The sequence below is a fragment of the Lithobates pipiens genome, unplaced genomic scaffold (genome assembly GCF_037356315.1).
Source record: "Lithobates pipiens isolate NorthernLeopardFrog02 unplaced genomic scaffold, aLitPip1_a1.2 Scaffold_23, whole genome shotgun sequence".
Classification (NCBI taxonomy): domain Eukaryota; kingdom Metazoa; phylum Chordata; class Amphibia; order Anura; family Ranidae; genus Lithobates; species Lithobates pipiens.
In genome coordinates, this window is record NW_027507785.1 from 317,989,182 (window position 1) to 318,061,270 (window position 72,089).

General features: G+C 44.4%; 1 protein-coding gene across 1 annotated transcript; it reads left to right on the forward strand.

Moving 5' to 3' along the window:
- The first annotated feature begins 2,780 nt into the window (after positions 1-2,780).
- TM2D1 (TM2 domain containing 1) lies at positions 2,781-32,705 on the forward strand. The gene is given in 9 exon segments (XM_077450583.1): positions 2,781-2,966; positions 4,581-4,626; positions 4,628-4,655; positions 7,750-7,841; positions 7,843-7,859; positions 10,484-10,575; positions 14,463-14,536; positions 28,818-28,935; positions 32,110-32,705. Coding segments are annotated over 8 exon segments (588 nt in total). The 5' UTR covers positions 2,781-2,838; the 3' UTR covers positions 28,929-28,935; positions 32,110-32,705.
- The last annotated feature ends 39,384 nt before the right edge of the window (positions 32,706-72,089 follow it).

Genomic DNA, 72,089 nt, shown 5'->3' on the forward strand with positions numbered 1-72,089 from the left:
GGACCCCTTTACATTACACAGCCCCACACCTCTGAACCCCTTTACATTACACAACCCCCTCCCTGCATATTAGACAGCCCCCGCCAGCTGTGTAAGGGATGAGGCGCTTTAAAAAAATCGTATTTATTTTATTTTTACATGGCCAAGTTTGGCTGTTTTGAATACTGGCCTTTTAAAAAATTTGGCGCCTTTAAGTCTTCTGTAAACCAGAAGTGATGTCACGACGTTGCATCTGGGTTACTAGATCCGAGACCCCATCAAAGCCGATTCCGTCTTCATTTGAGTCTCTGGCCAGCCGGCGAACGTGTCGGCAGGTAGCTGGGGCCTCTGGCCCCTTTTACATTACACAGCCCCTGCACCTCTGGCTCCCTTTACATTAAACAGCCCCTGCACCTCTGGCTCCCTCTACATTACACAGCCCCTGCACCTTTGGCTCCCTTTACATTACACAGCCCCTGCACCTCTGGCCCCCTTTACATTACATAGCTCCCGCACCTCTGGCCCCCTTTGCATTGCACAGCCCCTGCACCTCTGGCCCCCTTACATTACATAGCCCCTGCACCTCTGGCCCCCTTTACATTACACAGCTCCCGCACCTCTGGCCCCCTTTACATTACACAGCTCCCGCACCTCTGGCCCCCTTTACATTACACAGCTCCCGCACCTCTGGACCCCTTTACATCACACAGCCCCTGCACCTCTGGCCCCCTTACATTACACAGCTCCCGGCACCTCTGGCCCCCTTTACATTACACAGCTCCCGCCACCTCTGGCCCCCTTTACATTACACAGCTCCGGCACCTCTGGCCCCCTTTACATTACACAGCTCCCGGCACCTCTGGCCCCCTTTACATTAAACAGCCCCCTCCCAGCTGTGTAATGTAAAGTGGTCCAGAGCTGTAGGAGCTGTGTAAGACGTGTTAGCTGGTAGCTCGGGAGGACGTCCCCTCCTGCTCCTTGGGATAACAGCCGAGTGGCTTCTTAGCTGCATTGATCGTTATCCCAAGAAAGCCGACCGCTGGTTTGGCGTGAAAGGGTTAGAATGTCTGCCGCGTACGTGAATTCATCGCGTGCACTGACAAGCCGGACATTTAGCGGCCCATAGGTTGCCGACCCCCCGCTCTAGGGTGTCTGCTTTCACAAAACATATCACGTTTTGAGGGGGTTTATGCAATCGTCAGGCCTAAAATTGCCACAGGCTTTTTTTTTTTTTTTGCAGCTTAGGGGACGATAAAATTGTGCCTCAGCCACCTGTTTGTTACCATCCTTCACCTGCACTTGTAAACTACGCCAAAGCGGGGATTTTCTCTCACTTCCTGTTGCGGTTATGGGAACAGGAAGTGAAGGAAAATCTCCCAGAGGGGAAGAAATAAGAAAAACCGACAAGGGGGGGGGGGGGGTCACAAGCCCTCCTCTTTTTTTATCCAAAATAAGAAGTTCTGGCTTTAGTTTTCCTGTAACTGACCCGTTTTCATCGGCATGGACACTATTTGGCCCTCAGAAACACTCAGGCGCCATACTTACTTTTCTAATGAAACCAAAAACAAACAATGAAGCCCCCTGGAAGGTTTCCTCACAAACGCTCTCTATATATATATATATATATATATATATATATATATATATATATATATATATATATATATATATATATATATATATATATATATATATATACATTATACATGTTTAACCGCTTCCCAACTGCTGCATGCTGATGTACGTATGTATGTATATATATATATATATATATATATATATATGTATGTATGTATGTATGTATATATATATATATATATATATATATATATATATATATATATTGGTATATATATATAAAATATATTTTATACATGTTTAACCGCTTCCCGACTGCCGCATGCTGATGTACGTCGGCAGATAGCACGTGTGCGCGAAAGGGTGTACCCGTACGTCCCTTCGTAATCCCGGGCTAGCGGGCACGGGCTACTTACTGCCGGGTCCCGCAGGGTCGATGTCCGCCGGTGGCCCACGATCGCGACGAGGAGAGGCAGAACAGGGAAATTCCCATGTAAACAAGGCATTTCCCCGTTCTGTTTTGTGACATGACAGGAATCTACTGCTCCCTGTGATCGGGAACATCGATCTCTGTCATGTCAGGGGTAGCCAATAGCCCCTCCACAGTTAGAACACACCGAGGGAACACATTTAACGCCCCCCAAGTGTTTAACCCCTTCCCTGCCAGTGACATTTATACAGTAAACAGTGGTCCCAAAATGGTGTCAAAAGTGTCCGATGTGTCCGCCGCAATGTCGCAGTCCCGATAAAAAAAATCGCAGATCACTTTTATTTTTTACCAAAAACGTGTAGAAGAATACATATCGGCCTAAACTGAGGAAGAAATTTGTTATTTTAGATATTTCTTGGGGATATTTATTATAGCAAAAAGGTTTTTTTTCAAAATTGTCACTCTTTTTTGTTCATAGCACAAAAAAATCAAAAAAAAAATCGCAGAGGTGATCAAATACCACCAAAAGGAAGCTCTATTTGTGGGAAAACTGTCGTTTGGGTGCAGCACCGTACCACCACATTCGTCAGTTTAAGCGACGCAGTGCCGAATCGCAAAAATAAATAAATAAAAAATGCTCTGGTCATTAAGGGGGGGTAAAATCTTCTAAATTAAATTTACCCTCATAGCTTGCTACACACAACATGGCGGACGGTAGGCGCGTCATACGGCTATTGTGCCCCTCCCAAGATGGTGGCCAGCGACCTGAGACGGCGGGGCGGAGCCAACGTTTGGCCGCGTCACGTGACTGGTTACGCAGCAGCCTGCCCGCTTGTTGTGCCACCGGCAAGATGGCGGCGCCCAGGGGTGGTCTGCTGCTTCTGCTGGTCGCCGGGTTCTCGGTGTTGTGGTGGTCGCATCTGGCCTGTGTGTCTGCGGAGGATGGAAGCTTCAAGTGCGAGGAGCTGCGGCTGGGACAATATCCTGAGAGGAGGATTTGAGGGGTGGAGGAGGGGGGGGTCAGTCTGAACTTGGGGCACTACATAGCCCAGCAATGGGCTGCCAGGGGAGCCAAAGGACTGAGGCTTAAGTAAGGGGGGGGGGGGGGGTGGAACTACAGGAACTAGCAATACTATGGGGGAGGAATCCCCTCTATAGAGGCCCTGTCACCAGACCAGACCTAGCATTAGATGTAGAATGGGAGGACACACTTTATTTGGGTAAAGTGGATTTGGTTTAGAACCCCTGTCAGTATTTATTGCTGTCTGTGCCTCCCCCTCTATATTCTGTTATTGCTGAGAAGATCCCACATTCTGAGTTGTCACCAGAACAGGAGTAGAGAGGAAATCTTCCAATGGGGACAATCCAGGGATTTCCTCTCACTTCCTGTTTGGCCTCTGGGACCGGAAGTGAGGGGATATCTCTGCAATGGGGACACAGGTGGGGGGTGGTTGTTCTGCTGGTCAGCAGTGAATAAGGATGAGTTCGGGTGTGTTCGCAAGCCCGCCAGGAAGTCGGCACGTGCGCTGTGTGAACACGCCCAAGCTCATCCTTAAAAGAGGGATTCCACCTACAAAAAAAATTATTAAAAGCCAGCAGCAAATACAAATACTGCAGCTACTGACTTTTAATAAATGGACACTTACCTTTCCTGGAGTCCGGCGATCTCGGCATCCGAGGCCGAGCATTCGCTGGGTTCTCGGCTGCTGCCGCTGCCGCCATTCTGATTGAGGGAGTCAGGAAGTGAAGCGTTATGGCTTTGGTTCCCTACTGCGTATGCGCAAGGTGAGCTGCGCGTCGTAAGTGGTTCCCGCTATCTCCACGGGACCCATGTGTTTCCGGGGAGATAGCGGGGGGGGAAGGGGCGTGACTCCCGAAAGTATAATACAGGTATCTGCACCCCCTGAAAGGTGCCAATTGTGGCACCGGAGGGGGGGGGGAATCCGATGAGTGTAAGTTCCACTTTTGGGTGCAACTCCGCTTTAATCGTGAATGTACTGGATAGATGTCTGCTGGTCAATCGTGAATGTGGGGGGGGGGGGGGGGGGGGGGCGGTTGGTCAATCGTGAATGTGGGGGGGGGGGGGGGGCGGTTGGTCAATCGTGAATGTGGGGGGGGGGGGGTCTGCTGGTCAATCCGGAATGTAGGGGGGGGGACTTTGTTACTGTTTACATAAATTTCTAAAACTTTTTTTTTTTTTTTTTTTTTTTTTTTCAGCCCTAGAATTATTGTAAAATATGACGTGGCGCTCGTATTAAAACATTTGGGATCCCCCTGCCCAGTATTTAACCCTTGCATGGTGAGGAAGGCCCCACGGCAAGGGTATTTTTTAAACAAAAATACCAAAGTTCTGCTTTAATCATATATATTTTGTAATTATATAATGTGTTATTTTTTTTTTTCGTGTTATTTTTTTTTTTTTTTCAAAAAAAAAAAGACAAAGTCCCCGTGTGACCACGTTGATGTTGGGCAGATCACAGATATCTGTTCCTTTTTTCATGTTGTATTTGTACCTCATACATTCCATTCCGGGGTATAAATTTGTCTCCTGAATATTTAATCCGAATGGCTCGCTTTTCCTTAATCCTTGAACATATATGTGCCTGGACCCAAAAATCAACCCGATAACGCAGGAACCGTTTTAAATGTGCCAACTTAACGGCTTTTGGTAAGTGGTGACATTTCTAAGTAATATTTCTGCTGATGATCTAGTAGTCTTGTTTCTTTCTTGACAAATCTGGGATACCCAAGTTGCCAACGTATATTTGTTTTTTTTTTGTTTTTTTCTTTGTCTCACACATAAATAGTTTTGTATCATTTTAGTTTGTGGTGTGAAGAGATCCTCAGAGTCCTTTCATACACAGTGGACTCCGCCTGCGATCCGCTTGCTCAGCCGCCAGGAATGTCCGCCGATTTCCCCCCCCCCCCGCTCAGGAGGCGAATGACGGGTCCGTGTCCCACTCTGTGAAAGCCCGCTCTCCTCATTGGGCGGTCGGATGTAAACGGTCCGCCCAATGAGGACTGCCCTCCGATCCAGATTGGATGTAGGCGGGAGTAAACGGACACGTGTCCTTTTTCTTGCACCCGCCACTCCACAGAGTGGAATAGAGGTTTCTGATCGGGTCCACCTGGGGGAAAAAAAAAAACAGACACGTGGACCCCGGTCGCAGCATTTGGTGTGAAAGGGGCCTAACTCCAAGAAAACAGAAGTGCGCTAATCTCAGCCACACAAGGATTTTGCCCCGTGGGTAGAAAAGTCCAGACTGAGACATTTTTGCATCTTGTAGCAGTCAGACGGCACTTCTCCAAACTCCTTACTACTCCCCACCTGCACTTGGAGCTAAAGCCACCACCTTCTGCTGTCATAATACAATAGCACTGCAGGAGGGATCAAGTGATTTTTATTTATTTATTTTTTTACCGAAAATTGGAACACCCCTAGTGGTGGACTTTTAAGGCACGTACAGTCAATATCATGTTTTTAAGATACAAAAGAGTTTTTTTTATTGAAAAAATTAAGAAAATGCATAAAAAAAAAATGCATAAATACGCTGATAGTCTGTATATACACTGATTACTTGAAATAACCTACGCGTTTTGGAGAGACTGAATCTCCTCCTTTAGGGGTATGTATATGTGTAAAATATGGTATATTCAGAACAGTGTGTTGAATAGACATTCCATAAGGCTTGTAATTAAAAACATGACAGAGAACCAGGGTGGATGTTGCCGATGGTTATTTTTCCCTTTCGAAGCCTTCTAGTGTGGTCGCCCCGGCAGGAATCGGTCCATCTCTTACACTTACCCCTGAAGGAGATTCAGTCTCTCCGAAACGCATAGGGTATTTCAAGTAATCAGTGTATATACAGACTATCGGTGTAATTATGCATTCCTTGTTTTATGTATTTTCTTAATTTTTTTTCAATAAAAAAAAACTCTTTTGTATCTTAAAAACCTGATATTGACTGTACGTGCCTTAAAAGTCCACCACTAGGGGTGTTCCAATTTTCAGTCTATAATTTTGGATGTGGCACACAAATTTTGTAAAATTATTGCCTCCTATATATATATATATATATATATATATATATATATATATATATATATATATATATATATATATATATATATATATATATATATATATATATTATATTTTTTTTTTTTCCCGTGGTTGAGGGAAAGAAAATTGCATAATCTATGGCCTGCCTCTCTCCTATGATTGGACTGTCCCGGAACCCTTTCATCCTGCACAGGTGAGAACCCCTTACTATGCCAACTGCAACTAAACCACCCCTCTCTTAAAGGGACCACAAGCCAAATCTGGGCAAAACATAGCACCTTGTCCAGGACTCATCCTCGATGTCCTGTACACTGGTTATACACAAGTTTACAGGGGTCCCAAACTGGCTGCCCTCCAGCTGTTGCAAAACTACAGGTCCCACGAGGCATTGCAAGGCTGACAGTTACAAGCATGACTCCCACAGGCAGAGGCAATGATGTGACTTGTAGTTTCGGAAAAACTAGAGAGCCGCAAGTTGGAGACCCCTGCGACTAGTAGATTTTCTTTTGTCAGAGGGTAACTCCATAGAGCCCTACAGGTGCAGCAGCTGATTAATAATTACAGAACCACTCCCGTTAGATTCAGCCTGGGCTCACACTGCTGCTGTTCAGACACCACATGTAAGTCACGCAGCAATCTCAGCACATTCCTGTGCAAATTACAAAATTACATGCGGTATCTCTGGGGTGCGATTTGAGCCATGGATTTGTATGGTTCATATTGCCCATTCCCACCCCCCCCCCCCTTCTTTTTTTTTTTGTCCGCACCATAATTGTATCACATAGGAGTGTGAACACCCATGCGACAAAAAAAAAGAAAGAGGTCCTGCACCAGTTTGCTGCGAATGGGGTGCGATCCCAATTCTGAAAATTGCGCTGCGTTTTGCAAACCTATTGTGGGGTGTCGTTAAATTAACATAACCCCGTAATCGGTTTGTATGGACAGAATGCAATTTAGATGCGGTGCCAAATCCGCAGCACTTCGCTGTGAATTTGCACTGCATCTAGTATGAACCTAGGCTCGCTGTGCCCATATACACAAACGGCTATTTCTCCAGCATAACAAAAGGTAGGAATCTGCAACAAAGTTGCTTGTTTTTTTAAAGTGCTTGTAAAATTCTCATTTAAAAAAATATAAAATAACAAACATGTTATAGTTACCTCCTATGTGTAGTGGATTTGCACAGAGCAGCCCTGATCCTCCTCTTCTAGGGTCCCACTTCTGTGCTTCTGGCCCCTCCCTCCTGTTGAGTGCCCACACAGCAAGCGGCTTGCTATGGGGGCACCCAAGCTGCAGCTTCATGGTGTCCATTCAGACACGGATATGCCATTCGTCTCTCGCGCTCGCTCTCTCTCTCGCTAGTGCTCTCGCCCCTGATTAGCTAACTGACTTTGACAGCCATGGGAGGCAGTAGTGCCGCTGCTGTGTCTCAGCCAATCAGGAGGAGAGTTCCGGACAGCCGAGGGGCTCGTGGACATCGCAGGATAGAGATGGGGCTCAGGTAAGTTATTAGGGGGTGCAGAGGTGGCGGCAGCACACACGTTTTTTGTCCCAATGCAATGTACATAGATCCCCCAGAGTTTTTTTTTTTCAACTTAAGTGGAGTTACTCTTTAAGTCTGGGAGTAAATGTTGGTCATGCCTATAAAAATCCTCTAATAAAGGTATTCATCCCTCACCGATATTCTTATCTTCTGCAGCTCCATGTTATCCGGCACCGAATATTTCCTGTAAAGATCATGAGGGGAATGTGACAACCTTCTCTGGTAAAGAAGTTGGCTTCTTCCGGCCGTTTCCCCTGCCGCAATGTGTGAGTACAGTTGTGTTCATATGACTGAGGGTCGGATCACGCGGCTTGGGGAAAGTCGCTTTGCTTGCACATTCCCTGCACCACTTTCAGACTCGCTTTCAATCTGTATGCAGGTGCCCCGTGTAAATGGAGATCACAAACGCAGTGCGTATGCGCGGGCACCAAATCACATGTTACTGCAGTACCATGCGGTTTGGCACAATGTGTTTTTAAAAGTAGTGCAAGCACTACATTTTACAAGGTCCATTGCCTTTTGCAGCCCATTCAAATGAATGGGCTGTCAAAAAACATTGCACGGGAATGCCTGCATTCTTGTGCGATCCTGGTGTGAACTGACCGTCAGGTGAATTGTGTTTTACCTTATCAACCAATTAGATTCTAGCTGTGTTTATTTAAAGAGCAGGTTAGAAAATGAAAGGGAGAAGCTTAGGGGTTGACACAGTTTGTTTTATTCATTATAATTATGACATTTGCTCAAGCCATGTATCAGTGGGGAAGTTTTTGGGGTTATAAAGGCAGATACATTTAGCCCCATGTTCATACTGATGCGATTTCTGATGCGTTTCAGAATGCATAGAATCACACAACAAATGAAATATCCTAAGTTTCTGTGGAGCCCTTTCACATACAGTATATGCAGTGCAGCTGCGATGCGATTTTGAAAACAAGGGGCCCCCCCCCAAATTTGATACCAGACCCTTAGGCTACTTTCACATTGAGGTGCTTTGCAGGCCCTAAAGTGCTAAAAATAGCGCCTGCAAAGCGCCCTGGAAGAGCCACTCAATTCACTCCAATGTGAAAGCCCTGACTGCTTTCACACTGGAGCAATGCGCTTGCAGGATGGTCACCGCTCCTAAAGCGCCCCTTCCCATTGAAAAAAATGGGGCAGCGATGCAAACCCGCCAGCAAAGTGCCGCTGCAGCGGGTGGTTTTTAGCCTTCTTCGGCCTCTAGCAGGGGTTAAAGCCACCCCGCTAGCGGCCGAATAGTGCCGCTAAAACAACGTTTTACCGCCGGCGCCCACTCGCCTCAGTGTGAAAGCTGCCTAAGGTTCTCATCAACATGGGTACAAGGTGCTTTGCCAGGCACAGTATGTGGCATGGTAGGAGGAGGGTGCTCGATCGTCTCCTCCCTTTCCTGGCCTGCATGCTCAGATAACGGTCTGGTATGGATTGTGGATGGTGGTGGGGGGGGGGGGGGGGGGGGTTTCCATATTTTTTTTTGGGTTTGTTCCCTTTAAAACCCATACCAGATGGGGAAGGGTCTGGTATAGATCAGCTGGGGACCCCCACGCTGTTGTGTTTTTTTGTTTTGTTTTTTTTAATTTATTTTTATTTTTTTATTACAGTGCTGGCTCTTTTGTTTACTTTCTGCTGTCAGCAATCTTTGTTAGGAAGCTGCAGAGAGACAAAAATTCTAAATGGCAACTGAACCACATCAACTCACAGTTCAACCGCTCCTTGAAATCGCAACGGAAACTGGATGTGCGCCTAGGCTTAAATCCTTTCATTAGTGTGTCCTGATCGGTTACAAACTAATGGTTAACCAGGGAAGGTAAAATTAAAAGCAGATTAACCTCTTGCCGACCAGCCGGCGTCGATATACGGCGGCAGGTTGGCACAGCTGCGCAAACTGCCGTAGGTGTACGTCGGCTGCTTTTAAGAGGTATAGGGAGCACACGCGTGACGCAGGAGCCGATGCACGTGGCTGGCGGCTGTGAAGTCCACCGGCCACCACAAGATTGCTCCATGGAGAGAAAGAATGGGGATCTGTGTATGTAAATGAACAGATCCTCGTTCTGTCAGGGAAGTAGAGGGAGATCTGCTGTTCCTAGTAATCAGGAACCGCGATCTCTCTCTATTGTGTTTTTTTCAAAATTGTAGCTCCTTTTTTGTTTATAAAAAAAAAAAAAAAAAACTGCAGAGGCATTCAAATACCACCAAAAGAGAGCACTATTTGTGGGGAAAAAAAGGACATTTTGTTTTGGTACGTCGCACGGCCACGCAATCGTCAGTTAAAGTGACGCAATGCCGTATCGCAAAAAATGGCCTGGTCATTAAAGCGGGAGTAAACCCCCTGTCGTTTGTTTTTGTTTTTTTTCTCTGACCTGCAAGGAAAGAGGCATAATGAGCTAGTATGCACCGCATACTAGCTCATTATGAAATACTTGCCTTAGAACGAGGCCCCGACATCTTGCACAATACACGCCGAGGGAGCTGACATGTACCCTCGGCGTGTCTTCCGGGTATCGCGGCTCCGGGCGCTGTGAGTGGCCGGAGCCGCGATATCGTCACTCATGCACATGGGAGATTTCTTTCCGGCGTCCTCGAAATTTCAGCTGAGAATCCCCTGTGCGCATACGCCGCTGCAGTCAGCGGCGCATTGCGAGGGGAATATCTCCTAGACCGTACAGGTTTAGGAGATATTTTTTTTTTTACTTACAGGTAAGCCTTATTATAGGCTTACCTGTAGGTAAAAGTTATAAAAAAGACTGTACAACCACTTTAAGGGGTTAAAACCTTTCTGGCAGAAGTGGTTAAACTTCAGCTTGAAATGTAAGGAACTAAAGGACTGTCATGATTTGTGTGCTCTGTATATTCATTGCTCTTGCGTTTTTAATTGCAGAAACGGTTATTCCTACAAAGTAGCAGTGGCCTTGTCCTTGTTTCTTGGATGGCTCGGAGCGGACAGATTCTACCTGGGCTACCCCGCTTTAGGTAAGCCACTTCACTTGATTCCATACTTTTAATGGCATAGAGAGGATATACCAAAGGGCAACCAGATACAGATGTTTAAGGCACCACACAAGAGAGATTATAAGCTAATACATTCCTAGTCATATATTTTATTGCAGTTCTTATAAAAAACGATTTTCATCCTATAGAATACATAAAACATAAAGTCTTTACATTAATTTTGCCAAAGACATTTTTAACATTCAATTCTCATCCCCCTCATCACCGCCTACCCAACAACTTAAAACTCAATCACAATGGACAGAGATCCATTAAAGAAACTTTTAGTTTGAAGGTTTACAGTGGCATAGATTGGCCCCAAGCTGATGTGTTTCACGACTGGTGAACCCTGCTTCCTCAGGAGTGCAGTATAGAAGACTCGCAACTGATATATGTATGAAATGCGTAGTAGCCAGCCAGCCACCACTATGGGTTGCCAATGTGGCATCCACTCCCAAGACAGCCAACGGAGAAAACGGGGCACTAGCACTACCTAATCGAGTGTGCAAGCGAGCCCCCTTCATTAGAGCATGTTGGGTACATCTGTTACTTTGAACGTTCCTCTTGTGCCCCGTACACAGGATCAGAAATTCCGTCAGAAAAAACGTGGGTGGTTTTTCCGACGGAATTCCGCTCAAGCTTGGCTTACATACACACGGTCACACAAGTTCGCTGAACTTTCGACCGTCAAGAACGCAGTCACGTACAACACTACGACGAGCCGAGAAAATTAAGTTCAAGGCTTCTGAGCATGCGTCAAATTGTTTCCGAGCATGCGTAATTTTTTGCGCGTCCGAATTGCATAGAGACGAACGCGTTTTCAGATACAAACTTTTTCCAACCGAAAAATGGAGAACCTGCTCTCAATCGGAATGTTCTGTCTATGGGCCTGTGCTAGTGCCCTCTGTTTGCTCTTTTTGGCTGTCTCATTTGTGCAGATTTTTCTCTTTTTACTTTTGGCTGCAGCTAGGCTTCAACCACAGCTCTGAAAGGTTACCCCCCCCCCCCTTACTTTAACTGACAATTACGCGGTCGTACGAAATTGCACCTAAATAAAATGTATGTCCCCCACCCAACAAATAGAGCTTTCTTTTGGTGTTTTTTTTTTTTTTTTTTTTTTGTGCAAATAAAAGACAATTTTGAAGAAAAAAAAAAAACATAACCTTTTTAACTTTTTTTTACTTTTTGGTGAATGTGTGTCTAAGGAGTGCTTTCTAATTGTGTGTGTGTGTGTGTGTGTGTGTGTGTGTGGTGGGGGGCGGTGTGCATTTACTGTGAGAAGGCAAAGATCTGTGTTCCTGCTTAGCAGAAACACAGGATCACAACCTTCCCTTCTCAAAGAACAGTGATCTTTTGTTTACATAGGCAGATTGCCATTCTTATCTCCGGAGCGATTGCCATACCTGCTGAATGGCTCCCGCTGTGTCCAATCACAGCGTGAGCGGGTTGCCGGTGGCGCTCGTCCCAGACCCAGAAGTGTCGGATCACGTACTAGATACGTGATCTGGCACAGATTGGCCTCCCTGCTGAAGTATATTTGTGTAGGCAAGTGGTCGCCAAACGGTAAAAATTGATGATAATTAAAAAAAAAAAAAACTGCATTTTTTTTTTCCCCCCTGCCATAACTCTCACTGCTTGTCAGTTCCTTTCTGAAGAGTGATTTTAAACATTTATCACTCACTGTACTTTTGTCCACAATATACACCAGCAGTGAATCTTATACATGGGAACTCAGGAATGCTTGAGAGGGCTATCAGAACCTGCAGGTTTAATCAAAGAAATGAGGGTGTGAGAGTGAGGACAGGGTACATGCTTTTGGTTGGGGAGATGCTGCAGAAGACAATCTGAAACTGGGAACATGTTACATGAGGCTGGTAGAGATCAGTGCATCCCCATGATTAGGACCCTTGCTGTAAAGGTCAGTTATAGGTGGGGTCAGTGGCCATTTGTTTGTAATGTTGGTATACTTGTGAAGGGGATGCACTGGACACCATTGCTGCCTTTGTGCTAAGAGATGGGTGTCCTGTACACCCCCTGTGCCTTTATGGAGGGGTGGGCCCCCTCCAGGCTCACCTGCCCTCTGCCTATCCATTATAATCTATGTGCTTCTACTTTTGGAGGCTCTCATAAATTTATAGCGTTATGACTGCAGATAATACCGGGGTGCCATGATGGGGCTCTGCAGCTTATGCAAACTGGCGTGGTCCGAGGGCTACACATCATAGACCAAAGGGATGCATTCGGCCCTCAGGCCACAGGTTGGGCACCGGGGCTGTAGAGGCTTAATAAAGAAACACATTTTGTGTTTACTGACACTTTTTTTTAAATGCCATGGAGATTAACAACTTGCCGGCTGCAATATATTTTTTATATATATTATATTTATAAAAAATATGCATTACAATTTACAAGTGGTTTACCGGGATTATGATTGAAGATATCAGCCATAACCCCGGTTTATAATATATATATTTATTTTATTTTTAGCAGAAAAATAGAGCTCCGGATGTCCCCCTCCCGCCACTCGCTGGTGTTTCTCGGACTTACTATTTCTGCCGGCTCACCCGAGAAATGATCTGATTGTGCAGCTGGCTGGTCACACAGGCAATCAAAGAGTAGATCACTCTGATCCTCTCTTTGGCTTTGGAGGACCAGAGCAACATCATGACATCACTTCCAGTCCTGGGTGAAAGTAAACAAGATTTTTTTTTTTTTTTTTTTTTTAACTTTTTGGGATAAGTTTTACAAAACATAAATGATCAACAGGTGAAAATAAAGGAAGAAAATAAGCCACCACATATAAGAATTGATAAGCTGCAATATAATACAATATAATTAAATAATATATACACACATACACAAGGAATGTTTAAAGCGGTATTAAAAAAAAAAAAAAAAAAAATATATATATATATATATATATATATATCTCTATAATTATAAATTATAATTTTAATACCGCTTTAAACATTCCTTGTAATAGGATTAAAAGTGATCAAAAAAATTTAAAGAACAGTGTATTCTGTAAAGGCATTTAAAATGTTGCCTATGGAGATTTTTAAGTACTGTAGATCGTTGCAATTTTAAAGCGTGCCATATCTATTTTACTTGGCGTTACATCATCTTTAATAGTATATAAAAAAAATGGGGTATATATTGTGTGTGCGTGGTGTTTTTTTATTTTATTTTTATTTTTTTTATTCCTTGGGGTCTCTACTAAAAAGACAATATTAAAACTCGTAAACAAAGTGCCAGAAAAAGCCTTGTACCACCTTCAAGTTGTTATGTCAAATTCGGTTGATCTGGTAAGGAGCAGTGTTTTGTAATGCACAGCAGAACGGTATAATTGCTAGACATGTGCACTGACAAAAAATGTGTTCATTTTTGTTTCATTCGTTTTTTGTTTTTCAGAAATTTGAAAATTCTAAATTTTAAACTTTCAAATTTTGAATTTCCGAATTTTTGGAATTCGAAAATTCAAAAATCCAAATTTGAAAAGAAATTCCAATACCTAATGAATTCATATTTATTATTTCAGATTTTCTGATTTTTGAATTTTCTGATTTTTCATTCTTATTTTTGTATTTTCGAATTTTCGAATTCCCGAAATTTTCCGAACTAACGAATTTGACAAAGTTTGTTAAACGAATTCGGAACTAAACAAATTGCACATGTCTAAAAATTGCTGTCCCACACATCAGTGGAAGAAAATCTTTTTATTATTTTGGTGCCTCCAGTCGTCTAGAGGGGCAGCTGCCTACCATATAGGTGGCCCCATAGTACACTGGTGGGCCGCTTTCAGGAGCTCTGCTGATTCGGATAGATGGATAGGAGAGGATGTCACAGTTTCTGTTTTGCTTTTCATCCAGGAATGCTGAAGTTTTGCACAGTCGGGTTCTGCGGAATTGGCAGCCTAATTGACTTTATCCTCATCGCCATGCAGGTGAGTTGGTTACAAAGCATAAAGTACGTTGTTTTTTTTTCTCTAACACGATATATCACAGAAGGGATTCTGCCTTGTATTGAGCATAAACCACAATACTTTGCTAGCACCTTTGCAAAGTAACGGAAAACTATTCTGCAGCTGTCTAAGCTGAACTCCAGGCACAAAAGCTTTCATTTAAATATTTTCCTCAATAACCACAAAGTTTCTAAATCCACTAAGTGTGCACCCGATGTCTATGTAAACACAGATATTACCTTGTAAAAATAGCAGTCACATCATCACTGTGCTGTACATAGTCTGTGCAGAGGGCAGAGCTGTGGGAGGGGCCCGGAAGGCTGCCCTAAAAAAAAACTACAGGAGGGGGCGGAGACAAAACCAGTCCCCCTGCACAAGAAGAGAGAGCAGAGCTGTGGGAGGGGCCCTGCAGCTCCACCCTCTACAGGCTGCCTGCAGAAAACTACAGGAGGGGGCGGAGACGAGACCAGTCCCCCCTGCACAAGGAGAGAGCAAAGCTGTGGGAGGGCCCAGTAGGCTCCACCCACTACAGGCTGCCTACAGAAAATGACAGGAGGGGGCGGAGACAAGACCAGCCCCCCTGCACAAGGAGAGAGAGCAGCAGTGAGCGTTCTTTATTACAGGAAGTCTCACACTGGATTACCGCACAGATCTGGAAGAAATACACAAAGATCACCAAGATTCCAGAAGAATACACATGATAAATGGATTTAGCCAAGGTCTTGGTCAGTTACTTTTAATATTGCCCATGCGTGCCACTGCTCTATTCATTCCTATGGGTAAGCTGCAGCCCAAGAGACCGATGGAGGCCACCATAGGAGGACTCCTCAAAGAGGAACTGCAGTCTGCTCACACAATTTGTAATAAAAACATCTTTGCCATTCTGAAGCTTCCCTTCAACCACTTTGCATATTATTTTATATATACTGTGATTCTGTACTTGCCAAATATGTTGCAGAAATCTCTCTCCACTGAGTCTGGCTGCATCCATTTTAACTGTGGGCAGCTGAATCTGCAGCCTGTTCACTTCCTGGTTTTACAGAGGCACATCTCCTGCTCTGCAGCTCTCATTGGCCCTCTTATGACTCTCCCTCCCATCCTGGCAAACTCTCACAAGAGTGGGGGAGAGAGAGCTGTGCATGATGTCATAAACCTAGGACAGTGATGGTGAATCTTGGCACTCCAGATGTTTTGGAACTACATTTCCCATGATACTCATGCACTCTGCAGTGTAGTTGAGCATCATGGGAAACGTAGTTCCAAAACATTTTGGGTGCCAATGTTCGCCATCACTGCCCTAGGCTAATGACCAGACAAGAAGCAGGAAGTGGGCTGTATAAGGGATTTACTGGCATAAAAAAAAAAATGTTTTACTATCCGAAGTTACAACAACAAGAAGGGCAGAAGATTTAATAAATGGATTGGAAAGTTGAAAAAAATGACTTTAGGCCCTCTTTAATTTCAATGGCACCCGTTCAAAAGGTGCCTGCACTACTTTGATGCGACTTGATCCAGAAAGTGTAAAGTCAGATTAAAGTTGCGCTGGAAATTGTGCGACTTTGGGGTAGCGCTAGTGTGAATGGAGCCTAACTCCACTTTTGTTGGGGGGGGGGGGGGGTCCCCTCTGGATGATCTCTGTACATTGCTAGGATTATAACAAACTTTGTTGCAGATTCCGACCTTTTTGTTATTCTGAAGAATTCCCTGTGTGTTTGTCTGTGCCCCTGTTCTGAGGGGGTCTAATGGGAGTGGTTTGATAATTATCTGTCAGGTGTGGAGCTGCAGGGCACTAATGAAGAAATCTGCTGGGCTTGCATCCCTTTAAGCCCCATACACACTATCAGATTATCTGCTGAGTTTTTCCTTCAGATTTACCAAAAACATACAATATGAGGACAAACCTTAGGAGTTTCAATGTGTATGCAATCAGGCAGGCCCGTCTACTACATGGTTTTGGTAAATCTGAAGGAAAAACTCAGCAGATAATCTGATAGTGTGTATGGGGCTTTAGACCCCTTTCACCCTGGAGCGGTTTGCAGGTGCTATAGCGTTAAAAAGAGTGCCTGCAAACCGCCCTAAAACAGCGGCTCCATTCACTCCAGTGTGAAAGCCCTCGGGCTTTCACACTGGAGCGGTGCACTGGCCGGCCGTCAGAAAAAGTCCTGCTAGCAGCTTCTTTGGCGCGGTGAATTCACCGCTCCTCCACCGCTGCACCCCATCAAAATCAATGGGGCAGTACTGCGATACCGCCGCCACAATGCCGCTCCGGCAGCGTTTTGCGGGCGGATTTAACCCTTTTTAAAAAACCGCCCCGCTAGTGGGTGAATAGCACTTTCATGGTTCTGATGTTACAGAACCATAAATATATATGTATATATTATATAATTTTTTTATTTTTTTTGTTGCAAAAATAAAAACCCCAAATTCTATACATTTAGTTTGGGTACAGCGTCGCATGACCATGCAATTATCAGTTAACCACTTAAGCCCCGGACGATTTGGCTGGCCAAGGACCAGAGTGTTTTTTTTTTGCGATTCGGCACTGCGTTGATTTAACTGACAATTGCACGGTCGTGCGACGTGGCTCCCAAACAAAATTGAAGTCCTTTTTTTTTTTTTCCACAAATAGAGCTTTCTTTTGGTGGTATTTGATCACCTTTTGCGGTTTTTATTTTTTGCGCTATAAACAAAAAAATAGCGACAAATTTGAAGAAAATGCATAATTTTTTAATTTTTACTGTAATATCCCCCCCCACCCCCCAAAAAAAAATTTTACTTTTTTTTTTCCTCAATTTAGGCCGATGCGTATTCTTCTACATATTTTTGGTTAAAAAAAAAAACGCAATAAGCGTTTGATTGGTCTGCGCAAAAGTTTTAGCGTTTACAAAATAGGGGATCGTTTTATGGCATTTTTATACATTTTTTTTTTTTTTTTATTAGTAATGGAGGCGATCAGCGTTTTTTTATTTTTATTTTTTTATCGTGACTGTGACGTTATGGCAGAAACATCGGACACTTTTGGCATGATTTTGGGACCATTCACATTTATACAGCGATCGTGCAATTAAAAATGCATTGATTTACTGTGTAAATGTGACTGGCGGTGAAGGGGTTAACCACTAGGGGGCGCTGTAAGGGGGTTAAGTGTGTCCTAGGGAGTGATTTTAATTGTGTGTGTGTGTGGGGGGGGGGGGGTTGGTTGTGACACATCACTGATCACAGCTCCCGATTTACAGGAAGCTGTGATCAGTGACACTGTCACCAGGCAGAACGGGGGAAATGCTTGTTTACATTAGCGCATCTACCCGTTCTTCCTCTCCGTGAGACATTCGCGGGTATCCCCGCGCACGTAGAGTCCGCAGGACACGCGATCACACTCGAGAAGCTCCCGGCGTACGTGATTCTGCCTGTACTTCTGCCGCAGTGTATCTGCATGAGGCGGTCGGGAACCGGTTAAAGCAATGCAAAAAAAATGGCCTGGTCATGAAGGGGGTAAAACCTTCCGGAGCTGCAGTGGTTAAGGGTAAAAAGAAACCTTTAGCCTTTACAACCACAATAAGGCTGGGTTCACACTGCTGCGGTGACGAGATCGGATGTGATTCGCACTGCAGTGCAAATCACATCTGATCTCTGTGCGATGCGAGTTCAGCCATACAGATAGTATGGCTGAATTCGCATCGCATCCGGCCCAAACTCGCACAGGACCCTTTTTTTTTTTTTTTTTTGGTCCGCAGCAGGGGGTGTTCACACCATGCGATCCGATTCCTGTCCGAGTTTGCAGATCGCACTGCCTTTCACTGACACTCCCAGCAGTTCGCATAGGGCAGTGTGAGCTGCCGCCGGGAGGCATGCGATGCGGGAACCCGCAGTAGATTCGCAGCGTTCCCGCATCGCAGCAGTGTGAACCCAGCCTAAAGCAGAAGTAATGTCTATTGCTCTTCTTCTCGGCCACAAGCAGGGTTCTGGGTTTAGCTTTTCTACTTTTTTTTTTTTTTTTTGCTCTGGTCTGGCAGCACCCCGCAATATAGGGACCACCCTCAGGAACGGGGAAAGGACCCCGACTTGAGAATCCACATACTTCTAATCCAATGAGAGCGCCAAACAAGAGTCCAAGATGTTTCAATGATAAAAATTGATTCATAGCAGAATAAATCCTGTGTGTTTTCGGAGCCGAACGCACTCCCACTTCCTCGGGAGCTGAAGAATTTTTTAACGTGCAAAAACACATTCAGGTGAGCAGATACCAGATAAATCTGCGCTGTCATTTACTGCTTGGAACGTTTCAGAAGGGCGGCTTACGCCTGTGTTGGTGGATGCATTCAGCAAAAACTGCTCTGGCAGCATAAGGGTTAAAGAGACCCTGTCACTTTGCTCTGAAGGGTCTCTTGACCTCCGGAAGTTTTAACCCCCCTTCATGACCAGGTCTTTTTTTTTGATACGGCTCAGTATTACTTTAACTGAACGCTGTACCCAAATAAAATGTGTCCTCCCCTCCCCCCCCCCCTCCAAATAGAGCTTTCTTTTGGTGGTATTTCATCACCTCTGCGGTTTGTTCGTTTTTGCACTAGAAACAAAAAATAAATAAAAAAATTTTGGGGTAAAAATGAATTTGTTACTTTCTGCTATAAAACACATCCAATACATTTAACCACTTACCCACAGGGCACTTAAAGAGGAAGTAAACCCTAATGGGTGTTACTTCCTCTTTCATTCCCTGCAAAGGTAAAGTATAATGGACTACTAGTAGTAGTCCATTATGTGTCACTTACCTGACACAGGAGCCAGCGAAGTCACCGCTGTCCCCTGTAGTCCGGAGCCTCCATCTTCTCAGTGGGTCTCGTTGCTCCGGCGCTGTCATTCGGTGAAGCCGCAATGACGTCGCTCCCGCGCGTGCGCGCGGGAGCCGCCACTCGCGGTATATCGGCGTTGGCCGCGGCACCCTCAGTGCGCCTGCGCACCGCTGTCTGCGGCGCATGCGCCGTAGACAGCAGGGCATGTCTTTTGGCAAATATCTCCTAAACCGTGTAGGTTTAGGAGATATTTCTTGGACCTACAGGTAAGCCTTAATCTAGGCTTACCTGTAGGTCAAAGTGTGTTGTACGGGTTTACAACCACTTTAAACCACCTTCCTAATCAGACCAATTTTCAAATTTTCAGCTTTCGGGCCTCTCACACTTTGAATGACAATTACTCAGTCATGCAACACTGTACCCGTATTACATTTTTGTCCTCTTTTTCACACAAAATGGAGCTTTCTTTTGGTGGTATTTAATCGCCGCTGGGCTTTTTATTTTTTGCTCTATAAATCAAAAAAGACTTAAAATTTCTACAAACGGTCCCTCCCCCTCTCTCCTCGCACTGTACAGATCGGTACAGAGAGGAGAATGGAAAAAAAATAAAAAATAAATCTATATCTATATCTATATCTATATCTATATCTATATCTATATATATATATATTTTTTTTTTTTATATATAATATTATGTAGGTCTTGTTCAATTTTGAAAAATGTAAATAAGTATTTGAAAAATAAAAATTATATTATAAATTTTTTTATATAAAAAAAAAAAAATATATATATATAAATTTTTCTTTTTTAAATACTTATTTACATTTTTCAAAATTGAACAAGACCTACATAAAATATATATATATTTTTTTAATGTTAAAGATAAACATAACAGTTACGTTGAAGTGTACAAGTGAGCACAACCATTGATCAGTAGACTTATGAGACACCCATCCATATGACAGTCGCATAATAAGCACAGTGACATCATCAACAATATTAACAGGTTATTCATACAAAAAAACAAAAGGAGGAAAGATGGTTTAAACAGAGCCCACCCACTTCTTATAATCGTATCGTCATAATGCCTGTATTATAAACCCAGCAAAAAAATAAGACCTTAAAGCGGGGTTCCACCCTAAAGTGGAACCTCCGCTGATCGGGACCCTCCCCACCTCCGGTGTCACAATTGGCACCTTTCAGGGGGGAGGGGGGTGGAGATACCTGTCAAAGACAGGTATTTACATCCACTTCCGGGCATAGACTCCCACGGGAGTCTACGCCATTTCCTGTCCTGCCGCGCTGTCTGCTGGGACACACACGGGTCCCAGAGACAGCGCGGAGAATTCCTATTGCGCTGCGGAAACTCGCGCATGCGCAGTAGGGAACCGGGAAGTGAAGCCGATTCGCTTCACTTCCTGATTCCCTCACCTGAAATGGTGGCCGCAGCAGCCGAGGGCCGAGCGATCGATCGGCCTCGGCTGCCGGCATCGCTGGAACCCGGGACAGGTGAGTGTCCATTTATTAAAAGTCAGCAGCTGTAGTATTTATAGCTGCTGGCTTTTAATATTTTTTTTTTTTTGTAGGTGGAATCCCTCTTTAAAGAAAAGGGGTAAAAAAGTGTGTTGCATCTCATTCTCATCACCAGAATCGTTATGAAGGAAGTAGAGCACCGCTCATTGAAGCGGACCTTCAGTCATTTTTTTTCATCTTTCCATCTATTAAATCTTCTGTTGTTGTTGTTTTATCTTTGGAAAGTAAAACATTTTTTATTTCTACCAGTAAATCCCTTATACAGCCCACTTCATGCTTCTTGTCTGGTCATTAGCCTAGGCTTATGACATCATGCACAGCTCTTTCTCTCTCACTCTCGTGAGAGTTTGCCAGGAAGGGAGGGAGTCATAAGAGGGCCAATGAGAGCTGCAGAGCTGGAGGTGTGTCTGTAAATCCAGGAAGTGAACAGGCAGCAGCCTCAGCTGCCCACAGTTAAAATGACTGCAGGCAGACTCGGTGGCGGGAGATTTCTGCAGCATATTTGGCAAGTACAGAATCGCAGTATATATAAAATAAAAACAGATCCTTAAAGCACAATGCTTGTGCTGTGTCATTTGGCCCACTGTATACCCAAAAAAAAAAAAACCTGGCTGATCCTGCCTGGCTATACGCTCCCTCTAAACTGACCACGATAATCATGGTGGCTGAGCCCCTGATACCGTGGTCCGTTTGCGTGGTTCTGTCAGCTGTAGCCCTGCTATCTGCAGCTCTCCCTGTGTCTGTCTCCTCTGTCCTCCTCCTCCCTCCCCTCCCTGCTTGTACCAGCATATGTGCTACTAAATAGTCTTATCCCCTCTGTACCATTATAACTTGTGTGCCTGTGTAATGTAAAAAAATCTGCCGATCTGTACCTGTATAAACATGGCTCCCTGCGCTGAGCTGATTGTCGGCTCTCTCTCTCCCCCCCCTCCTCTTCTCCCCGGCTGATGTCAGCGGGAGGGCTCGGCCCCGCCCACTGCAGCTGTGAGCTGGAGAGAGAAGAGAGGAGCGGAATCAGCTGAGCACTCAGAGGAGAAAAGACTATTTAATAGAAGAGGGTTAACAAACACTTTAGGTTCCTAATGCCAGGCTAGGTTCACACCTATGCGAATTGGATGCGGCTTACACTGCATCCAGTTTGCATGACATTTTAACCACTTAAGCCCCGAACCCGTTTGTCTGGCCAAAGACCAGAGCACTTTTTGCGATTCAGCACTGCTTCGCTTTGACAATTGTGTGGTCGTGCGACGTGGCTCCCAAACAAAATTTACGTCCTTTTTGTTTCTCACAAATAGAGCTTTTGGTGGTATTTGATCACCTCTGCGGCTTTTATTTTTTTTTGCGCTATAAACAGAAAAAGAGCGACAATTTTGAAACACTCATTATTTTTTTACTTTTTGCTATAATAAATATCTCCAAAAAATATATATAAAAACATTTGTTTTCCTCAGTTTAGGCCGATACGTATTCTTCTACATATTTTTGTTAAAAGAAAATCGCAAAAAGCGTTTATTGATTGGTTTGCGCAAAATTTATAGTGTTTACAAAATAGGGGATAGTTTTATGGCATTTTTTTTTTTTTTTTTTTTTTTTTTTTTATCAGCAATGGTAACTATTTGTGTTTTTTTTTATTTTATTTTTTCTTCATTGTGACTGCGACATTATGGCGGACATATCGCGCACTTTTGCCACGATTTTGGGACCATTCACATTTATACAGCGATCAGTGTGATTAAAAATGCATTGATTACTGTGTAAATGTGACTGGCAGTGAAGTGGTTAACCACTAGGTGGCGCTGTAGGGGTTAAGTGTGTCCTAGGGAGTGATGCTAACGGTGGGGGGAGGGGCTGTGTGTGACACAACACTGATCGCCGCTCCCGATTACAGGGAGCTGTGATCACTGTCACTAGGCAGAACGGGGAAATTCTTGTTTACATTAGCATTTCCCCGTTCTTCCTCTTCGTGAGACGATCACGGGTATCCCCACGGACATCGAGTCCGTGGGACTCGCGATCACGCTCGCGAAGCTCCCGGCAGGCGCGCCCGCAACCCTCCTCTTAAAGGGCAACATACAGGTATGTGATTCTGCCTGTACTTGCCCTTCTGCCGCAGTTTATCTGCGTGAGGAGGTCGGGAAGCGGTTAAAATACATTCTTTTGAATGAGGCTGGTTCACATGTGTGTGTTGCATTTGCACTCCGCAATGCCCAAAAAACGGCATTGCGGTGCGAATTGCAAGCGCATTATCCTCTATGGGAACGCATCTGATTCGCAGATGCGTTCCGTTGTGAACAGGATAAAATCCTGACCTGATCCTGATGTAAACCTGTCCCGATCCTGATCAAAAACTGACGTGAAGCGCCGAACAACTACTTTGTCAATTAGCTATGAAAACGGAGCTTCAATTCCCACCGCACATGTGTGCGAACCCAGCTTAACTACTTCCCACCCGGCCAATGTACATAAACGGGCCGGGTGGGCGCTCTCTCCTTCTGAGTGGACGTTCAGGAGGGGGATCGCGCGTGCAGTGGCGCGATCCCGATGCACTCGTGTCACCCGGACACGGCTCTGTGATTGGCCCCTCCTGATCACATGAGGGTTGTGTCCAATCACATCCGCCATGTGATGTAAACACAGCTAGGCAATTTGCTCTCCTCTCCGCTTCTCACACAGAAGTTGTCGGTGAGGAGAGGAGAGCGGATCGCTGCAGCTGGCTGGTGATCAGTGAGTATGAGCTGTTTTTTTTTTATTATTTTTTTTGTTTTTGTTTTTTTTTATTTTTTTATAGCTTTTTACTCACTGATCACCAACCTAATGTCACCACAGTATTTAAAACACACATGTCCCCGAATAATAAAAACACCTGTCCCCCATGAATGTCGCACTAAAATCACATGTCCCAATGATTATCTGCACACACATGTCCGTGATCACCTGCGCACATCTGTTCTGTACATGATCATTTGCGTACATATGTCTGCGATCACACAAACCAATTATTATACACTTAACGGATTTTTTATTTTTATTTTTTTTACCAAAAACATGTAGCAGAATACATTTTGGCTTAAATGTATGACAAAATTCTATTTGGATTTCTTTTAAAATAGTAGAAAATATTGTTTTGTTTTTTTCCGAACTTCCGCTCTTTTTTCACTTATATCGCAAAAAATGAAAAACTGAGTCGTGAATAAATGCCACCAAAAGAAAGCGCTATTTGTGCGAACAAAATGATTAAAATTTAATTTGGGCACAGCGTAGCATGACCGTGCAATTGTCATTGAAAGTGTGAGGGCGCTGAAAGCTGAAAATTGGTCTGGGAAGGAAGGGGGTAAAAAGTGCCCGATATTGATGTGGTTAAAGGACCAATTTAGAGGTTACCTGGTTCCCAAGGAAAAATACGTTCAATAGTAAACTAACTAGCACTGGAATAATCTTAATGTGGAGTTCCACCCAAAAATGGAGCTTCCGCTTTAAAGTGGTTCTGCACCTAAAAAAAAAAATATTAAAAGCCAGCAGCTACTAATATTGCAGCTGCTGACTTTTAATAAAATCACACTTGCCTGTCCCAGGGTCCAGCGATGTCGGCGGCAGATGACGAGCGATCGCTCGTCTCGCTGCTGCCCCCGCCGCCATCCTCTGTCAGGGAATCGGGAAGTGAAGCATTACAGCTTCACTGCCGGTTCCCTACTGCGCAGCGCGTCTCTTATGGTCCCCCGCTGTGTCTCTGGGAACTGTGTGTTTCCCAGAACACAACGGGGGGGGGGGGGGCGGAGCGTCTGCGGGGGTCTGCGGCGGTCTGCCCGGAAGTGGGTGCAGATACCTGGATTATCTAGGTAACTGCACCCCCCTCCCCCCTGAAAGGTGCCGATTGTGGCACCAGAGGGGGGGAGGGATCAGATTAGCGGAACTTCCCCTTTAGGGTGAAGAACCGCTTTAAGCACTCCCCGCCCCCTTACATGCCACATTTGGTATGTCATTTTTTTTGGGGGGGGAGTGGGGGCTTCGTTAGGAGGGGGACTTCCTGTCCCACTTCCTCCTTCCGTCCAGGGACCGCCAAGGCGATTCCTCCTTTTCACCTTTTAGGCGATCTCCTGGGACGACACGTGACAGGTCACAGGAGATCGCCTGTCAATTCTGGGAGCGCAGCTCAACTCGCGCATGCGCTGTGCGTGCCTGGCCGCGGATCCCAAAGCTGTCACGGCCGGGTGCCCAGAGTGGAAATGGAGGCGCCGGTGGAGAGGAGCAGGTACGGTAAGTGTCTGTTTATTAAAAGTCAGCAACTACACTTTTTTAAAAATTAAAAAAGCCTGGAACTCCACTTTAAGGAAACCAAGGAAAGGGGGGACTACTACTACGCCTGGCATCCCTATCCAAGGTTCCCAGAACTTAGAGAACTGATTAGGAGTTTACCTCTATGTGTGTAGATTTGTTTGTTCTCTCAATGGGGTGGCATTAATCTTCTACAGTCATTTTTTCTCTTCTTTTTTTTTTCTTTTAAAAGGTTAACTTCTTCTTTAAGAAATATTGCCTGATTGTAAATCAAACACACTAAATACAATCCATCAGATGTTAATACTTATAATTTGAATTAACATAAATATTGCCTCTGACATTTGCTTCCTGGGCTGTGGTCCCAGAATTCAGTCCAAAACAGACAGAGCTTTTCTTTTTTTTTTTTTCTTTTTTTTTTTTCTTTTTTTTTTTATTTTTTTTTTTTTTTGCGAAAAAGCCATAAGGGAAGCCCCAGCAGCAGAGATCGCGTTTCTCTAAGAAGATAATGGCAGGTTTCAGGATTCCGCCGTCATTGTGTGCCGAATAAGATGGTTAGTGTAAATTACAGCGTCCTTTAAATGCTTTCCTGCGGTCAGCAGCCAAGCTGTCTGTAGAGGGTCCAGGAGGCCGGCACAGAGCCGGGCTGTGTGTGTACATTGCACTGCAAATAGACCCGGCCACACAGATCCTGGAATTCAGCTCTAGGCTGGCCTCCGCTTCCTCTGGTGCTTAGTCGGTGCCGCCTATGGTTTGCTTACCAGAGTTCATTTATCAGTAACTGGAGCAGGATAAATAGTACAGTTGTTACTGAAAAGGTGTGCAATTACCTAATAATATAAAAAAAAATATATATATATATTATATTCTCTCTATCTATATATAAAAATGCAGGCACTTTAAAGCTGAACTCTGGGGAAAAAAGCAAAAATACATAAATGGTAGCCATTTCACCTTTGCATAGATTTACACAGCCCTGCCACACAGTACAGTACTATATAGGGGGCCAGCAACACTGGATTTTGCTCTTTTTGACATTCAGTAACACTTACAGGTCTTGCAGCCCCCCCCCCCCCCTCCAGCCTGTGACTGGGCAGGAAATGGAGCTTGTCTGTCACTCTCTGCCGTCTCCTCCTAGCAGCAACCTCCTTAAACTACAGCAGAAGAGATCGGCTCCTTGTGCTGCTTCTCCGTCACCCAGACTGAGCGCTGCTGTAAAGAGACTGATACCAGATCAGATTTAGCACTTTGCATTAATGATGTCTTAATTACAGAGCTGCATTCAACTGCCAGGAGTTTAGCTGCAAGCGATATATTTTGAGCCTTTTAGTCGCCTTTCTGGATGTACTTTTCTGGTTGCTCCCCGAGTCATCTGCAATTGTTTTAGTTGCATTTATTCGACTCAAATCTCCAGTAGATTTTAGTTGAATAAAATCATTTTAGTCAACTGAAATCAAATGTGTTTTATTATTTAATTGTAGTTAAATTGTATTGCATTATTTTAAGAATTTCCAAACTCGTGTGTGTGTGTGTATGTGTATATGTGTATATATGTGTATATATGTGTATATATGTGTATATATGTGTATATATATATATATATATATATATATATATATATATATATATATATATATATATATATATATATATATATATATGTGTATATATATATATATGTATGTATGTGTGTATATATATATATATATATATATATATATATATATATATATATATACGCCTGGAGTAAAAAATAAATAAATTAATCATGGTTTTATTAATGGTATTAAGTTTTTTTGAATAAACTCGCAGATACAAATTTAGCCACTCTGGACAGTCTGAGGAGGCCTGTAATGCCGCACAGTGCTCTGGATGCTGGCTGTAATGCCGCACAGTGCTCTGGACGGTGGTCTGAGAAGGCATTTACTGCTGCACAGTTCTCTGGACGGTGGTCTGAGGAGGCCTGTAATGCCACACAGTGCTCTGGATGGTGGTCTGAGGAGACCTGTAATGCCACACAGTGCTCTGGATGCTGGCTGTAATGCCGCACAGGGCTCTGGACGGTGGTCTGAGGAGGCCTGTAATGCCGCACAGTGCTCTGGACGGTGGTCTGAGGAGGCCTGTAGGGCCACACAGTGCTCTGGATGCTGGCTGTAATGCCACACAGTGCTCTGGACGGTGGTCTGAGGAGGGCTGTAATGCCGCACAGTGCTCTGGACGGTGGTCTGAGGAGACCTGTAATGCCACACAGTGCTCCGGATGCTGGCTGTAATGCCGCACAGTGCTCTGGACGGTGGTCTGAGGAGACCTGTAATGCCACACAGTGCTCTGGATGCTGGCTGTAATGCCGCACAGTGCTCTGGACGGTGGTCTGAGGAGGCCTGTAGGGCCACACAGTGCTCTGGATGGTGGTATGACAGGCCTGTAATGCTGCACAGTGCTCTGGGCGGTGGCTGTAATGCTACATAGTGCTTTTGATGATGGGGCTGTAATGCCGCACAGTGCTGTGGACGCTGGCTGTAATGCCGCGCAGTGCCGTGGACGCTGGCTGTAATGCCGTGCAGTGCTGTGGATGGTCTTCCTCTGAAGCAACAACAGGCCTCAACCAGGCAGACCAAAAACAAACAAAACTAACTTATCTAAACCCAATGTGGGGAGAGGTTAAAAGTAGGAGGATCTGTGCTCAACAGCATAAGTGCGGGATATTATATCATAGAAATACACGTAGTACCTGGGTCAGTCTATTACCATATTTCAACCTTAATGCCGGTCTAAAGGTTACTGCATCAGTCGCGGTAGTGCTATCGTCCAACCAGCAGGTCCACACCTTCTAAAATTTATGTGGGCAACCCCTGCCCTCAAAGGTGGCTCTATAAAGGGGAAAGAGAGAGAGTTGAATGAAAACAGATTTGATTTCCATCCGTTTTTATTCAGTGGATGAAAATGTTAGGTGTTCTTTTTCCTTTAGTTTTTGTCACTGTAAAAATTCTGCTGGCGAAAATTTTTGGTGAATGTTTTTTTGTTCTCCAGAGAAGCCGTGATATCCATACACAGCACTGATGATGGCCATCAAGCCTGATTATCAAACCTAATTGGCTTTATTGTATTTAATGATGTCTGTGCTTTACATAGTTCAGGGGTGCACAGGTGGCCCATGGGCATGGGGGAAATGGTTTACATGACATGCAGATGCCTGCTAGTCTACTAATATTACAGATTCTGCTACACACCGGTTTAGTAGAGGGATTTCTATATCTGTCCTCTTCCCCCTCTTTTCTTTTCTTCCATCACTCTTCCTTTCACCCCCAATACTCTCTCTATACCTTTCTGGCAAACTTTTTTTCTCTTTCCTCCTCTTTCCTCCTCTTTCCTCCTCTTTCCTCCTCTTTCCTCCTCTTTCCTCCTCTTTCCTCCTCTTTCCTCCTCTTTCCTCCTCTTTCCTCCTCTTTCCTCCTCTTTCCTCCTCTTTCCTCCTCTTTCCTCCTCTTTCCTCCTCTTTCCTCATTTTTCCTTTTCTTTCCTTTTTTTTTTTTCCCTCGTCCTTTCATTTTCTTTCCTCCTTCTTCTTTCCTCTTTTTTTAAAAAAAAACAAACAAAAACAAAACAATGTACTGCTTTTTATAGATGAACCTAAGCAATTTTAAAATGTGAAGTTTTCCTTTTTGCAGATTGTTGGCCCATCTGATGGTTCGAGCTACATCATTGACTACTACGGAGCCAGGCTCATCCGATTAAGTATTAATAATGAAACATTCAGAGAGACGCAGTTATATCCATGAGCTGTGTGTAAGTTGCTTGTCGTAATGGGAATTTTTTTTTTTTATTCTATTATGTATTGATGAGTGATTTTAGTATATTGCATCTTTTATCTTGTTGCCAGTATAGATGAGACACAGGAAGACAAATCGGTTAGCTGACTGCAGATTGGGTGCCTGTATCCCTAAGCCAATCAGACTTTGTGTTTTTTGTTTTATTGTCTCATGTAATGACGTTACTTTTCAAGCACAGTTGTTGGTACTGTTTTAAAAAAAAAATTTTAATTTAAATTATACATGGCTTGCTGCTTCTCAGGATATAATACTTTGTTTAGGAAGGTGTGAAAAAGAGATTACGTACTCTATGGTCCCACCCAACTCCCCCCCCCCCCCCCCCCCCCCGCCACTTTTAGTATTGATCACTGAATCCTGAATGATGCTGATTTTTTATTTTTATTTTTTACTGGTTTATTGTGCCATCTCACCAACATCAGGACCAGCAGGTACCATTGCCCCTGCATTGTATCGTTGAGGATCCGCCCACATTCTGGGGTGGAAGCACAGAAAATCCAATAGCCAGTCTTCACAGGGCCAAAGAATAGGTTCAGTTATCCTCCTTATTATTTCCCCTAAGTAAAGGAGCAGCCGCGTGTCATTTTTTTTGTAGGCCAACTGGAGTTCATCCGCACTTATAACATATGAAAACCTGTAGCAAAAACCACTTAAGGGGGAGTGATTTTCGTAGTAATGGTATGTGCAGGAGGTGTCCAAGAAATCCTGTGTTTTCTGTAATTCACTGGAATGTATTATAGTGTCTACAGTACTGAGGAGTATTGAATGTAAAACGGTACTCAGTCCGTGCATAGTCTGAACTAGTCATGATTATAATTTGAATATTCATTCGTAATGTGGTTGTAAAGCCTTAGGCTAATTCCACACTGTAGCCGCAGCCGCGTTGGCGGTATAGCGCCGCTCATTTTAGTGGCGGTTTATCTGCGTCTTAGCGGCGCTTTTTCGGGCACTAGCGGGGCACTTTTAACCCCCAAAGAAAGTTTTAAAACTGCCTGCTTTTAACCCCTTCTTGGGGATTAAAAGCGTGCCGCTAATGGACCCGTCTCCCCAGTGTGAAAGTATCCTAATGCATTCTATGCATTAAGGTGAAACGCCTTTTATTAAAGCCCCCACCCTCCCCTTTTTTTCTTATCCGAACCCATCCGATCCAGCAATGTGCACGAGCGCAGCATCGGATCCCATTGCTGTCAATCAAATCCTGTGACACGGGAGTGGGGGGGGGGGTTAGGGGCCGAGTCCCGCTATGTGTCAACAGATGCAGCAGCGGGACTCGGGAGCGAGCCCACACGGGTGCTCCCAGGGAAAGCGGAGAGCAGGTAAGTATGGGCATGTTTGTTATTTTTGTAAAAAAGAAAAACGGGGGTTTACAATCACTTGAAATGATTGCAATTGTTACAACTTTTAAGCTTTATCTTTAGGATTCCTGGATATTTGGAGGGTCCCTGGAGATATGAAAGATCTGTAACCCACGGTGTTAGGTTGTAGTGCTACCTGAAGAAGTAGGGAACTAGGCATAAAAACAAAAGCACATCCGAAGGATGACCAAATCCCCATCTGCTAGAGGCAGCTCAGTTTTTTGCCGAGCATCCCAAGTAAGGACCTACGCTCCCTTCTGGGTATCTGAATTCCCTCCTTCCCCTTTTTTTTTTGCAGGGTATATTTCCTGCCTTTGCCTCCAGGTTCTTCAATCAGCTGCTGACTGGGTGACAGGCTAAATGCCATAGAACCTAAATGCCTAACCTATGGCCCAGGAGCCACGTGCAGCCCTTTGGCACTTTTTGTGCTACCCATGCGCAAAATTGCCCTGCTATAGATGTTCTCTAGCAGTCTCATGTAATGTGTTTCTTGAAGCATGTTCCCAGTCTGGAAAAACTGCTATAACTCTCAGACAGTCTACAATCTCAGTCTCCTGTACATGTCCACAGTCCCTGACTATCTCTTAGCTCATAGTCTCTGACTGTCTCCTGCAGCATTTTTGTGCTCTCTGACCATCTCTTGTAGCAGGCTCATAGTCTCTGGCCATCAAGTATACAATGACCGCAGTCGCTGGCTATCTCTTGTATCATGCCCATAGACTTTGACTATATCCCATTGTGTCTCTGACCGTGAGTATTCACTGAATATTATGTGTGGTCCATCGGCAACGTCGGGGGCCACACTTGAGGCCCCCGTATCAAGAAAGTTGAATACCACTGCTATAGAGCAGGGGTCTCCAAACTTTCTAAACAAAGGGTCAGTTTATTGTCCTTCAAATTTTCTGGGGGCTAGAATGTGTCCAGTATGAGTAAAAAATGCTTAGGTGTCAATGAGAGTATACAATGCTTAGTCATTGGTATTAGTTGGGAGGATTAGTGCAAGTTGTTGGTATCAGGGAAAGGATTAGTGCCCTATCGTTGGTGTCAGAGGGAGGAATGGTGCTCTATTGTTGGTGCCCAAAGGCTGGAAAAAAGTAAGCAAAGGGCCAATGGCAGCACAGTGGTGTAGTGGTTAGCACTCTCGCCTAGCAGTAAGAAGGGTCGCTGGTTCGAATCCCAACCACGAGACAACCTGCCTGGAGTTTGCATGTTCTCCCTGTGCCTGCGTGGGTTTCCACCAGGCATTCCGGTTTCCTCCCACACTCCAAAGACATGCAGGCAGGTTAATTGGCTTCTGTCCAAAATTGGCCCTAGTATATGAATGGGGACCTTGGATTGTGAGCTCCTTGAGGGTAGGGACCGATGTGAGTGTGCAATGTACAGACATAGGGACAATTGTAGACACTCGCTCAGGTTGAACTGGATGGACTGGTGTCTTCAACCTAACTATGTAACTCCTACCCCCTGGGCCACAGTTTGGAGACTACTGGCCTACATGGATAAGACCAATCCTTTATTGATGTCAGTTGGAGGAATAGTGCAAATCGTTGATATCAGGGAAATGAATAATGCCCCATCATTGGTGTCAGTGGAAGGAATAGTGTCCTATTGTTGGTGCCCAAGGGCCTGATCAAGGCAAGCATCTGGCCCCTGGGCCTCAGTTTGAAGACCACTGCTATAGAGCCTTGGAGTATCATTATAATTGTTACATCTTTTAAATCAAGAAAAATTAAAAATCTTAATGTTTCCATCAATAAAACCAATTCAATGTTTTACAGGCCTGAGAGCGTCTGGAGGACCCCTGACAATTCACAGGCACCCGTTGTGGATTTTCACCTTTTTTGATGTCCAACAAGCGCTTGAAAGAAATTGAGGCCAAAACAACTGGAATTTCAGTGACTGGAGGAGGAAAATCCGTGTTAGCAGGTTTTTTTGTTTTTTTTTAGCCTTAAAGACAGAAATATGCAGCCTATGGAATTTCTAACTTCTGTCAACATTTCTGTCTATCAAACTAAAATCCCCCCCTTGAAATGACCAACAATCGCCCACAAACAGAATCCCTCACCATATTTAGAAGACTCCCCCCTCTCTGGAAATCGATGGGTAATTTGCAAATATCTTATTTGAAGCTAACCTGGACGATGACATTCCAATTACCCAATTGCTCCCCCAGTAACAGCAAACCAAGCGTATACGGTATGGCCTATTCATAGAATCCTCAAACTATTTTTTATTTATTTTTCATTTGTTTCATATTTATAAAGCTGCTTTGGACTTTTTTTTTTTTTTTTTCCCCACTCATTGACTAATGGGGAAAATGGCTCCGTACAGATAAATCTGCAGTTTAATAAAGACTTTATGCTGTTATTTTAAATTTTTTTGCCACCTTGAAATGGCATTTATCCTTTCAATTTCTAGTTACTGAACTAAACCTAATAAGGACAGTTATCTGAAAACAGAAGTATGAGGATCTTTACATTAATCCGTTATGCCTCAGGAGCCCCAAATATTGGTCTGCTCAAACTCCAGTGCACAAAGTCATCCAGCGCTGGCCCAGTCCCTTCTGTACCTCCTTTTTGGCTCATGAATGTCATATGGGGTGGGGGGGGGGAGCTTCACTGACCAATAGGAATGTAGGAGCAGCAGCCCCAGTGTCATCTTTTGCTTCTGATAATATTTGCATGATAGAATACCCCAAGTTTTAGGGTTCACAGGATGTCCAAGTCTTATTCAAGTACAAGCACTAATTAATAAAAAAAAAAAAAAAAAAAAAATATATATATATATATCCTAAACATTTATGCTCAGCCAGTTCTCTAATCCAGATACCAGAGATCAGTCATGACCATTTACTTTTCGTAGCTGTTGTTAAAAACGACACCGCTTGGTCAAGAATGTGATTGGATAGTGAAGCAGAAGCATACTGATGAAGCATACGGTTATGCTCTCCCCTCCAATCAGCATACTGAATTTGTCGGATGCGCCATTCAGTAAAGCCTGATTGGCCCACTGTGTTGTCCCTTCCAGTCTTCGTGCCAATCAGCAAACTTATAATTCTTAACTTTTTTTCATGTTTTTGGTTACTGACTCAGATTATTGATGTAAGAGGGTCAGGCATGACAGCCAGGCAACTAGCATTTGCTGAAAGTTTGCAGCTTCCTTGCTTCACTCTGGATTGGCTTATTTACTCATCTTTTGTTTTGTTTTTCCTGGTTCAGCTATCTGTGTTTTTTATACTTTTTTTTTTTTTTTATTTTTTTTTTTTTTTTACTTTTGATATTGCATCTTTCCATGTTGAAGTTTTAGGCCCCTTTCACAGGGCGAATGCCGTTCCGATCAGCTCGGAGTAAAGCGGGCGTTTGACACTTCTGTGTCTACTAAGTTACTGCAGATCTGACACTGACAGAACCCGCTCTGCTCTATGGGCGGCCAGCAGTAAATGGACTTTGTTGTCCTTTTACACCCAACTACCTCCGTTCTTCTCTACTGAGTCTTGATCCGTTCCCTTTAGCAGACCTGATTGGACCCAGAGGTAGGTGGGTGTAAACACTCACAAGTCCATTTTTACACCCACTTGTCTATAGGCATGAATGGGCCTTTCCGATCAGGCCTGCCTGAAAAACTGACAGGCGGACTTGAACGGGGTTGCCCGTGTGAAGGGGGCCTTATGGGGAGAAGTTAGCACCAGGGAAAAGCAATTTATTTTGGCATTCTTTTTTTTTTTTTTTAAATACCCCCAAGTCCAAGGACTGACACACTGACTGAATAATATAGGTTTAATAGAAGAATGAAGCCATGAAGCACTGGACCCTGGTCTAGGTGAGTTTTCCAACCAAGTTTGGTCATCCATGTGGGTGCAGCCCTCTAGTGCCCAAAGGGCCCTGACACTGCTTTCTGGGTAACAGTCTTGGATTTGTTTGATAAAAAGAGCACCGAACTGTTGTTGAGAGTCCAGATAAAATGAATTCACCACAGTAAATGAAAAAACAAAACATCCTATGTATTTTAGAGTTTAATGGTTCCCCTTCCCCCATCGTTATGGCTTAGAGGTTACAATTTATTTGCATACTTAAAGTGGTTCCAAAGGCTCCAGGTTTTTTTTTTTTTTTTACCTTCATGCAGAAGATGAACGGCGCCTGCGCCGTGAGTCCAGGTTCTAGCCCCACCATCCAAGTGGACATAGAGTTAGAATAAAAAGAGCCGAGCGCAGCGAAGCCGTGCCCCAAGCGTGGCGAGTGAAGTGAGCCCGCGAGAGGCCCTCTAATATGTGCAGCCCTATGTCCACTTGGATGGTGGGGCGGCTAGCACCTCGGCGCAGGCGCCGTTCATCTTTGGAGACTTTCCGAATCTCCTTCTGCTCCATACTGCGCAAGCGCTGCGCCTGAGCAGTACGGGCAGAACACCGGTACAACTGTGCAAGACTAATGGGAAGGCCAGAGTTCAGCTTCAGTTGCGGGTCAAACAGCACTGCTTTAAAGAGGAAGTAAACCCTGATGGGTTTTACTTCCTCTTTATTCCCCTGCAAAGTAAAAGCATAATGTGCTAGTATGCATCGCGTGCTAGCCCGTTATGTGCCACTTACCTGCAAGCGAAGCCCGTGATGTCCCCGCTTGGTGGAAGCATCCATCTTCCTTCCGGGGGCCGCGGACTCCGGCTCTGTGACTGGCCGTAACCATGTGACGTCACTCCCACGTGTGTGCGTGGCAGCCGCCAGTCACGGCATGTGCTACGGTGGAAATGGCACAGAGAGCCGCCTCTTTACTGGGCTTGCGCTAATCACATCGGCGCAGTACAAGGCAAATCTCTCCTAAACGGCACACGTTTAGGAGATATTTTCAATACATATAGGCTTACCTATAGGTAAAAATAGATCAGGGGGATTTACAACCACTTTAAGCAACATATAAAATGTAACCTCGTGTTTTCGAGCTGTCAGCTAGATTCAGGGTAAGTCCTGAGGAAGGAAACCCAAAAAAAAAAACCCTAAACGTGTTTTTGTCTTTTTTTTTTTTAAATGTACTTATTTTTTTTAATCATTGTTATGTTTTTAAACCATCGGTAGTTTAGCGCTTTATTTTATTTATCAGATTCATGGATAATAAGCAGTCTGACCTCACCCTTCCACGCTGCGTTTCCCTCATCAGAACAGACTGATCATTTCGGTCTCTGATGGGGGTGGCGGGGGGGCTGCACAGTGCTCTGAGTAGCAAATGCAGTTTGCTGTGCTTACTCGGCTGAGAACAGTACATTGCCTTTAATCTATCATAGTGTTATCAGCATCTGCCAAGAGCAGCAACTTTGAAACATAAGGGATGAATTAGGTTTCGTACTCTTTGTGTTGCTGCGGCTAAATTATATTCCACCATTAGATTTCTAGAGAACATTGTATTGATCCGGAATGTGCAAGGATCTTTTTTGCAGCTCAGAGATATGTGGAAGGACTTTGGCTGTAACTCTTTGTTTTGCCTTCCGTTCCGCTCTTTAAAAAGGGGGAATCCGCTGAGTGTTTGAGTTGGTGATGAGAAGTTGGTACAAAAGTAATTTTTTTTTTTTTTCATGCAGTTTTTACTTATTGTTGCCTACGCCGTATTTTCACCATAATTCCTTTATAAAAATGGAGGTACCCTCTCTGGAGGTATCCGTATTTCTGAAAAAGCAATCTGTGTCCTTGCTAAATGGCTGAGGACAAACTGGTCTCAGGGGGGGAGGGGGGGAGAAACACTTTATTTTTATTTTTATTTTTTTAATTTATTTATTTTTTTAAAGTCAGCAGCTGCAAATACTGCATTTTAAAATAAGGATCTGTCCAGGGCACCCGCGATGTCCCTTGGTCCTTGGGTGCCACCGCTGCCATCTTCGGTAAGGGAATCAGGAAGTGAAGCCTTGTGGCTTTTGCTTCCTGGTTCCCTACTGCGCATGCGCGAGTCACGCTGCACAATCCTAATGGTCCCTGCTGTCTCTGGGACCTGTGTGACGTAGACTCCCCAGCGGGAGTCTATGCCCGGAAGTGGCTGCAAATACCTGTATTATACAGGTATCTGCAACCCCCTCACCCCTGAAAGGTGCCAAATGTGACACTGGAGGGGGGGGGGGGGAGGAATCTACAAGTACTGTAGCTGCTGACTTTTTTAATATAAGGACACTTACCTGTCCAGGGATCCAGTGATGTCCCCACCCCGAACAGATTCTTTAATCGGCTTCAGGTGCAGGCGCTGGCATAGCAGGTAAGGGAAGCCTTGTGGCTTCAGACTGTTTCTTAGTGCACATATGTGAGCTGTGCTGCATGCTGTGAATGCCTCTGAAGGTTTTAAGGACCTGCAATGTTTCCCAGAAGACTGCGGGGGAAGCAGGGGGGTCCGACCTTTCACGTCAGATCGCCACGGCGATCTGAGCAGGAAGTGGGAGAGGGTACCTGTCAAAACCAGGTATCTTCCCCCCCCCTCCCCAATGTGGCAGTGGAGGGGTGCACACAAGCAGAGCTTCCCCTTTTGGGTGTAATGCTGCTTTAAAGTGTCAAGTAACCCATACTGTAGATCAGTGGTTCTCAACCCTGTCCTGAAGTACCCCCAACAGAGAGAGCGCGCTCCAACAGCCGGAAAGCTATGGGAATCGAAAGAGACTGCAAAGGAGGAAGTGGCGAAAATAGACGCCCAGAAAACAGGTTTAATGTAAATTTTGGATGTAAAAATGTGTAGATTAACGATCTATGCAGCATATAGATCAGATATATCTAAAAATATTTTCACCTGTTTACAACCCCTTTAAAGCACTTGTGCAAGATAAAGGAAAACCTGCAAACATGGCCTGTTGGGGGTACTTGAGGGCAGGGTTGAGAACCACTGCTGTAGATGACTCGATTTTCTCTTTCCTTCCACCACACGTGGATTCCTGGGCTGGCAGAACAAAATGATTGCTGCTAGCGGATATAGCTGTCGGCATTAATTGAATGTAAAAAAAATAAAAATCAGACAGACTGGTTGTGCCCAAGTTGATCGATGGATTGAATTGGGTACAGCTTTAGTTCTCCTTCAGCAAGATCTTCCCAAAATCCTCCAATGCTCCTCCCTGTTTTACATGCTGCCCGCCCTCTTATTTCACAGGCATTCGTTAGGGGGCTCTCTACAAAATCCATCGGCCCCTTTATCTCCCTCCATTCTGCTGTATGCAGGATAGGCAGGACACAAGATTTGTGCGCCCTCTAGCAGCTGCTCTGAGCCACACAATCTGCGCAAACGCACTGTGGGCTGTGCTGCACAATGATTTTTCTCATTAGTATGCTTCTGCTTTTTTATTTTCCAATCACAGGGCAATGAGGCCAGGCTGTAATGCTTAACTCCTTCCTGCCTGCCCTAGTGTCCTTTTTTAAACAGTTCTGAAAGGCTAGGGTGGTGGAAAGGATCGGCACCCACAGTCAATGTGGTCACAGGATCAAAAGCCATACCTCATATTCCTATTGCACACGTTCCTGGTATAAGCTCTCAAGATTTGGGTGCTGCAGCAGCAGCAACCAGCTGGATACTAGTTCAAGTCACAATGTAGATATTTGCCAGCACGACAAAGTGCCGTCCAAACGGGTAGTTTATTGCATGATCACACCACCAGAAAGTTGCAATGTTTCAGAGTCACGCAGGACCCCTTTGTCAGGCATGTGATGATCACATGCCTGACGAAGGGGTTCTGCATGACCCTGAAACATTGCACCTTGTGTTGTGCTACTTCATATTCCTATCGCATATGTTCCTAGTATAAGCTCTCTCAGGGTTTGGGTGCTGCAGCAACAACCAGCTTGGAGTCACAATGTAGATATTTGCCAGCACACCAAGGATCGGCACAAATTGGCGTCCGAACGGGTAGTTTATTGCATGATCACAACACAAGAAAGTTGCAACGATTCAGACTCACGCAGGACCCCTTCGTCAGGCATGTGATGATCACATGCCTGACAAAGGGGTTCTGCGTGACCCTGAAATGTTGCACCTTTCTTGTGTTGTGCTACTTCATATTCCTATCGCATATGTTCCTGGTATAAGCTCTCAGGGTTTGGGTGCTGCAGCAACAAGCAGCTTGGATACTGGTTTACGTCACAATGTAGATATTTGCCAGCACACCAAGGATCGGCACAAATTAATTGGCATCCAAACGGGTAGTTTATTGCATGTTCACAACAAAGGTGCAACGTTTCAGAGTCACGCAGGACCCCTTCGTCAGGCATGACAGCTTAGTCTTTGTGCCGGGAGCACACTTTCAGCACATAAACATCGGGCACCCAGCAAAGCATGTGTGGGGCTCATTGGATGGTTATAAAGGGGTTAACCGCAGTGCAGTCTGGGTTGCCTGGATGGCAAGGAGGCCTGAATTACATATTCTTTGGCGGGTAAAACTGTATTCATATGTTAGTATAACTTTAATTGAAACCTGTCTTAAGCTGTCCACTGACATTTCCTAATTTCTTGGGTGTCGTGCCAATCCTTCAGTAGTCACTAACTCTGATGTAGATGAGGACTCCTATTTTACACTGAATTTCCTGATCTATATACAGTAATACCTTGGATTACAAGCATAATTCGTTGCAGAAGAATGCTTATAATTCAAAGCATTCGTATATCAATGCGAGTTTCCCCATAGGAAATAATGGAACCTCAGATAATCTGTTCCACAGCCGCAGCTGGTGTATGCAGTACTGTATGTGGGCAGAGGTGCGGGGGTGCTGGTGTATGCAGTACTGTATGTGGCCAGAGGTGCGGGGGCGCTGGTGTATGCATTACTGTATGTAGCCAGAGGTGCGGCGGCGTTGGTGTATGCAGTACTGTATGTGGCCAGAGGTGCGGGGGCACTGGTGTACGCAGTACTGTATGTGGCCAGAGGTGCGGGGGCGCTGGTGTATGCAGTACTGTATGTGGCCAAAGGTGCGGGGCGCTGGTGTATACAGTACTGTATGTGGCCAGAGGTGCGGGGACGTAGTGTCTCCGGCGCCCCCGCACCTCTGGCCAAATGCGGTACTGCACACACGTGCGGCTTGAATCTTGCTCGCAAATCGAGTCAGGATTTTTTTTTTTTAAATAGCTCGTATTGCGAAATGCTCAAAAAACACATTAGGCTAGGCTTCCACTAGTGCGACTTTTCATGCGTTTTGGGACTTAAAAGTCGCATGACAAGTCATACCCCATGATTTCCAATGAGTATCATTCATATCTGTGCAACTTCAAGACGCAGCAACTTCAAAGTAGTCCCTGCACTACTTTGGTCCCACTTTGATTCGACTTGAGCTCCATAGACCTCAAGAATACACAGGCATTTCTTCAAGTCGCGGCAAAAAAATCGCACGACTTTGGGGACGCAGTGGTGGAAACATAGCCTTATTCGCAATCCGAGGTTCCACTGTACTCGGTCAGGGTCATTCTACCCAGAAGACTGAGGCCATCTTGTGGCAAAAATGTAGTACTGCAGTGAGCAACTGGAGAAAAGGCGAGTATGGCAACCTGAGCTGTTTTTTTTTCGTTTGTTTTATACACTCACTGGGATACTTTTTGCTTTATACACTGGCTGGAGTACTTTAACATTTGCCCAGAGCTGGCCAGGAGACCTATTTTTTTTTCTTTCCGCTGTGGTTAAGCAGCAATCCCAGGTTTTGTCCCTCCCCCTAGCCTGTTACAGTGAAAAGAGAAACTGCAAACTCGTTCTGCTCTCTCCTCCTATCAGGATGTGCCTTGTCAGCACATGAGCACTGTAGCAAAGCTCCTTGTGCTGTGTCTCCTTTTCCCAGACTGGACTCTGCTGTACATGGGCCTGGGAAATGTTGGTTTTGCAATGATTGCATTAAAAAAAAACAAAATAGTGATACAAAAACACAATGTAGCAATGATTATGTCTTTAATACATATCTGCAAGGAGTTCAGCTCTTAACTTTGTTTTATGGTTCCTCCACTGATGCAGTCTTGGATTTGTTATGCTGTAAATATCTTTACTGTGAGTTTTTTTTTTTTTTTTTTTTAACATGTTCATATTTTGTATATAAAGAATTATTTATTCAAAAAGAGCTAAAAAAAAAAAAATTTGAGTGGAATATAAAATATATATTCTGTCTGAAAGTGTCTCTTGCTTTTCTATTTTCAGGGGAATTTAAAGAGAAACTTCAATCCCTCATGCCTTTTTCTTTTTTTTTTTTCCTTTTTCTTTCAAATAGAGCTTTCTTTTGGTGGTATTTAATCACTGCTGGGCTTTTTATTTTTTGCTCTATAAATCAAAAAAGACTTAAAATTTGGTATAAAATATATATATATATATATATATATATATATATATATATATATATATATATATATATATATATATATATATATATATATATATATATATATATATATATATATATTATAAATGTTTTTATTTCAGTTACTTATATAGCGCCATCAATTTACGCAGCGCTTTGCATATACATTAACATCAGTCCCTACCCTCAAGGAGCTTACAATCTAAGGTCCCTAACTTACATTCATTACATACTAGGGACAATTTAGACAGAAGCCAATTAACCTACCCGCATGTCTTTGGAGTGTGGGAGGAAACCGGAATACCCGGAGGAAACCCACGCAGGCACAGGGAGAACATGCAAACTCCAGACAGGTAGTGTCGTGGTTGAGATTCGAACCAGCGACCCTTCTTACTGCTAGGCGAAAGTGCTAACCACTACACCACTGTGATTCACATACTAACCTGCCTAGTGGAGCTGCTTAGGTGTGGCATGCAGCCACACCTCCACTTTGGTCCACCAATCAGCTCCCACTGTGTATAATCTCAACAGGAGTGAATCACTGGCATGTGCGCGCCCCAGAAATGTAGGATCTTGTACTAGGTAAGTGATCATGTGCATTAGAGCCGCCGTATATGTAAGTTATACGGTCGGCAAGCGGTTAAAGCAAATCTTCACTGTAGGGCGGAAACAACTAAGCGATTAATTGACAACTAATCAATTATGAAATTGATTACCATTTTCATAATCTATTAATCAGCCAGTAACGCAATGGGGTTAAAAAAACTAAAATCAGCTTTTAATAGTACAAAGAGCAAATCATCCCTACTGTAAATATTACTTTCACAGTTCTACAGTAAAAAAATTAACCCCTTACAGTAGTGATTATCATTTTCTTTTTTTCTGTACTATAAAGGGTTCATTTTAGTTTTTAACCCCATTATGTTACTAAACGTCTTATACCTGGTTCACATCTATGTGTTGATTGGTGTTTTTTTTTTTTTTTTTTTTTTTTTTGCAGAAACGCACTACAGTTCATTTACATGGTTTCCTATGGGACACGTTCACATCTGTACTTTTATTTTTTATTTTTTTTTAGCCGCTGCGTTTTTGTAAAGGGTCAGGGATTTATTTATTTTAAGCGGAAAACAATGCTTTTTTTTTTTTTTTTTTTTTTTTTGGGGTTCAATATACTTCAATGGAGAAGCTGCAGAAAACCATGTAATGGGTTTGTGCAGAAATTTGTGTTTTTTAATCGGCCAAAAAAAATAAAAAATGCATAAACGCAAATCACAGCAAAATAATGCAAAAAAAAAAAAAGCACTGCAGAAACAGATCAAAAGCAAACTGCGTAGGTGTGTACCAAGCCTTATGCTGGCCACACCGATCAATATTCATACGAAAAATCTTTGAACATTCGCTGAATGAAAGAATGTTGTTTTGAAAGAATGAAAGAATGTTGTTTTGACATTTTCTAGGGCTGTTACTGATTAAAAAAATAAATTAATTAATCTACTGATTTCTATTAATTATAATGAACATACAGATCCAACTACTTTTAGCTGATCTCCTTGCATTGCAACTCTGCATTAGTCAGTGGTAAATGTGGTATACACTGTATACAATCACCCGACACTAGTTAGTTTCCACAATCCATGACTTAACTTCACAGTTCACACAAATACGTTTTAAATTCAAACTGTAGCACTGACGTAAGTCATTTTTTCCCCCACAGTAGCGTGACAATCCCTCCACCTCCGGTCTAACTAATCACTCTCACCTTATGACATGGACCCCTGTGCAAACAGATGGTCATACAAGTGGGTATCAAAAGGGTTAACACGGACCATAAACTTCTCTCACGTCTCCTTAGATCTCTGCAAGGACGCCGGGTCATGGGTAGAAAGAAAAGATCTAAGTGCTCACCGCTTAAGTATAAGATTTAAAGCCAACAATCGTGTTAATTCCGTAGGGCAGCAGCGGGTGACGTCATGTGTAGCTCCCCCCCCCCCCATACGCGTTACGTTCAGAACTTCAATGTCACCGCACTCCACGGACATCAACGTCATTGGACTCCTCCCCCCTTCCCCAAGTGCCTCCGTTTGCTAACGAAGGGAAGGGGGGAGGAGTCCGGTGACGTCGCCGGATCTCCGACGGAACTCCCTGAAGACCCAGAAGCCGGCGGCGAGGTGAGTAGCGATCAAAAGAATTTTGATCGATCAAAAAAATTAATTGATTAATCGAGGAATTCGTCTTTAATTTCCACAGACCTAATAATTTTCACTTGTTTTTAACATTCTGTTTTTAAAACGAATGTCATTTCTGAACAAAAAAACCACATGCACTGTCTGAAAATTCCCAAATGACCAAGAAGTTTTCTATTTCCAGTTTTTCCCGTCACCGTGGTTGAAATTGATCGTCGATTTGACCCCGAAAATCGAACGAATGTTCTTAAAATGGCATTTTTTTTCCCTTGAAGGAAGACATCATTGTTTTTTTTTTAATAAAAAAAAAAAAAAAAATCTGAGTCTAATTACCAGATTCACCATTTTAATAGTATATTTCTCCTCTAATATATACACAGTATATTTCCTCTAACAGTATATTAACAATATATACAGTGTATATATATATGTCTCCTCTAATAGAATATACAGTATATCTCTTCTAATAGTATATACAGTATATTTCCGCTAATAGTATATATCTCCTCTAATAGCATATACAGTATATCGCTTCTGTCTGTTATTCTCAGAGTGGATTTGATATTTTGCTCCCTAACAATATAATTGGTTATTTCTATTTACCGCTCCATAGAGATATTTAAGAATAAATTGCTTTTTTTTTTTTAAACTTTACATATTGACTAAATTATACACCACACTTTTTTTTTTTTTTTTTAAGGTTATTAACCCCGATTAATTGAAACCATAAATCGACCAACTAATCGATTATGAAAATAATTGTTAGTTGCAGCCTTACTTCACTGCATTCGGGAACCACAAACGCTATTTTATTCATTTTTATCATTCAAAGCAAAGCCAGCACCACCCACCCCCCCCCCCCCCCCCCCTCCAACATCCATCCGTGTCTCCGTGATTTATTTTGGTGAGAGATCACTGATTCATGTAGCATAGAATAACACATATATGGGAGCCGATGAAGCTGCACACCCCATCAGTTATACAAAATGGGAAATTCCCTCAAGAGGTTTTTTTTAGCAGCAAATTAATGAAATAATATTGGAATTTTAAAATCTTTTATTGGATCAGAAGGTGAAAGGCAAATTCACTGAGAGTTTTAAAATATTTTTAGTTCTGGTATATGACACATAAGTAACATAATCCATCATTCTTTGTAAAAACAACACAGCGTTGAGCCCGTTGTTTTCAAACATTACAACGTGGACATCCACATGGTTAGACCAACGCGTTTCGACCCCTAATGTCGTGGTCTTCTTCGGGGGGGGGATTTATATTCTAAACGGAATATGGAAAAAGGAGAACAAAAAATATACATTTCATAATTCTTCAACATTATGCATTACATCTCACCAAAAGTGTAATGATATATTTACAGTTTTTGGATGGTGGAAGAGAAAAGCGCCTGTCCTATAACCAGAGTATACTTTAAAAAGTTGATTTCAGTGATCCTGAAGTCTCCTTATGCTGTCTCTACACCCTTCAGGCAAGCCCCACCTCCAGAGAACTTACAAAAGCCACGCTCCTGGACCTCTCAAGGAAAAAAAGGGAGGGGGGGGGGGGGGAATAGAGACTGTTGGATTGTTATTTATATATGTCACATACCAGAATTCATTTTTTGATCTCAGTGATCTTGAAGTGTCCTTATGCTGACTACACCCTTCAGGTGCCCCCCGCCTCTAGAGAACTTACAAGCCACGCTCCTGGACCTCGCTAGGAAAAAAAAGGGAAGGGGGATGATGGATTATATTATTTATATGTCACATACCAGAGATCATTTTTTGATTTCAGTGATCCTGAAGTCTCCTTATGTTGTCTCTACACCCTTCAGATGAACCCCTCCTCCAGAGAACTTAGAAGAAGCCACACTCCTGGACCTCTCAAGGAAAAAAAGGGGGGGGGGGGATGATGGATTATGTTATTTATGTGTCACATACCAGAGATCATTAAAGCTCTCAATGAATTTGCCTTTCACCTTTTTGATACAATAAGATTTTAAAATTCCAATAATATTTCATTATTTTGCTGATAAAAAAAAATCCCCTTGGGGGAATTTCCCGTTTTATTGTTTTTTTATGATTCATGTAGCATTTACTTCCTGCCCTTAGTTCATGTATGCATGCAGGAGAGTGTGCTTAGGTGAAAAAAAGCCTCCTCCCCTCCTGAGGATTCATTGGATGTATGACATCATTTGCCTAGGCAGGTAACCAGTGCTAGCCTTTTATCATGGCCACCTGTTGTCCACCGGAAACTCCTTGCTATAAAAAGGCCATTTAGATATGTTTGCCTCCCAAGCCAAATACTCCCAGTCCTCCCCTGCAGATTACACAGGTAGAGGAAAGGTCAGAGCGATGGGGAGTAAGGGCCAGTGGTGGACCATGGGCAAAGCCAACATGGGGCGGCACAGTGGTGTAGTGGGTAGCACTTTCGCCTAGCAGTAAGAAGGGTCACCTGGAGTTTGCATGTTCTCCCTGTGCCTGCGTGGGTTTCCTCCAGGTACTCTGGTTTCCTCCCACACTCCAAAGACATGCTGGTAGGTTAATTGGATCCTGTCTAAATTGCCCCTAGTATGTATGAATGTGAGTTAGGGACCTTAGATTGTAAGCTCCTTGATGGTAGGGACTGATGTGAATGTACAATGTATATGTAAAGCGCTGCACAAATTGATGGCGCTATATAAGTAACTGAAATAAATAAATAAAAAATAAACATGCTTTTGAGGTCAATTTGAGACGCTTCTTATTCATTCAGAGCAATCACCCGCTGCAGTTGACCACCTTTTGATCTATGCCTCGCCCCCCCCCTTTCTCCTCATTGGTTGATTGACTTTGACAGCAACGGGAGCCAATGGCGCCGCTACTGTGTCTCTGGACCAGTGATTCTCAACCAGGGTTCCTTCAGCATTGGGCAATTTCTTCCTCTCAGATAAGTTCCCACTGACACCATTGATCTTTTTAGCTATCTGTAAGGAGGTAATTCTTCCCAATGTCCACAAGTGTAAGGACCATTCTTCTCACTGACCATCACACTGATGTATCATGAGTTTGTAGATTTCTCATTTTTAGCAGGGGGTCCCTGAGATCGGAGAACTATTTCAAGGGTTCCTCTGTGTTGAAAAGGTTGAGATAGACTGGTCTGGACCATCAGGAGGGTGAGTCCCAGACAGCCGAGGCAACCGTGCACATCGCTGGATCGAGATGGGGCTCAGGTAAGTATTGGACGGAGGGGGGGGGGGGGCTGCTGCACATAGGTTTTTTTTTTTAATCTTGAATTAAAATAAAAAACATTCTGCCTTTACAACCACTTTAACTGCTTGCTGCCCGCCCACAATCAAATGCTGGCGGGGCGGTGCAGCTTTTGTTCTGGGCCGCCATCATACGACAGCAGCCCAGAATGGCCGCGGGGGTGCACAGCGCGGCGATCCTGGCTGCGTCAGATGTTTTTGATTGTCCGCCACAATGTCGCAGTTCCACTATAAGTTGCTGATCACCGCCATTACTAGTATAACATTTTTTTTTAAAATAAAAATTCCAGTATATATCCCATAGTGTTTGGACGCTATAACTTTTGTGCAAACCAATATATTATTATTATACAGGTTTTATATAGCTCCAACAGTTTGTGCAGCGCTTTACAACATGAGGGCAGACATTACAGTTACATTACAATTTGGAATCAGAGGGCCCTGCTCATTAGAGCTTACAATCTTAAAGGAAGGGTCAATAGATACAAAAGGTAATAGCTGTGGGGGATGAGCTGATGGAGGAAGTAAAACAGTGTTAGTTAGAAGCAGGATAGGCTTCTTTAAAGAGAAGGGTTTTCAGGGATCGTCTAAAGATGGATAGATTAGGGGACAGTCAGACAGATTGGGGTAGGGAGTTCCAAAGGATGGGAGAAGCTCTGGAGAAATCCTGGAGGAGAGCATGGGAGGAGGTGACAAGGGAGCTGGAGAGCAGGAGGTCTTGGGATGACCAAAGATAGCGGCTTGGTTGGTATTTTGGAACTAGGTCAGTGATGTATCTGGGGGCAGAGTTATGGATGGCTTTGTAATTTATTGTTAGTACTTTGAATTTTATTCATTGGGTGAGTGGAAGCCAGTGGAATGATTGGCAGAGAGGGGTGGAGGACACTGAATGGCTGGTAAGGTGGATGAGTCTGGCAGCCGCATTCATTATGGACTGAAGGGGGATAGTCAATGTAAAGGTAATCCAATGAGGAGGGAGTTGCAGTAGTCAAGGTGAGAGATGACCAGGGAGTGAATTAGAAGCTTGGTGGTGTCATTAGGTAAAAAGGGGCGTATTCTGGAAATGTTGTGGAGGCGGCATTATTTGGACAGGGATTGTATGTGGGCCTGAAAGGACAGTTCGGAGTCTAAGGTTACCCCTAGCACCCTGGCATGTGGGGACTGACTGATAGATGTGCCATTGATCTTGACAGAGAAGTCAGGTGAAGGGGCACATGGGGGAGGAAATATTAAGAGCTCGGTTTTAGATAGATTAAGTTTGAGAAGGTGGTGTGACATCCAGGCTGATACGTCTGTTAGTAGATCAGTGATGTGTGAGGAGATTGATGGGGTTAGCTGAGGGGCAGAGAGATAGATTTGGGTGTCATCAGCATATAAATGGTAGTGGAAGCCATGGGACGCTATCAGCTGACCCAGGGAGGACGTGTAGATCAAGAATAGTAGAGCTCCAAAGCCAGAACCTTGGGGGACCCCAACGGGAGTTGGAGAAGAGGAAGTGGAGTTGTAAGTGACACTGAAGGTGCGATGAGATAGGTAAGATTCAAACCAACGGAGAGTGCAGCCATGGAGACCAAGAAAATTGAGTTTTTGAAGAGGAGGAGGGGGTGGTCAACTGTATCAAAGGCAGCAGAAAGGTCCAAGAGTAAGAGTATAGAATAATGAGCGTTGGTTTTGGCTGTTAGTAAGCCGTTTGTGAGTTTTAGGAGGGCAGTTTCTGTGGAGTGCTGTGGGCGAAATCCAGACTGAAAGGGATCGAGAAGGTGGTTGCTCAGTCGGTTGTAGACTAAACGTTCAAGGAGTTTGGAAGCAAAAGGGAGTAAAGAGATGGGTCTTAAAGCGGAGGTCCACCCTAAAGTGGACCTTCCGCTCATTGGAACTCTCCCCCCCTCCGGCGCCACAATTGGCACCTTTCAGGAGGGAGGGGGGTGCAGGTACCTGTACAGTACAGGTATCTGCCTCCACTTCCGGTGTAGATTCTGCAGAAGGTACGCCCCTTTCCGCAGAATCTACGCCCCTTTCCGAAAGTCCCCCGCTGCCTGCTGGGAAACACACGGATCCCAGAGACAGCGGGGACCATCCTTACTGCGCATGCGCAGTAGGGAACCGGGAAATGAAGCCGAAAGGCTCCACTTCCTGATTCCCATACCCAAGATGGCGGCGGCAGCACCCGAGAGACGATCGAGAGATCGGCTTCGGGTGCCGACATTGCGGGCGCACTGGGCGGGTAAGTGTCACTATTTTAAAAGTCAGCAGCTGCAGTATTTGTAGCTGCTGGCTTTAAAAAAAAAAAAAAAAAACGGCGGAACTCCCGGCGGACTCCCGCTTTAAGGTTTTAAGATTGGTGGGGTCTGAGGCCTTTTTTGGTATGGGAGTGACTAGTGCATGTTTTAGAGGGTTGGGGAAGATGCCAGTAGAGAGTGAGAGGTTGAAGATATGAGTTAAGGAGTGTAGGATTGAGTCAGATGGTGACCGTAGTATTTGAGATGTCTGTAGAGCGGAGATCTCGAGACGAATCATCTCAATCTTATTTTTGAAGTAATAAGCAATCTTATTGGGATAATTATTGGGATGCTTATTGGGATTTTTTTTTTAACAAAAAATATAGCAGAATACTTTTCGGCTTAAATTTATGAAGATTTTTTTTCACAAATTTTTTTTATTGGAGATGTTTTATGCAGAAAGTAAAATATATATATATTTTTTTGTTTATAGCGCAAAAAATATAAAGCTCAGTGGTGATCAAAAAGGTATTCAATGAAGGTATTCAACGCATCAGTGTTTTGGATTATGTTACTGCTGTGCTGCTTAAAGGGGAGGGCCAGCTGAAAAAATTTTTGTTTTAAAAGTCAAACACTGTAGCTGCTGACTTTAATAAGCACTTACCTGTCCAGGGTGCCCACGATGTCAGCCGCCCGAAGCCGACTCACCCCTTGGCTCTCGTGTCCCGGTGCCGCCATTCTATCTAAGGGATCTATCTAAGGGAAATGGGCAGTGGAGCCTTGCGGCTTCACTTCCCGTTTCCTACTGCGCATGCACGAGTCGCGCAGCGCTTTGTGAATGGGGTACGCTGTGTTCTGGGACACACACAGTTCCCAGAACACAGTGCACCCCATTTCCCAGAAGACAACACAAGGAGGAGAAGACTGAAGATCACGATGGAGTAGGAAGAGGCAGATTAGGACGATCTGCCTAGCAACAGGCATTGTTATTGCAATTGCAATTTTTTTTCATTTTTTTTTTTTGTTGTTTTTAATTTATTATTTTTTCTTTTTTTTTCCATATTTTTTTGTATTTTTTTTTGTATTTTTTTTTTTTTTTTTTTGGAACATTTCAATGTAATTTTGTTTTTTTGGGGTAGCCCTCCACTTTAAGAATAAAAGACATACATTGTATTTGTATACAGAATTCCATGACCGCGCAATTGTCAATTAAAATAACGCAGTGCCGTATCGCAATAAATGGCCTGGTTATGAAGGGCGGTGGGGGGGGGGGTTAATATTCCAGAGCTCAAGCGGTTAATATCACTTTAATATCAAAATAAAATATCTTCTTTTTTTTTTTTAATTTGTGCAGATGTTAATTTTGTCCTTCAAACAACATCTGCTCCACTTTACTGTCTCGTTGAGCTGAGACATCTCTTCTTTGGTCCTTGGCTGTGCATTCTAACTTGTACTGATAGGCGGTGTCCTTGCGTTTTCAGATATCTCGCAAATAGCTATAAATGTATCCACTAACTACCTCGCGTGTAATCCTTTCAGATAATAAGGTTACGCAGTGACAGTGGATACATTGTAATTGAAGTTGGGTAATGCAGATGGTCACCCTTTGATCTGTAGAATTAATTGTCTAGGACTCGATGATACAACAGGACTTGCTCAGTCCGGGAGCGCTGGGGTTCATCATCTACATCCTTGTATACATATACTGTAATTATTTACTGTCTGATTTAAAAAAAAAAATAATAATAATTTTTTGTATATTATTATATGATGATATATTATTTATTTTATTTTTTGATATATATATATATATATATATATAAAAAAAAAAAATTTGTATATTATTATATGATGATATATTATTTATTTTATTTTTTGATATATATATATTTTTTTTGTAGTCCTCATCCCCCACTTGTTATGATAGGTTTGCTAGGAAATGTCTTAGGGCTTATTTGGACCAGTGCATTGTCATAACGCCTGATAATGCCTGTATTCATGCAAGCCACGTAGCTGCATTATGACATTCACTAAATATAGTGCATTGCAGTACAAATTTTGTGGCAAGTCCAGTTTTACGGGACGTTTTGTATTCTTTGGCAGCCCGTTGATTTCAATGGGCTGCCTCAATGCAACGTACATGAACACGCAACTTTAAAGTGATCGTAAACCATCACTTTGTAAAATAACCCATTCGGTTTAAAATAGAAATGAAAGGCAAAACATTTTCGTTCCCTTTTTTTTATTTTTTTCTATAAGTGATCACATTCCCTCTGTTCTCAGCTGCATAAGAGCTGGGGGGGGGGGGGGTAGAAACAGCAGGACCACTGAGCTTCCCAGTGAATGGCTGTGCAGTGGGGAGGGGGAGGGGGTCAGGACAAGTCTGATCTTTGGAGGGGAGCACACTGAGTTCCCAGTCTAGCTAGAGAACTGACCCCTGCATAATGTGGTCAGTTTTTTTTTAAATAGGAAAGCAGAAGGGCTGGCAGGAACACCAGGGATTTCATACAAAGTAAACGATACAAAGAGAACGGGAGACTTTCTCAGACAAGTACATGGTACAGCAGGCGCACATCGGGAATATGAAGTGTTGAGGGGTAACAAACGCTTTAAAGGGTAACTCCGCTTTCATGGTGAGGGGGGGGGGGATAGCAAATTTAAAAAAGAATTATATAGCACATACACTTTAAATTCAAGTCATTTTGTAATTGAATGTTATTAAAAATTATCCTTTCCTTTTCAATCTGCAATCTTTTCTGTAAAATGCAACATGGCTACCTGGAGGTGTTGTGTACACAGATTTTACTCTAACTGTTCTATGAGGCTGCATGACCCCTGACCCTCTGTCTGGACAGTGCTGATTGGGCCTGTGCTGATCACACGCACCCTCCCAAGAAAACAAAACAGAAAACTCTTGTAGTAAAACATACCAAACTGAGCATGTGCAGAGTGACTCCAAAGGCTCTGTCTTATCAGGAGATGAGTTGGGATCCGTGAAAGAAGGGGAGGATCAGAGAAGGCAGACTCAAACAGCCTTTTTACACAATGCGAAAGATTAACCCTCTTAGGTTCCACAGTTAGTATAACAAGCCTGCTTTACTTTATTGCAGAGGTAGGCAACCTCGGCCCTCCAGCAGCTGTGGTGAAACTACAAATCCCATCATGCCTCTCCCTCTAGGAGTCATGCCTGTGATTGTCAACAGGCACGACTGTGAGTACAACTGCGGCGGATGGTCGGCAACTGGTTAAAGCGGAGGTCCACCCTAAAATGGACCTCTGCTCATCGGAATCCCCCCCCCCTCCGGCGCCACAATTGGCACCTTTCAGGGGGGAGGGGGGTGCAGATACCTGTACAGTACAGGTATTCTGCACCCACTTCCGGGATAGCTGTCTGCGGAAAGGGGCGTAGATTACGCCCCTTTCCGCAACTGCCTGCCCCTTTGCGCAAGTGCCCCGCTGCCTGCTGGGAAACACACAGTTCCCAGAGGCAGCGGGGACCGTCCGGATTGCGCCGCGCGGCTCGCGCATGCGCAGTAGGGAACCGGGAAATGAAGCCGAAAGGCTCCATTTCCTGATTCCCATACCCAAGATGGCGGCGGCAGCACCCGAGTGTCGATCTAGAGATCGGCTTCGGGTGCCGACATCGCGGGCGCGCTGGACAGGTAAGTGTCACCATTTTAAAAGTCAGCAGCTGCAGTATTTGTAGCTGCTGACTTAAAAAAAAAAAAAAAAAACGCGGAGTCCCGGCGGACTCCCGCTTTAATATTCAAAGTAAACTCAGTAAACGCCCCCATCCACCCATGTCTCTGTGCTTTATTTTCTTGTGTAATCACTTTGAAACCCCCCTCCCCCCCAACATTTCTGGCCGTGGCCATCTTGAGTAAGGGCAGATGATTCATGTAGTATTTATTTCCTGGAATCCATCTGCCCTTAAAGTGGTTGTAGAGTCAGAAGGTTTTTTTTTTTTTTTTTTATCTTAATGCATTCTATGCATTAAGATAAAAAAAAATCTTCTTTGTGCAGCAGCCCTACTCAGCCCCCCCTCATACTTACCTGAGCCCCCTCTCTATCCAGCAATGTTGCAGGAGAGACTCGCCTGTGCAGGAGAGAAACCGAACCCCGGCTCCGTGTCTGAATGGACACACAGAGCTGCGGCTTGGCTCAGGTGCCCCCATAGCAAGCTGCTTGCTGTGGGGGCACTCACCAGAAGGGAGGGGCCAGGAGCGCCGACGAGGCACCCCGAAAAGAGGAGGATCAGGGCTGCTCTGTGCAAAACCATTATACAGAGCAGGTAAGTATAGGGTGGCACAGTGGTGTAGTGGTTAGCACTCTCGCCTAGCAGTAAAAAGCGTCGCTGGTTCGAATCCCAACCACGACATTACGTGCACTACTATGTGCATAACTATTCACCCCCCTAAAGTCAATACTTTGTAGAGTCAGCTTTTGTGGCTATCACAGCTCTCCAAGTCGCTTTGGATAAGTCTCTATTAGCTTGCCACATCTTACCACTGGGATTTTTGCCCATTCCTCTTTGCAAAACTGCCCCAGCTCCTTCAAATTGGTTGGTTTGCACTTGTGAACAGCAATCTTTACGTCTGACCACATATTTTCTATTGGATTGAGGTCTGAGCTTTGACTAGGCCATTCCAACACATTTACATGTTTTTTCCCCTTAAACCGCTCAAGTGTTGCTTTAGCAGTGTGTTTGGGGTCATTGTCCTGCTGGAAGGTGAACCTCCATCCTAGCCTCAAATCACAGGTTTTGCTCAAGAATATCCCTGTATTTAGCACCATCCATCTTTCCCTCAATTCTGACCAGTTTCCCAGTCCCGACTGCTGAAAAACATCCCCACAGCATGATACTGCCACCACCATGTTTCACGGTGGAGATGGTGTTCTTTGGGTGATGTGATGTGTTGAGTTTGCACATAGCGTTTTCTTTGATGGCCAAAAAGTAAAATTTTAGTCTCATGAGACCAGAGCACCTTCCTCCTCCATACATTTTGGGAGTCTCCCACATGCCTTTTCGCAAACTCAAAACGTGACATTTTGTTTTTTGCTGAAAGTAATGTCTTTCTTCTGGCCACTCTGCCATAAAGCCCAACTCTATGGAGCGTACGGCTTATTGTCCTCCTATGTACAGATACTCCAGTCTCTGCTGTGGAACTCTGCAGCTCCTCCAGGATTACCTTAGGTCTCTGTGCTCCTCTCTGATTAATGCCCTCCTTGCCCGCTCCGTGAGTTTTGGTGTGCGGCCGTCTCTTGGCAGGTTTGCTGTTGTGCCATGTTCTTTCCATTTGGTTATGATAGATTTGGTGCTCCTACGGATCATCAAAGATTTGGATATTTTTTTTTTTTTTATAACCCAACCCTGACTTGTACTTCTCAACAACATTGTCCCTTACTTGTTTGGAGAGTTCCTTGGTCTTCATGGCAGTGTTTGGTTAGTGGTGCCTCTTGCTTAGGTGTTGCCGCCTCTGGGGCCTTTCACAAAGGTGTGTATATGTAATGACAGATCATGTGACACTGAGATTGCACACAGGTGGACATCATTTCACGAATTATGTGACTTCTGAAGGTAATTGGTTGCACCAGAGCTTTTTATGGGCTTCATAACAAAGGGGGTGAATACATACGCACATGCCAATTATCAGTTTTTTATTTCTGACAAAAATTTGTTTTATGTATATATTTTTCTAATTTTACTTCACTAACTTAGACTATTGTGTTCTGATCCATTGCATATAATTCAGATTTTAAAAAAACATTGAACTAAAGGCTGTAATGTAACAAAATAGGTAAAAAGCCAAGGGGGGGGGGGGGGGGAGGGTGAATACTTTTGCAAGGCACTGTATATACTAATTCCAGCAACGGGCACACCTGTTAGTTTAGCGAATAGTTTGTTTGGGTCAGCTTGGCCCAAATGACTTAGTTAAAGGGGCATTAATGCAGCACAGGGGCTTTATAAAAGGCAGTACACAAATTGGAGGCTATTATGCGGCTTCATCATACTAATAGCCTGAACTTGAATGTTACAAGGCAGCATATCATGCAGGCCCTTAGCTATCATGAGCCGTAGAACTTGTTATAATTTCAAACCGTCTGTACCCAGGGTGGAGCATATGCCCCCCACCCGCCCAGCCCTTTCATTTTAAAGTGAAAGAAAATCCCAAATGTTGGGTTGACCTCAGAACAGGATTGAGCCCCCTGTCAAATCGCATGCCAGCAACGGCGCCATCCGTATCAGTGCGACGCCAACTTTGCGGCGCGCCACCGATTCCCAAAAGTAGTTCCTGCACTACTACTTTTGGCGATTTCAATAGTCAACTCTGCATGAACCAGCACAGCAGTCTCTCAGATCGGCCCCGAACTCGCACTGAAATGCCGCCCTCGCCCAATTTCATACCCGCATTCAGTGTGAACCTAGGCTAGAGGGGAAATCCTCCAATGGGTACGCTAGTTCTGGTGGATTTGCCCTCACTTCTTATTTTGGCTATGGAGCGGTGGAGGCGATCGGGAACTTTCCTCGGCTGGGTATGGAGACGAGTGAGGCTAAGATGGCCCCCACTCGTCTCTATACCATAGGAGGGCGGAAGCGACGTCAAAACGTCACTTCCGCCCATACGTCTTAAAGGTAAATTTTTTTTCAATGTCATTTTTTTATTGCATTTAAGTCGAAATTTGAGATCTGAACACTTTTTGACCCCAGATCTCATATTTAAGAGGACCTGTCATGCTTTTTTCTATTACAAGGGATGTTTACATTCCTTGTAATAGAAATAAAAGTGATCCATTTTTTTTTTTTTTTAAAGTATAAAAATAAATAAAATCAAGTAAAATAAATAAGAAAAAAAACACCCCGTCCCGACGAGCTCGCGCACAGAAGTGAACGCATACCTGAGTAGCGCCCGCATATGAAAACGGCGGTCAAACCACACATGTGAGGTTTTCGCCGTGATCGGTAGAGCAAGAGCAATAATTCTAGCCCTGGACCTCCTCTGTAAGGCCGCGTACACACGGGCGGACTGTTCGCCCAACCTTGTCCGCTGAACAGTGTTTGGGCGGACAGTCCGCTCGTGTGTGGGCTTTCAGCGGACAGTTTCAGCGGACAGTTGGACGGACAAAGTCTTTCGGAAATTCCGAAAAACTGTCCGCTGAAACTGTGTTTGAGCGAACAGTCCGCCCGTGTGTGGGCTTGTCCGCTGTACTTTCGAAATGAGCGGACTGTTCCCGCTCGGAAAGTCCGCCCATTTCGAGCGCGTGTACAGGTAGGCGGGGCCCGCGAAGGAGACGTCGCGGGCTCCGCCGCCTGGAATGGGCTTAAAGGGGAACCCCAACGCCGAAAAAAATCGGCGTGGGGGTTCCCCCAAAGTCCACACCAGACCCTTGTCCGAGCACGCTACCCGGCCGGCCAGGAAAGGGGGGCGAGCGAGCGCGCCCCCCCTCCTGAGCCGTACCAGGCCGCGTGCCCTCAACATGGGGGGTGCCTTGGGGAAGGGGGGGCCGCGCGGCCCCCCCACCCCAAAGCACCTTGTCCCCATGTTGATGAGGACAAGGGCCTCTTCCCGACAACCCTGGCCGTTGGTTGTCGGGGTCTGCGGGCGGGGGGCTTATCGGAATCCGGGAGCCCCCTTTAAGAAGGGGGCCCCCGGATACCGGCCCCCCACCCTATGTGAATGAGTATGGGGTACAATGTACCCCTACCCATTCACCTGTGAAATAAAGTACCAAAAAAAACACAACACAGGGGGAAAAAATATTTTATTGCACAGCTCCGGGGGTCTTCCGTCTTCGGGGGTCTTCTCGCCGGACTCCTCCGCTATCTGTGTGTAGCTCTTTTACTAGCGGAGGAGTCCGGCTTTCTTCCTCCCCGCCGCCGGCCTCTTCTCCCGACTTCGGGGGTCTTGTCCCTCTCTTCGGTTCTTCTGCCGGGCCACCGCGCCTTCTTGTAGCTCTTTTACAGGCGGTGGCCCGGTCTTCTGTTGCCGCCGCCGCCTTCCGTTCTTGTTCTTCTTGTTCTTCTTCTTCCCCAGGAGATGTTGACTCGACGATCTCTCCGGCCGGAATGCCAGAGCCGCGCTGTGCGGTCACTTATATAGTGACAATGGGGCGGTGTCACATGGTATATGTCACATGGGTTGGTCACATGGTGACCCCGCCCCCTTACGATGTCATAGTCCCCATGTGACATCAACCATGTGACCAACCCATGTGACATATACCATGTGACACCGCCCCATTGTCACTATATAAGTGGCAGCGGAGCGTGTCCCTGGCATTCCGGCCGGAGAGATCGTCGAGTCAACATCTCCAGGAGAACAAGAAGAAGAACAAGAAGAAGAACAAGAACGGAAGGCGGCGGCGGCGGCGGCGGCGGCGACGACGACAGCGGCGACAGAAGACCGGGCCACCGCCTGTAAAAGAGCTACAAGAAGGCGCGGTGGCCCGGCAGAAGAACCGAAGAGGGGGACAAGACCCCCGAAGTCGGGAGAAGAGGCCGGCGGCGGGGAGGAAGAAAGCCGGACTCCTCCGCTAGTAAAAGAGCTACACACAGATAGCGGAGGAGTCCGGCGAGAAGACCCCCGAAGACGGAAGACCCCCGGAGCTGTGCAATAAAATATTTTTTCCCCCTGTGTTGTGTTTTTTTTGGTACTTTATTTCACAGGTGAATGGGTAGGGGTACATTGTACCCCATACTCATTCACATAGGGTGGGGGGCCGGTATCCGGGGGCCCCCTTCTTAAAGGGGGCTCCCGGATTCCGATAAGCCCCCCGCCCGCAGACCCCGACAACCAACGGCCAGGGTTGTCGGGAAGAGGCCCTTGTCCTCATCAACATGGGGACAAGGTGCTTTGGGGTGGGGGGGCCGCGCGGCCCCCCCTTCCCCAAGGCACCCCCCCATGTTGAGGGCACGCGGCCTGGTACGGCTCAGGAGGGGGGGCGCGCTCGCTCGCCCCCCTTTCCTGGCCGGCCGGGTAGCGTGCTCGGACAAGGGTCTGGTGTGGACTTTGGGGGAACCCCCACGCCGATTTTTTTCGGCGTTGGGGTTCCCCTTTAAGCCCATTCCAGGCGGCGGAGCCCGCGACGTTTCCCTCGCGGGCCCCGCCTACCTGTACACGCGCTCGAAATGGGCGGATTTGCCTCCTCCTTACGTGGGCGAGTCCGTTCATTTCAAAAGTTGAGCGAACTGTTTGCCCAACCTTGTTCGTCAAACAGTCCGCTCGTGTGTGGGCAAGTCCGCTCATGCAAATTTTGAGCGGACTGTTTGCCGAAACTGTTTGACGAACAAGGTTGGGCAAACAGTCCGCGCGTGTGTACGCGGCCTAACGCAAAACATGCAACCTGTAGAATTTTTAAAATGTCCCTTATAGAGATTTTTGAGGGTAAAAGTTTGATGCTATTCCACGAGCGGGCGCAATTTTGAAGCGTGACATGTTGGGTATCAATTTACTTGGCGTAACATTATCTTTCACAGTATAAAAAAAAAAATTGGGCTAATTTTACTGCTGTCTTATTTTTTTATTAAAAAAAGTGAATTTTTTCCCAAAAAAGTGCGCTTGTAAGACCGCTGCGCAAATACGTTGTAAAAAAAAGTATTACAATGACCGCCATTTTATTCTCTAGGGTATTAGAAAAAAAATATATATAATGTTTGGGGGGTTCTAAGTAATTTTCTAGCAAAAAAACTGTTTTAAACATGTAAACACCAAATCTGAAAAAGAGGCCTGGTCCTTAAAGCGGGAGTCCGCCGGGAGTTCCGCCGTTTTTTTTTTTTTTTAAAGCCAGCAGCTACAAATACTGCAGCTGCTGACTTTTAAAATAAGGACACTTACCCGCCCAGCGCGCCCGCGATGTCGGCACCCGAAGCCGATCTCTCAATCGTCTCTCGGGTGCTGCCGCCACCATCTTGGGTATGGGAATCAGGAAGTGGAGCCTTTCGGCTTCATTTCCCGGTTCCCTACTGCGCATGCGCAAGTCGCGCTGCGCAATAAGGATGGTCCCCGCTGTCTCTGGGATCCGTGTGTTTCCCAGCAGGCAGCGGGGGGACTTTCGGAAAGGGGTGTAGATTCTGCAGAATCTACGCCCCTTTCCGCAGATAGCTATGCCTGAAGTGGGTGCAGATACCTGTACTGTACAGGTACCTGCACCCCCCCTCCCCCCTGAAAGGTGCCAATTGTGGCGCCGGAGGGGGGGAGGATTCCAATGAGCGGAAGGTCCACTTTATGGTGGACCTCCACTTTAAGTGGTCAAAGTACAAAAATGTTGTTGTAACCCCTTACAACACACTTTGACCTACAGGTAAGCCTAGATTAAGGCTTACCTGTAGGTCCAAGAAATATCTCCTAAACCTACACAGTTTAGGAGATATTTGCCGAAAGACAGGCACCGCTGTCTATGGCGCATGCGCCGTAGACAGCGGCGCGCAGGTGCACTGAGCGCGGCATCGTCAACGACGAAGATGCCGCGCGTGTCGGCTCCCATGCGCATTGCGCGGGAGTGACGTCATCGCGGCTTCGCTGAATGACAGCGGTGGAGCAGTGAGACCCCACCGAGAAGATGGATGCTCCGGACTACAGGGGACAGCGGTGACATCACTGGCTCCTGTGTCAGGTAAGTGACACATAATGGACTACTATGCGATGCACAGTAGTCTATTATGCTTTGCCTTTGCAGGGAATGAAAGAGGAAGTAAACTCATCAGGATTTACTTCCTCTTTAAAGTCCTTACTGGTCGCTGCCGCCTTGTGCCCACATGTAGAATATTAGGCTACCGTACATTATCATTTAAAAAAATCTGGGCCACTGACTGCAGTTTTCAAAGATGTTAAAAAATAAAATAAAAAAATAAATAAAAAAAAAGTACAAAAATATTTGTTTTGCAGATGTACGGAGTTACAAAAAAAAAAAAGAAAGACGCCTCTTTTCCCACTCCCTTGGAGTACATCCTGTCCTCTTGGCCGGCTGCTCGAGTCTGAAGTTTTCAGAACATTTCACAGCTTTTAAATATCCATACTAGGTTGTGGAGCATGTGTGTTTGATCAAAATTCAATCGCTGCACTGTACCACGCTCGGAAAACTTATCTTGCCTTTATGAAAGATGACGAAACCGGCCGGGCCTAATTGGTTCAATATGGACGTAGCATGTGGGCCCCGGCTGTGATAGATCGCTTCCTATGTTAAAGGTTTAACAGAGCTTATGAGCATCTTGGCTCACCTCGAGATATGAAGGATAAATATTGGTCCCTGGGAACACTTACATCATTGTCCCTCACATTTATTCACAGCCCTGGATTTAGAAAACTGTAATCATCTTACGAGGGCTTAGAGTAATGATTGCAAACATAGTTTGTCATGAGAGTCGATGGCCATTACCGTACGCCCGAGACAGCGGATGGCTCTGTTTGTGGTTCCATGTTGAAGAATGAGTGATGGGCTTGCAGAAGTGGATGTCTTTTTTTTTTTCTTTTTTTTTTTATCTTTTTTTATTTTATTACTATTAGTGCACTTTATTTCCTGTTAAAAAGAGAGTTGTTATAAGAAAAGGAAACTGTATTCTTCAATTTAATGTAGAGCGATGACAGAAATCACTACATGCCCGAAATCTGGATTAGTCCGTAGAGATTGGCCTACTTGTGGCCCCCAAATGCCAACCCTACTTTGAAAGTAAGCATCCAGCGAGTCTCCATTAGACATGTGCAGAGCGGAAAAAAAACTTGTTTTGTTAGTTTTGATATTTAGTATAAATGCAGCTGTTCTGTGAAGCCCTCAGAGGTTTGTGAGAGAACCTTAGTGAACAAAGAGCATCACGAAGGCCAAGGAACGCACCAGACAAGTCAGGGATAAAGTTGTGGAGAAGTATAAAGCAGGGTTAGGTTATAAAAAAATCTCTCAAGCTTTGAACATCTCACAGAGCTCTGTTCAATCCATCATCCGAAAATGGAAAGAGTATGGCACAACTGCAAACCTACCAAGACATGGCCCTCCACCTAAACTGACCGGCCGGGCAAGGAGAGCATTCATCAGAGAAGCAGCCAAGAGGCCCATGATAACTCTGGAGGAGCTGCAGAGATCCACAGCTCAGGTGGGAGAATCTGTCCACAGGACAACTATTAGTCGTCTCTCCACAAATCTGCCCTTTATGGAAGAGTGACAAGAAGAAAGACATTGGTGAAAGAAAGTCATAAGAAGTCTTGTTTGCAGTATGCGAGAAGCCATGTGGGGGACACAGCAAACGTGGAAAAAGGTGCTCTGGTCAGATGAGACCAAAATGTAACTTTTTGGCCTAAAAACAAAACTATGTGTGGTGGAAAACTAACACTCCACATCACCCTGAACACACCATCCCCACTGTGAAACATGGTGGTGGCAGCATCATGTGGTGGGGATGCTTTTCTTCAGCAGGGACAGGGAAGCTGGTCAGAGTTGATGGGAAGATGGATGGAGCTAAATACAAGGCTATCTTAGAAGAAAACCTGTTATGCCGCGTACACACGGTCGGATTTTCTGACGGAAAATGTTCGATAGGAGCTTTGTCTGAAATTGCGACCCGTGTGTGGGCTCAATCGGACATTTTCCATCGGAATTTCCATCACACAGAATTTAAGAGCTGGTTCTCAAATTTTCCAACAACAAAATCCATTGTCGTAAATTCCGATCGTGTGTACACAATTCCAACACACAAATTGCCATGCATGCTCGGAAACAAGCAGAAGAGCCGCACTGGCTATTGAACTTCATTTTTTCTCGGCTTGTCGTACGTGTTGTACGTCACCGCGTTCTTGACGTTCAGAATTTCTGCCAAGATTTGTGTGACCGTGTATGCAAGTTTAAGACAAGACAAGTTTGAGCCAACATCCATCGGGATAAAAATCCATGGATTATGTTGCCAGAATGTGCGATCGTCTGTACAGGGCATTAAGGGTCTGCGGAAGACTTGAGACCGGGGCGGAGGTTCACCTTCCAGCAGGTCAACGACCCGAAACATACAGCCAGAGCTACAATGGAATGGTTTAGATGAAATCATATTCATGTGTTAGAATGGGTTAGAGTTGCGTTAGTATTATATATTATTACTTCCAGTTGTTCCCTGAGGAAGTGGACCCATGGTCTATGAAACGTGTTGGGAATCACACTGTTCACCTCTATTCTTTATTTAACAATTGTATCTAAGTCATGATGATATGAGGATCAGGCCTACAGATTTTATATTCTACATCGCTGTACTGAAATGTTCCATTAATATCATATATTAGATTTCCTCTCTCTGCCTATTGTGTCACCAAGACAGGACGTGAAGGGGTAATCTGCATAATGAGACTTATTAAAAAAAAAGACACTGACCAATTTTACAAAAGAAAAAAAAAAGGTTCTTGATTAAAGCATTTGTAAAGTAATTCTTTTCCCTTTTAAACTTGCCGACCGGCTCCTGTACATATACGTCGACACTTTAAAGATGGACTTCTCCGTAACGGCAGCAGCTGCTGCCACAACCTCGGCTTCCATCTTTTGAGTCGGCGGTCCTGTTTACGATAATGGTGGTCTCTGTGGCGGATTCGCCGCAAGATCACCTTTGTCGGTGGCGGGAGAGGGGCCACCCCCCCCTTCCCGCCACTCTCTCACGCCCTCCCACAGTGGCAGGGGCGATCGAGATGGAGACGAGTGAGGCTAAGATGGGCCCCCCACCCGTTTCCATACCATAGCAGGGCGGAAGCGACGTCAAAACGTCACTTCCGCCCATGCGTCTTAAAGGCAAATTTTTTTGTTGTCATTTTTTTCAAATGACAAGTTTTTTTTTTCTTTTATTGCATTTAAGTCCAAATATGAGATCTGAGGACTTTTTGACCCCCAGATCTCATATTTAAGAGGACCTGTCATGCTTTTTTTCTATTACAAGGGATGTTTACATTCCTTGTAATAGGAATAAAAGTGACCCAATTTTTTTTTTTAAACTGTGTTAAAATAAATAAGAAAAACATTTTTTTTTTTAACGTGCCGCGGGACAAGCTCGCACGCAGAAGCGAACGTATACGTGAGTAGCACCCGCATATGAAAACGGTGTTCAAACTACACATGTGATGTATCGCCGCGACCGTTTGAGCACGAGCAGAAATTCCAGCCCTAGACCTCCTCTGTAAACTCAAAACATGCAACCTGTAAAAAAAATTTAAACGTCACCTATGGAGATTTTTTAGGGGTAAAAGTTTGACGCCACTCCATGAGCAGGTGCAATTTTGAAGCGTGACTTGTTGGGTATCAATTTTCTCCATGTAACATTATCTTTCCCAATATAAAAAAAATAAAATTAGGCTATCTTTACTGGTGTCTTATTTTTTAATTCAAAAAAAGTGTATTTTTTCCAAAGAAGGTGAGCTTGTAAGACCGCTGCGCAAATACGGAGTGACAAAAAGTATTGCAACGACCGCCATTTTATTCTCTAAGGTGTTAAAAAAATGTATAATATACCAAAAAAATATATACCATTATGGCTTATTTACATAAGAAAGCCCCCCGTATAGCTTGGACCTTCCTTTGTAAATAAGCCCTTTTGGTATATTTTCCTTTTTTCTACACATGTGTATTACATACAATGTGGCATATGAGTATACCTAAGGGCACACAGTCATACTTCCTGGTAAGCTGAAATATATAGCATTTTTAGTTTTCTGGTTTAGTTCGCACCAGAACATGCGAACAGACGAAAAAAAAAATGGTGTTAATTTTAAAGACTTATATGCAAATTATTGCCATAAAAAGTGTTTGGGGACCCGGGTCCTGCCCCAGGGGACATGTATCAATCCAAAAATAATTTTTAAAATTTACAGTTTTTTCGGGAACAGTGATTTTAATAATGCTTAAAGTAAAACAATAATAATGAAATATTCCTTTAAATATCATGCCTGGAAGTGTCCTTAGTCTGCCTGTAAAGTAGCGCCTCTTTCCCATGTTTATAACAGTACTGTAGCAAAATGTAATTTCTAAAGGAAAAAAATGTCATTTAACATTGCTCGCGGCTGTAATGTATTGTAATGTTGTATTGTAAGGGGATAATTCCATGCCCAAATTTTAACAAAAGGGTCTGTGGTCTCCCCCAAAATCCATACCAGACCCTTATCCGAGCACGCAACCTGGCAGGCCGCAGGAAAAGGGATGATAGAGCGCCCCCCCCCGAACCGTACCAGGCGACATGCCCCCAACATGGGGAGGACCCCAAAGCACCTTGTCCCCATGTTGATGGGGACAAGGGCCTCATCCCTACAACCCTTGCGCGGTAGTTGTGGGGATCTGTGGGCAGGGGGCTTATCGAAAATCTGGAAGCCCCCTTTAACAAGGGGGCCCCAGATCCTGCCCCCCTATGTGAATGGGTATGGGGTACAAGTAAAAACGACAGCAGACAGTTTTTGACAGCTCCTTTATTTAAAAAAAAAAAGTGTCCCGCAATGTGAATCTGTCACCAATCACGGCGCAGACGGTCCCAAAAAAAAAAACATAAACCGGAAAAACTCTGCCTCCATGGGAGGCGGACTGCAGTCTTTCGCAGTGACAGCTGTTACAGTATATAGCCAAGGGCGGGGCCACCTGGTGACATAAACGGGTGACCCCTCCCCCCTCTGACGTCACGTGACATAAAAATAGCAAATAAAGAAAAAATAATATAGCATATACAATTGCAACAGAAGTCATATTGTGATTGAATGTTATTAAAAATGACATTTCCTTTTAGACGGCTTTCACACCAAGCAATTTTTAGCTGTGTTTTACCGTCAGGTTTGCAGTGCATTTCGGCCGCTATCGGGGTGCTTTTACCCCTGGCTAGCGGCCGAGAAAGGGTTAAAACTGCCCGCAATACGCCACAATAGCGGCATTTTGCCAGCGGTATTGCAGCACTGTCCCATTGATTTCAATGGGGAGCAGCGGTGAAGGAGCAGTAAACACACCGCTCTTTCACCGCTTCAAAGAAGCTGCTGGCAGGACTTTTCCTGTCGTCCTGCCAGCGCACCGCTCCAGTGTGAAAGCCCGAGGGCTTTCACACTGGAAAAAATGGAGCAGCAGTATAAGGGTGGATTGCAGGCGCTATTTCTAATGCTATTGCGCCTGCAAAATGCCCTCGGTGTGAAAGGGGTCTTGCAATCTGCAGCCGCTGTAATTTTCTGAAAATATGATGCAATATGGCCACCTGGAGGTGTTCTGTACACAGAATGTGTACAGAACTGCCTCCAGAAACATAATTTCCTGCTTGTGTGACTGGCTCACCGATTTTCCCAGAAGTCTACACTGAGATACAAGTCAGATTTCAGGCATCCCCTGCAGCAAAAATGTTATTTTTGGTGAGATACTCACAATAGGAACACGTCTAAAGGGATGCAGACATTGCCACTTTCCTCATTAGATCTCTGCAGGTGCACAGCTGATTGATAAATATGAAATCACTCTCATTAGATTCACTTTCCCACATGTGCACAGACAAACACACTTTTGTCATAATAACAAAAGGTAGGAATCTGCAACATAGTTTGTAAAATTCCCTACAATGTACATAGATCACTCAGGGGGAATGTTTTTTATCTCAAGTGTTTTGCTTTAAGTTATAGTCTTTTGTGATATTTTGCATTCTCATTTTCGGCTAGCAGGTGGGGCTGCAGACTCCTTTCCATGTTTCCCAGGACATTTATACTTGCCTCGTTGTAAAATCATGGTTTACAGAGCTCAACAGCTGAAGCTGAATTTCATGTCCACAATGGACGTCTCCTGCAGTGTACGTCCAGGTATCTATAAAACAAATGCAGCCCCCTTCTTCTTTCTAAGGACTTGTAAGCTGCAATGTATTACTGTACTTTTTTGTTATTTGGGTTTACACTTTACATTTTCATCACAGAGAAGAATGGCTAAAAAGACATTTTATTTGCCGCAAAGAAAGTTTTGATAAAAAAAAGTGCTACGCGTTGCAGATACCTTTACCTTATAAAGCAAATAGATTGTGACTCCAGGCACTTATACTTAAGCTCTTTTCTGGCAAATCAGCTTTTTTTGTATCGAATCTCACTTGACTGAATAGCACTGGAACTGCCACAGCAAATGCTATTATGTAAGTACAGTAATTAAGGAAATAGTCCTTGTCACTCGCCTTCTATAAGCTACGTCCATTGTAATACCATTAGACGAGGGAGGAAATTTTTTTTAAAGAAAGGGCACCTATTGAGACACCGCGACTCTTGACATTGCATAAAATTGTATTCAAAATAATTATTCCTACAGCAGGAAAGGAGATCTTTTATTCATTGTATGGTTTGAATAAAAAAAGATGGTGTTTTATTTGAACACTGTCAGCCATTATTATGGGGGCTATCAAGTCATTATGGAAGAATGACATTGGAGAGGTTCTACGTTCCTCAAGTGGTGTCATGCTACTCATAAGAGGGACACTTACTGACAACATATTTAAAGATGAACTCCGGGATACGTAAATAGTGTTCATTACCAGAGCTGTTTTTTTCTTTTTTGTTTGCACACATGGTTAAAAAAAACAAAAACACAAACTATAACCATAACAAAAAAGAAATATAAAAAATAAAAATCATCCAAGCACCTCTATAGGGTCAGTGGGAGTGGGAAATGTCCTGGCACCCAGTGGGAGTAAACAGTGCCCTATCTTTGGTCTCAGTGGGAAGAATAGTGCCTTATGGTTGGTGTCAATGGAAGGAATTCTGCCCCATTGTTGTTGTCAATGGAAGGAATTCTGATCCATCGTTGGAGCCAATGGAAGGAATTCTGCCCCATTGTTGTTGTCAATGGAAGGAATTCTGATCCATCGTTGGAGCCAATGGAAGGAATTCTGACCCATTGTTGGTGTCAATGGAAGGAATTGTGCTACATCGTCGGCGTCAATGGAAGGAATTCTGCTTCATTGTTGCTGTCAATGGAATGAATTATGCCCCATTGTTGGTGTCAATGGAAGGAATTCTGCCCCATCATTGGTGTCAATTAAAGGACTTCTGCCCCATCGTTGGTGTCAATGGAAGGAATTCTGCCCCATCGTTGTCAATGGAACAATTTCTGCCCCATCATTGGTGTCAATTAAAGGATTTCTGCCCCATCATTGGTGTCAATGGAAGGAATTCTGCCCCATCATTGTCAATGGAACAAATTCTGCTCCATCGTTGGTATCAATGGAAGGAATTCTGCTGCATCATTGGTGTCCATGGAAGGAATTCTGCTTCATCGTTGCTGTCAATGGAAGGAATTCTGCCCCATCGTTGGTGTCAATGGAAGAAATTTTGCCCCATCATTGGTGTCAATGGAAGGAATTCTGATCCTTCCTTAGTGGTTTTTTTTTTCCTTGCACACATGGTAAAAAAATCAAACAAAACAAACAGGAACCATACCTAAAAAAAAATAAAGTAAAAAAGCAAGGACCTCAATAGGGCCAGTGGAAGTAGGAAATGTCCTGGCACCCAGTGGGAGTAAACAATGTCCTATCTTTGGTGCCAGTGGGAAGAATAGTGCCCCATGGTTGGTGTCAATGGAAGGAATTCTGCCCCAATCATTGGTGTCAATAGAAGGAATTCTGCCCCATCGTCGTTGTCAATGAAAGTAATTCTACCCCATCATTGTTGTCAATGGAAGGAATTTTGCCCCATCATCATTGTCAATGGAAGGAATTCTACCCCATCATCATTGTCAATGGAAGGAATTCTACCCCACTGTCATTGTCAATGGAAGGAATTCTGCCCCATCATCGTAAATGGAAGGAATTCTGTCCCATCGTTGGTGTCAGTGGAAGGAATTTTGCCCCATTGTTGGTGTCAGTAGAAAGAATTCTGCCCATCATTGTTGTCAATGGAAGGAATTCTACCCCATCGTTGTTGTCAATGGAAGGAATTCAACCCCATTGTCATTGTCAATGGAAGGAATTCTACCCCATCGTTGTCAAAGGAATTCTGCTCCATCCTTATCAATGGAAGGAATTCTAGCCCCAGCATCGTTGTCAGTGGAAGGAATTCTACCCCATTTTTGGTGTCAATGGAATTAATTCTGCCCCTGAAGATCAAACTGAGCATCATATGTGGAAGAAAGGGGAGCTAAGTGACTTTGAACGTGGCATTTATGGGCTGGTCTGAATACTTCAAAAACTGCTGATCTAGTGGGATTTTCACACACAACCATCTCTCGGGTTTACAGAGAATGGTCCAAAAAAGAGAAAATATCCAGTGAGCGGCAGTTGTGTAGGGGAAAATGCCTTGATGTCAGAGTTCAGAGGAGAATGGAAAGACTGGTTTGAGATGATAGATAGGCAAAAGTAACTCAAATAACCACTCGTTACACCAAAAGTATGCAGAATACCATCTTTGAATGCACAACACATTGAACCTTGAAGCAGATGGGCTACGGCAGCAGAAGACCACACCGGTTGCCACTCCTGTCAGCTAAGAACAGGAAACTGAGGCTATAATTTGCACAGGCTGACCAAAATTGGCCAATAGAAGATTGGAAAAACTTTGTCTGGTCTGATGAGTTTCGATTTCAACTGCAGCATTCAGATGGTCGGGTCAGACTTTGGCGTAAACAACATGAAAGCATGGATCCATCCTGCCTTGTATCAATGGTTCAGGCTGGTGGTGAAATAGTGGGGGGGGATATTTTCTTTGGGCCCCTTAGTACCAACTGAGCATCATTTAATCACCACGGCCTACCTGAGTATTGTTGCTGACCATGTCCATCCCTTTATGACTACAGTGTCCCCATCTTCTGATGGCTCCTTCCAGCAGGATAATGCACCATGTCACAAAGCTCCAATCATCTCACCACTGGACAATGAGGTCCCTGTCCTCCAATGGCTCCACACTCACCACATCTCATCCAATAGAGCACCTTTGGGATGTGGTGGAACGGAGAAATTCACATTGCTGAGTGTGAAGAATTAAGGTAGTTCTGAAGGCAAAAGGGGCTCCAACCCGGTACCAACAAGGTGTATCCAATAAATAAAGTGGCTGGTGAGTATATAACAGACCAAAAGGAGGCAATCGAAAAGAGAAGTTTACCAGTAGGAGGACCCTTTCACTACCAGGTGGTGCTACAACACATGAGCTTCTGTGCATTGTAGTGCATAGTGACAGGCAGCCTGTTAATTTTTCAACGCAGCCCAATGCGCACACATTTAGAGCATGCTGCGTTTTTTGCAGGGTAGCACACCACAATACATATCATGCATTATGGTGCACTGCGGTGCATTGGGGAGGCCATTTAAAGTTAATGGTGCATTACTACGTGTTGAAATCGCACACGTGTTTTACCGCATGTTGCTGCAAAGCACAATTGGGAACAAACCTTCAGGGTTCATTCAAACCAGATGTGCTTGGGTGCGTTTGTGAGTGCATTCCCACCAAACAATAATGGTTCTTTCCTTAAAGGAATTTACAGGGGTAAATCAGGTGCCTCCTCACCGCCTCTCAAATGCCCTCTGAGAAGCAATCCAACATAGATCACTCTTGTGATAATGAAAGCTGTCATGTATTTATATTAGGGCTGTTACTGATTAAAATTTTCGTGTTTGATTAATCGTTTTTTTTTTTATCGAATAATCGGCTAATTTCGATTAATTACCACGCACATACACATCCAACTACTTTTAGCTGATCTCCTTGTATTGCAACTCTGCATTAGTCAGTGGTAAATGTGGTATACACTATATATACAATCACCCGAGACTAGTTAGTTTCCACAATCCATGACTTAACTTCACAGTTCACACAAATACGTTTTAAATTCAAACTGTAGCGCTGACGTAAGTCATTTTTTTTCCCGCAGTAGCGTGACAATCCCTCCACCTCCGGTCTAACTAATCACTCTCGCCTTATGGCATGGACCCCTGTGCAAACAGGTGGTCATGCAAGCGGGTATCAAAAGGGTTAACACGGACCATACACTTCTCTCACGTCTCCTTAGATCTCAGCAAGGACACCAGGTCATGGGTAGAAAGAAAAGATCTAAGCCCTTATACACACGGTCGGAGATTCCGACAGAATGTGTCCGATCGGACTGTTTTGTTGGATATTCCGACTGTGTGTGGTCTGCATCGGACTGTTTCCGTCGGAGTATCCGACGGACCAAGTTTTCCAAATTGTTGGTAAAATTTTCAGACAAAATGCTCCGATCGGACATACTCCGATCATGTGTAGAGAATTCCGATCGGACAAAGTGCCACGCATGCTCAGATTAAATTCCTACATCAAAGCTATTGGCTACTAGCCTGAACGTAGTCCCGTCGTAACGAAATAACGTCATCACGTTGGATTTTCCAACAACTTTGTCCGACCGTGTGTATGCAACAGTTTCGGACAAAATCCGACGGATTTGGTTGTCGGAATCTCTGACCATGTGTACAAGGGCTTAGTGCTCACCGCTTAAGTATAAGATTTAATTTTTGTGTTCAAACACAAACTACTCGCATAAAGAGATGATAAAAACACAGCATGTAAAGCCGACAATCGTGTTCCGTAGGGCAGCAGCGGGTGACGTCATGCGTAGCTCCTCCCCCTTGCGCGTTATGCTCAATCAGAACTTCAACATCACCGGACTCCTCCCCCCTTCCCTTCGTTAGTAGATGGAGGCACTTGGGGAAGGGGGGAGGAGTCTAGTGACGTCGATGTGTGTGACATCATCGGATCTCCGACGGAACTCCCAGAAGACCCGGAAGCCGGCAGATGGGGGGGAATATTTTGATCAATGAAAAAAATTTTGATCGATCAAAAAAAATGAACGATTAATCAAGGAATTAATCTTTAATTTTTACAGCCCTAATTTATATAGCTATTATGCCTGACAATTTAATTAAAGGAACGCATTGCATGTCGGTAAAGAAACGCTCCAAATTTTACCCGAATGACAAATATTTTCAGGCAAACTTGGGTCTCCGCAGAATGCGGTTTCAATTGACGGGCTGCGTTATTGAAAGTAATAAAGCAGAATTGACAGGACGGATGCATCTACCGCGTACCGACGACAATCACAGAATCTCCGGCGATACAATTTAAACATTGAAACCTGGACCATAGACTAAGACAATAAATCCTCAGATCTTTTTAATGAGCTCAGCCCTAACAAACTCTTATCTAAAATGCCGAATATTTTTAGATAGACTTGAGTCCATTGATTTTTGAATAAAAAATGTAAAAAAAAAAAAAAACGAACTTTTGTATTTAATAATTAATACCTCCTCCAAGCCCACATAGTCTCTGTGGTGGTCTATTAAATTTTCAGCTTCAGCCCTGGCGCTCTTTCTACGCCTAGTATTGAAAGCCGAGATATATTTAATTAATAAGCGCGTTGTTTAAAGTCCTGACAAGACCCCGCTTGGCCTTTGAAAGTTCTGAATTTTACAAGGTCAGGCTTCCTACTAAAAGAAAAAAATGTCTACTTTAGTCTTTGTTTTTTGTTTTTTTTTTAAGAAGATTTTGCGGAGTGGACAAGGCAGAAACCAATCAGAAGTTAAAAATGTTGGAAGAACTAGCCAATCACAGCGGACCTAACTGTATAATACAAAGCAAGAGAGAAAGAACTTCAGTAAAACAAGCAAAGTACCCGCTTACATCAGAGCTTCCCTTACATTAGAGTCCCCCTTTATGTAAGTTACGTCATCCCTTTAAAATAGAACACATATTAATTACCTGGGTTCTGTGGCTGATTAAGGTGGTAATTGAACTCACTTATCTGCATTAAACCTGTGTAATTCATATGTGTTCAGGTTTAAAGAGATGAGGTGGCAACCCTACATTGGGGTCCAATCAGAGCTTCCCTTTTCAGAGTCCACATTATAAGTCCCCCATAATTGTGCTCATCAGAGCCCCCTTATATTAGAGTCTGAATAAGGAATCCCCCTTACATCAGGGTCTCCATCAAAACCCCCCTTACAGTAGAATCCCCATCAGAGTTCTCCCTTACATTAAAGCGGAGCTCCACCCTAAAGTGGAACTTCCGCTCATCGGTTTCCTCCCCCCACCTCCGGTGCCACAATTGGCACCTTTCAGGGCGGAGGGGGGTGCAGATACCTGTAGTATTCACTTCCGGGCATAGATAGCCGCAGAATATCCGCAGATGTGACTCGCGCATGCGCAGTAGGGAACCGGGCAGTGAAGCCGCAATGCTTCACTTCCTGGATCCCTGACTGAGGATGGCGGCGGGGGCAGCCGATTGCTCGTCATCTGCTGCTGGCATCGCGGGCACCCTGGACAGGTAAGTGTCCATTTATTAAAAGTCAGCAGCTGCAGTATTTAAGGCTGGTGGCTTTTAATATTTTTTTTTTAAGGTGGAGCTCCGCTTTAAGGTCCCAATCGGAGCTCCCGTTATAGCAGAGTCTCCTTCGAGAGTCCCCCTTACATCAGGGTCTCCATCAGAGACCGCTTACATCAGAGACAAACAGACAAAAGAGACGAGCTGTCAGCTGCACTTCAGAGACACGGACGTTTAGGAGAAAACCACCCCCCGGATTTTGCTGCAGGATTACTATCATGCTTGTGTTTATGCTCCCTTTGTGAGTAGTTTCACTTCTGACTTATTATTAAATGGTTTACCAAAACTGCCGTAATGCTGCGTACACACGACCGGACTTTTCGACAGACTTTCGCTGGAGTTCCAACGGACTTTCCGAATGAACGGATTTGGCCACACACAATCACACCAAAGTCCGACGGATTTGAACGTGATGACGTACGACCGGACTAGAATAAGGAAGTTCATAGCCAGTAGCCAATAGCTGCCCTAGCGCCGGTTTTCATCCGTCGGACTAGCATACAGACGAACGGATTTTTCGGCCGGACTCGAGTCCGTCGGAAAGATTTGAAACATGTTTTAA